The sequence below is a fragment of the Salvelinus fontinalis genome, chromosome 13 (genome assembly GCF_029448725.1).
Source record: "Salvelinus fontinalis isolate EN_2023a chromosome 13, ASM2944872v1, whole genome shotgun sequence".
In the NCBI taxonomy this organism is placed as follows: domain Eukaryota; kingdom Metazoa; phylum Chordata; class Actinopteri; order Salmoniformes; family Salmonidae; genus Salvelinus; species Salvelinus fontinalis.
Genome location: NC_074677.1, coordinates 45,860,852 through 45,932,940, shown reverse-complemented (window position 1 = coordinate 45,932,940; position 72,089 = coordinate 45,860,852). Strand labels below are relative to the sequence as shown.

The 72,089-nt window shown below is 42.4% G+C and overlaps 1 protein-coding gene and 1 long non-coding RNA gene across 5 annotated transcripts; both read left to right on the top strand.

The window, feature by feature from the left end:
- Window positions 1-18,842: 18,842 nt before the first annotated feature.
- LOC129868793 (uncharacterized) lies at window positions 18,843-24,120 on the top strand. The gene is made up of 3 exons (XR_008761816.1): window positions 18,843-19,027; window positions 19,168-23,549; window positions 23,775-24,120. It is a non-coding gene; the product is annotated as an uncharacterized LOC129868793 (long non-coding RNA).
- A 1,611-nt stretch (window positions 24,121-25,731) lies between these two features.
- LOC129868792 (lissencephaly-1 homolog B) lies at window positions 25,732-69,498 on the top strand. Of its 4 annotated transcripts, none has more exons than XM_055943027.1 (11): window positions 25,732-25,901; window positions 39,673-39,824; window positions 43,296-43,380; window positions 43,530-43,604; window positions 48,173-48,379; window positions 57,162-57,330; window positions 64,541-64,643; window positions 64,880-65,108; window positions 67,555-67,656; window positions 68,008-68,164; window positions 68,341-69,498. In XM_055943027.1, the coding sequence occupies exons 2-11, from the start codon at window positions 39,793-39,795 to the stop codon at window positions 68,412-68,414; spliced, it is 1,233 nt and encodes a 410-aa protein (XP_055799002.1). In that variant the 5' UTR covers window positions 25,732-25,901; window positions 39,673-39,792; the 3' UTR covers window positions 68,415-69,498. The 4 variants fall into 4 exon arrangements, with proteins under 4 accessions (XP_055799002.1, XP_055799003.1, XP_055799005.1 ...); XM_055943028.1 differs by lacking the exon at window positions 25,732-25,901 and adding an exon at window positions 25,920-26,026; XM_055943030.1 differs by lacking the exon at window positions 25,732-25,901 and adding an exon at window positions 26,140-26,524.
- Window positions 69,499-72,089: the final 2,591 nt, after the last annotated feature.

Genomic DNA, 72,089 nt, shown 5'->3' with positions numbered 1-72,089 from the left:
GGAAGAGCAGAAAAGGACTGTCCCATGACGCCAGATCAATGTCTGTGCTCATGGGGCGGGCCTAAGGTTTAGTTAAACTCAAAAGGGAATTGGAGTTTCCTTCATTAAACAGTTTAAAAATCACATTGCATAATTTCATAAATAGTTTCATCTTTACTCATTCATTATATACAGCAATTACAGTGAGGGAAAAAAGTATTTGATCCCCTGCTGATTTTGTACGTTTGCCCACTGACAAAGAAATGATCAGTCTATAATTTTAATGGTAGGTTTATTTGAACAGTGAGAGACAGAATAACAACAAAAAAATCCATAAAAACGCATGTCAAAAATGTTATAAATTGATTTGCATTATAATGAGGGAAATAAGTATTTGACCCCTCTGCAAAACATGACTTAGTACTTGGTGGCAAAACCCTTGTTGGCATTCACAGAGGTCAGACGTTTCTTGTAGTTGGCCACCAGGTTTGCACACATCTCAGGAGGGATTTTGTCCCACTCCTTTTTGCAGATCTTCTCCAAGTCATTAAGGTTTGGCAACTCGAACCTTCAGCTCCCTCCACAGATGTTCTATGGGATTAAGGTCTGGAGACTGGCTAGGCCACTCCAGGACCTTAATGTGTTTCTTCTTGAGTCACTCCTTTGTTGCCTTGGCCGTGTGTTTTGGGTCATTGTCATGCTGGAATACCCATCCCACAACCCATTTTCAATGCCCTGGCTGAGGGAAAGAGGTTCTCACCCAAGATTTGACGGTACATAGCCCCGTCCATCGTCCATTTGATGCGGTGAAGTTGTCCTGTCCCCTTAGCAGAAAAACACCCCCAAAGCATAATGTTTCCATCTCCCTGTTTAACGGTGGGGATGGTGTTCTTCAGGTCATAGGCAGCATTCCTCCTCCTCCAAACACGGTGAGTTGAGTTGATGCCAAAGAACTCAATTTTGGTCTCATCTGACCACAACACTTTCACCCAGTTGTCTTCTGAATCATTCAGATGTTCATTGGCAAACTTCAGACGGGCATGTATATGTGCTTTCTTGAGCAGGGGGACCTTGCGGGTGCAGCAGGATTTCAGTCTTTCACGGCGTAGTGTGTTACCAATTGTTTTCTTGGTGACTATGGTCCCAGCTGCCTTGAGATCATTGACAAGATCCTCCCGTGTAGTTCTGGGATGATTCCTCACCGTTCTCATGATCATTGCAACTCCACGAGGTGATATCTTGCATGGAGCCCCAGGCAGAGGGAAATTGAAAGTTCTTTTGTGTTTCTTCCATTTGCGAATAATCGCACCAACTGTTGTCACCTTCTCACCAAGCTGCTTGGCGATGGTCTTGTAGCACATTCCAGCCTTGTGTAGGTCTACAATTTTGTCCCTGACATCCTTGGAGAGCTCTTTGGTCTTGGCCATGGTGGAGAGTTTGGAATCTGATTGATTGATTGCTTCTGTGGACAGGTGTCTTTTATACAGGTAACAAACTGAGATTAGGAGCACTCCCTTGAAGAGTGTGCTCCTAATCTCAGCTCTTTACCTGTATAAAAGACACCTGGGAGCCAGAAATCTTTCTGATTGAGAGGGGGTCAAATACTTATTTCCCTCATTAAAATGCAAATCAATTTATACAATTTTTGACATGCGTTTTTCTGGATTTTTTTTGTTATTCTGTCTCTCACTGTTCAAATAAACCTACCATTAAAATTATAGACTGATCATTTCTTTGTCAGTGAGCAAACGTACAAAATCAGCAGGGGTTCAAATACTTTTTTCCCTCACTATAGATGCAAGCCTCACAACTGAGACTCTTGTATAAACCTGGTTATGGTAATGTGGCTGTATTGTCTCTCATGAGTTTCACAAAATTGTACCAAACGGACCAGTTCGTAGCTGGCTACTTCACCGACCATTTATACATTCTCCAGAACATGAATATTGTTCAGTTCTCAAGCTCTGTGAGGTGGAAGAAGTTCCTTTGTTCTCTCTATGAAAACTCACTCTCTCTCTATACTGTCTGGCCATGAGGAAGAATATCCTCCAGGAATTTATGACCTGCTTAACAGCAGCCTGGGTGTAGGAGAGAGAGAGAGAGAGAGAGAGAGGGTGATGGTGCAGAGAGAGGGGGATGGTGCTCGCTGTACCCAAAGAGGGCAACGTCATGACAGCACCATGGCTTCCTCCACCAATGCGTCATATCAAATGTGGTGGGGCATATTCTGTACCCAGTGTGTGAACCATATGTGCAAACGGTTTTACAGTCACCAAGTGGCATCCACATTTAGACTGTGTCTAGCTGTTATCTCAGCATTTCATGACGACGGCCAAGAGGGACCCATGGGTGGCTACCTATTGCTCTCCAAATGTATGGTCGATGTCTGTGTTCAGTAATGGCCCGCTCGGTGCCAAGCTGGAACCTTGACGTGGTGCTGTCAGTGCTTGCTAAGCCTCCCTCGAGCCCCTAGAGTCAATGCCTTTGAAGCACTGAATGTTTTACGAATTGGTTCAGACAAGAGGAGTGTCTCCCTCCATCTTAACTACTCATTCTTTCCGAAGTTCCTGTCTGACAGACGAGTGAACCGGCCCTTACATTTGTCCGTATACGCCCACCGGCGGCTGCGGGTGACCTGGGTGTTTTACCCAAGTGTGCCCTGCCCGGGTCAGGGCCTTGGACACTTACATTACACAGACACAGGCAATACGACAGTCTGATCGGCTATTAGTTTGCTACGGTGAGAGAGTTCTGGGCCAGAGAGTATCGATACAAAGACTCTCACATTGGATTGTGGACACTAATACTATAGCATAACCGAGTAGCTACATCGTTGTCCCTACTTCGAAGCATTCCCTCGGCCAGTTGGGCCTCGTCGAGCATCCTTTTTAGGTGCTATTGAGTCAATGTTGACCCCACCAATGAGGTTGGGACGGCTGTGCTGAGTGTTGCCTCCGCGTCCCTGAGTGGGGACGGAAGGACACAGCAACTATGACTGCCTTGAGCTCAGTCCTACAGGACTTTGCTGTCTGTCTGGCCCAGACCTAGTTCACTGATTAATCTGGAATTGTGATACCATATTGGATTGATCCAATATAGTGCTACAAAACAAAGGTTATGTATGTAACCACGGTTATGTGAGCTATTGGATCACTCCATTCCTCTAAGGTGCCTCGAAAAATGATAAGAGGTGGAAGTAGTGCGGCGGCAGCTGTTTAACAAGAAATTTGTGGAGTGGTTGAAAAACAAGTTTTTATGACTCCAACCTAAGTGTATGCCATATACCCACTTATTTTTCAGTGGGCATTGTGTCTACTCACTTCTTAATCCCCACTGATACACATCAAAGTAGTGTAGTGGAGGTATACGCCGTATCAATTAACAGGGTTGATGGAACAGATCGGAATGTTTAACTTAAAATGTTGATTAACTATTTATTCTTCATATTTTAGGTGCAGCAATGTACACACGGCAGTTGGCCTGTGCATGAATGTTCCAAATGCAATTTGCAGGAAAACACCATTCTAAAATGCACACCACACATGCAACAAGTTTTATGGACCTAGATGGAAATATCAAAGAGAGGGGATTTTAAAATTGAACAACAATTACAGGTTGTTAATATGACTAGGATAATGCCTTGGACTGCTAGACAATGAAAGAAAGTTGAAAGAAAATCAATAGAACAGGAGAACGCATAGTGAAAATGGCGCCGACGGATAGGGCTGCCGTTCTTCTCGCTCTTAGGAAACTTTGCAGTATTTCGTTTTTTTATGTGTTATTTCTGCGGGGGGAAAATATGTGTATGAGCATTACTTTAAAGGATAGGTATGTACAATCCTGTTACTCTGGTTGTATAAGTCTGTACCTAATCCACCACGGTTGTGCACATCTTGTGTTCTTACCCCCACCCTCTGTAATACGAAACTTGCATGTTCGGAACGAGGTATATTTGTTCTGAACAAAGTCTCTCCTTATCTTCTATTCTAAGAACAAACAGTTCTTAGTACTCACAGGAGAACACAGAGGACTCAGAATATTTGGCCACCTCATCCAGTAGATACGGGTTGGTTCGACACATTGAAACAGTTGTAGTGGATTATGGAAATGTACAAAGGTTGGGCTATATAAATCAGAATCATTGAGCTCTCAACAAATCACTTACGGGTGGTTTGTCGACCAGCTTCATTATTTCAATAATTTATTGATATCTTATAAAGATTGATTGTTTGAAGAATTATCCAAGTCTCTCTCACTTGATTAGAATTTCCACTACATTTCTTACATTATTAGCCCAGCACGTTTTGGATATCAGAGCGGCGGTAACTCACCAACATTGCGACCAGGAATACGACTTTCCCGAATCGGGTCCTTTTATCGTGCCCCCCAGGGCAATTGAACTGATTCCAGAGGCTCACCCAAAACACCGCTGGCAATAAAGAGGTACTCAGAGTGGTCTTCTAGTCCAACTCAGGAGGCTCGTACACCACCCTCCGCTTCCGAGTACCCACCTCTTCCAGTCGCTGGATAATAAAGTTGGCGAACTTAGGGCGAGGATTCCCTTCCAAAGAGACATTAGGGATTGTAACATACTCTGTTTCACGGAAACAAGGCTCTCTCGGGATATACTGTCTGAGTCCGTACAGCCAGTTGGGTTCTCAGTTCATCGCACAGACATGAATAAATATCTCTCCGGGAAGAAGAAAGGTGGGGGTGTATGTTTCATGATTAACTACTCATGGTGTGATTGTGATAACGTACAGGAAGTCAAGTCCTTTTGTTCACCTGACCTAGAATACTTCACAATCAAATGCGACCGTATTACCTCCCAAGAGAATTCTCTTCGGTTAAAGTAAGACCTGTACATATTCCCCCTCAACCTAATATCAAGACGGCCCTCAAAGAACTTCACTGGACTTTATGCAAACTGGAAACCACATATCCTGAGGCTGCATTTATTGTAGCTGGGGATTTTAACAAAGTAAATTTAAGGAAAACGCTACCGAAGTTCTATCAACACATCGACTGTAGTACTCACGCTGTTAAACCCCCCGACCACTGCTACTCAAACTTCCGGGATGCCTACAAAGCCCTCCCCTGCCCTCCGTTCGGCAAGTCTGATCACAACTCCATTTTGCTCCTCCCTTCCTATAGGCAGAAACTCAAACAGGAAGTACCCATGCTAAGGACTATTCAACGGTGCTCTGACCAATCAGAATCCATGCTTCAATATTGTTTTGTTCACGCGGACTGGGATATGTTCCGGGTAGCCTCTGAGAATAACATAGACGAATATACTGATACGGTGACTGAGTTTATCAGGAAGTGTATAGGAGATGTTGTAACCACTGTGACTATTAAAACCTACCCTAACCAGAAACCGTGGATAGATGGCAGCATTCGCGCAAAACTGAAAGCGCGAACCACCGCATTTAACCATGGCAAGGTGACTGGGAATATGGCCGAATACAAAAAGTGTAGTTATTCCCTCCGTAAGGCAATCAAACATGATGAAAAGCCTCTCGTTTTACTATTGGTCCGCCGTGGTTCTTTGTACCCTAGTTTTGCTCATATATTTGAGACCAGTGTATTGCAGTTAATTTTGTCTTTGACTTAATAAGTCAAATATCTTTGAGCGGTAGATGGATAACCACGAGGTGAATAAGGTGAGGAAACAGTCCATGTCAATCAGGCCCATCTTTTTAAAGAAACAGTATTTATTTCAATCTATAGTTGAGTAAAATAAGTAGCTTTGTTCTGGTCACAAGATATTCCAGAAAGTTATGGTAAACAGCGCCACACTCAGGCAGAAAACTGAATGTTCTATTCTCAGCCAGGCCCATCTTGTCAAAGAAAACACATTTAATTATGTATCTATTTGAGCAAAATAAGTAGTTTTGTTGGATCACAAGAAAATCCGAACAAACCAGTTAAAAAGTGCTAAAGTCAGGCAGAACAATCTGAATGTTATATCATAAAGTGAGAACAATTAGTTTCCCTAGCTGTTTGTTATATGGCTGCTACTTAGAAGTACTGTAACAGTAAATAAATAGATGACATTCACTGCTATAAACCTGTCTCCATATTAAATCGCATAGTTTGCACAGATACAAATAAACAAATAAATCTCCATGTGAAAAGGCGTCCCATGACCTGTTTTGCCAACCAATTCAATCTATTCCAAACACTGGTGGTAACCACATCATCCAAATAATTTTGGTAGTAAACTCGTTGTTTTCCTGTTTACTACTCAAAGATATTTACTTGTATTTCTAATGAATTCCAAACACAGGTGGTTGGTAACCAGATGAGCCCAATAATGTGGGTATTAAACGATGGCCCCCTCTGTTCTATTGCGAACTGTCTGGGACTCGTTATTTCCCTGTTTTACTACTTAAAGATATTTGACTTATTAAATCAAAATTAACTGCAATACACTGGTCTCAAATATATTAGCATAACTAGGCTACATAGAACCACGGCGGACCTATAGTAACATTAGAGGCTTTTTAACATATTAAAATGTGTCCCAGTGCAACATGCCTAACTACGCCTACTGGGTTGTGGTTTACATAGCGCTCACTGAAATAAGCACTCGTGTCGCCATATACAAACGGATCGAGTTGAGCCTCATATCCACCAGATGCTTCAAACTATTTGCGTTCCGGTGGAAGTCATGCATTTTCAATGAAGCAGTCCACAACGCTGCGTTGGAAATGCCGCACTAGGCTGTGGTGTGTTCCGTGTACCACATGCTTCAATATTTTCAACTCGTGCATTGCTTTATCGTGGGTGGTACCAACGGAAGTTCATAAACATTCAAGGCCGTTTCCTAGCTATCTAACTACAAGGCTAACTACTTTGTTAGATAGCATCCCCCCTCGTTTCCCTCGCTTGCGTTTTAAAGTTGTCTTGTGATTCGCTTTCAGGAAGTCTACAATGAAATCCACCACTGGGCTTTCCAGCGCTAGAGAGCAGGAACTCTGCTATAAGACTGTATGGGTAATTCTGCAACTACGGGAACTTCTATGTCCTCAGGGTCAAAAAAAAAAATATATATATATATGTTTTTATTCTTTATATGTTAAGTTCACACTACAATCACAACATATTTTTTTCAACACCTCTCTATCAAGTATTTTAGCTTCTTTTTCAGATGCATTTCATACATGCATTTTTTGCCCTAGTCCCTGACACAGACTTTTGAGCTTCTACTATGTTTTTCTATGAGAAAACATTAATAATTACACATTGTGTAATGTTACCTTCTAGAGAAAGAGTCAATTAAATAAAATATAGATCAATATTTACTGTGAGTATGCCCTTTATATTGTTATTTACACAAAATATACCTGTCCTTTGGTAGTGGTGTCATTTCCACCACTGAGGGAAAATTCCTCAATAATAAAGTTTTGTCAAGAGAATGATAACTTGGTTACCATGATAACTTATTGTGACACTGAAACACATGGCTGCAGAGGACAGTTGCTCCAGGTGTGATGTCCAGAAGTTGAAGAAAAATCTAGGTAAATATTGCTTGTGTAGAGAATATTTTTATTGTCAGTCATTTCCAAACAGGCTACAACTTCTTTAATTTGTGGTAGAATTTTGATTTGTAAAATATATTTGATGTATTTAGTGTAAACCATATGCTAGCAGAACGTGGTGGAAATGACAAAAATCCATTATGTTATTACTTTTAACTTTATTTATTTTTTTACTTTAGGCTTATTTAATCATGATTTAAATTACTTTAATCTAGAAAATGCTCCAAGGTGTGCACAATTGAAAAACAGCACAGAGGTCACAGACATAAAAACAAAATTTTAAAATGGTCCCAAATGATACCAGGAACATCTGCAAAAGACAGGGAGAGATACTGGAAGAAAAAATAGAAGGGAGAAGTGATTTCTATCTCTGAGCTCACAAAGCGAGAACAAAGAAGCAAGAGATGGCAATGAAAATGTAACCAACAGAATAGATGACAGACTTTAAAGAGAACAGTTGCAAAGGAGACCTACCTATCAGGCAACACACCACATCAGTCACCAGATGACTTGCAGCCAGAACATGAGGCCATCATACCTTCCCCTAACTTACCTGCCCTGATGCACGCCCTGATACCCCTTCCTCATCATCTGCAACAGGAATGAGAAGTCTAATACTTGCTGGAAGGGAAAAGGTTGGAAGAGGTCGCTCAAAAATATAGAGATCTTTGCATGACAAATGTCAAAGTTGATAAAGCTTAACGGAAAACTGAGAAATACAAAAAAAAGGTATGATCAACTGATGAAGAAAATGGATAGACAAGATTCCACGAAGACAAAACAGAAAATGAAGGGAACTCCGAAGAACTTGAGAAGGATTTTATTGTTTCAAAATGCCGTCATTGCAGAGTTAAAGCAAAAGTGTCAAAAACTGCGCAGTGCCAAGGACAAACAAGTGGCTTCAAAATTGCTCAGAGGCAACATCTTGAGAAAGTATGGCCTGGTCAAAGCTGTGAAAAAGAGAATTTCGATTTTCAGCAAAAGCAATGAGGGCAAATGTAAACAGGCCAACAAGTCTTCAATACTTCAGGAAAAAATAGTGTAACATAATTAGCACAGCCACAGAAGAGAAAACCACTAGATTCTATGAACGTGATGTCAACAGTAGAGCAACAACAGGGAAAAAGGAAACACTAACGAGGAACAAGAAAAAAAAAGCAGAAGCGCTTCTTGAATGGCACAATTCAGAACCTTTATCAGGATTTTAAGAGGGAATATTCAGAGATTGAAATGTTCTACTATGAATTCTTAAAAAGACGTATTTTTGGGTTGTCAAGCCAACAGTCCAGGATAGGGACACATGCCTCTGCAAAACCCACGCCAACCTCCAGTACATGGCGGACAAACTACAGCATCACAAAGTGATCAGCTGCAGCAACAATCAAACCTTATTGAGTCTTTGTGCTGCGAGAACCTGAAGAAAGAGTGCATGTACACAGAGTTCTCCCTTTTCCAAGCCAAAGAGCTTAAACATCTGACTTTGATGCTGGTGAGCAGACATGGTGGTTTGAGTGGAAAAACAAAGCTGAAGAGAGAAGGAAAAACAAAGATCGAAACATGGAGAAGTTCACTGTACATTTGACAGTATGAGAAAAGGTGTGTGGCACACTGCAGATTCTATTGGAGGACTTCTCCAAAGGATTGAAAGAGAAGTTGGGGAAACACATGTACAACATTCAACACCAATACTCCCATCTGAGAGAATTAAAAGAGAATCTGCGGAAAGAGGAGATCATCATGCATATTGACTTTGCAGAGAACTCAGGGTCGCAACTTTCGCTGGGGATGGGGGGGACATGAAATTGCATTTTTGTCACCTCCAGTTTTATCATTTCAATGTGATACAAAATGAGGCAACAGTGTGCTTTAGGACCATGCAAACATCTCCGAGCGGGCAGGTAGGCTGTTTGGAGTGTTTATCCGACTGGATAAAACAAATTATAATAATTATTTCCCCCCCCACTTCTAAAACCAAAGTTGTGCCACTGAGAGAACTACCTGTGTAAATACACCAGTGAAATCCAGGCAGTTCACTTTGGTGATTCTCATATGCAGGTGACCCTCCACACCTGTGTTGGACATACCACAAATGATACCGTTTCCCTTTGCTCACTGAGCTCTTCTATGCAGATGACCCCTCTGCAATCTGGGCTCATCTCTCAAAAACACTGGCCCACTTTTGGAATCTTACTTTTTCTTAAATTAATTAAATGTTTAACAATGGTTGTTGTTCAAAATGTTTGAAATAAAATATTGACTATTACACTGAGTTTATGGCTGAGTTTATCAGAAAGTGTATAGGAGCTGTTGTAACCACTGTGACTATTAAAACCTACCCTAACCAGAAACCGTGGATAGATGGCAGCATTCGCGCAAAACTGAAAGCCCGAACCATCACATTTAACCATGGCAAGGTGACTGGGAATATGGCCGAATACAAACAGTGTAGTTATTCCGTCCGGTAGGCAATCAAACAGGCAAAAAGTGGCAGGGTCTACCCACAATCACGGACCTCAAAGGGAAAACCAGTCACGTCATGGACACCGACGTCTTGCTGCCGGACAAGCTAACACCTTCTTCGTCCTTTTTGAGGATAACACAGTGCCACCGACGCGGCCCGCTAACAAGGGCTGTGGGCTCTCTTTCTCCGTGGTATGACATGAGTAAAACATTTAAACGTGTTAACCCTCGCAAGGCTGCCAGCCCAGATGGCATCCCTAGCCGCGTCCTCAGAGCATGCGCAGACCAGCTGGCTGGAGTATTTACGACATATTCAATCTCTCCCTATCCCAGCCTGCTGTCCCCACATAATTCAAGATGTCCACCATTGTTCCTGTTAGAAAGCAAAGGTAACTGAACTAAATGACTATCGCCCCGTAGTACTCACTTCTGTCATCATGAAGTGCTTTGAGAGACAAGTCAAGTATCATATCACCTCTACCTTTCCTGACACCCTAGACCAACTTTAATTTTCTTACCGCCAAATAAGTCCACAAACGACGCAATCGCCATCACACTGCACAATGCCCTATCCCATCTGGACAAGAGAAATACCTATGTAAGAATGCTGTTCAATGACTATAGCTCAGCCTTCAACACCATAGTAACATCCAAGCTCATCATTAAGCTCAAGGCCCTGGGTCTGAACCCCGCCCTGTGCTGCTGGGTCCTGGACTTCCTGACAGGCCTCCCCTAGGTGGTGAAGGTAGGAAACACAAGCATTTCGCTACACCCGCAATAACATCTGCTAATAAACACGTGTATTTGACCAATACAATTTGATTTGATTTGATATGAAAGGATGTTCTGCTCCAGTTGTCAGAAAAGGGGGTGGGGGTACTAGTTAGATAGGGTTGTGGGATAACATTATGAAAATATTCTCCAGTTTTAGACCCTAGAGGAAAACTATGAAGACAGACAGAGAGATTATAATCAGGGCTGTTGTCAAGATGTGTATGAAGGCAAAGTCAGGTGCAGGAGAGCAGAGTATGATTAAATAAAGCCCACTTTATTATAGTTCCAAACAGGGAGCACAACAACAAAAAAACGCGCTCAAAAAACGGAACAATAAATTAAAGCGCTTAACGAACATCACTTGACATGAAAACAATTACACACAAAACATGATGGGAAACAGAGGGTTAAATACAAGTAGATTGATTGGGGAAATGAAAACCAGGTGTGTATGAAAACAAGACAAGACAAATGGATATATGAAAAATGGAGCGGCGATGGCTATAAAGCCGGTGACGTCGATCGCCGAACGCCATCCGAAGAAAAAAAGGAGCCGACTTCGGGAGAAGTCGTGACAGTACCCCCCCCCCCCCCCCCCCCCCCCCTTGACGCGCGGCTCTAGCGGCGCGCCGACACCGGCCTCGAGGACAACCCAGAGAACGAGGCGCAGGGCGATCCGGCCGGCGACAGTGAAACTCCCGCAGTAGTTCAGGATCCAAAATATCTGCAACCGGAACCCAGCACCTCTCCTCCGGTCCGTACCCCTCCCACTCCACGAGGTACTTAAGGCCCCCCACCTGACGCCTCGAATCCAGGATGGAACGAACGATGTACGCCGGGGTCCCCTCGATGTCCAAAGGGGGCGGAGGGACCTCCCGCACCTCAGATTCCTGGAGCGGACTAGCCACCACCAGCCTGAGGAGAGACACATGGAACGAGGGGTTAATACAATAATAAGAGGGAAGTTGCAATCTGTAACATACCTCGTTCACCCTCCTCAAGACTCTAAATGGCCCCACAAACCGCGGACCCAGCTTCCGGCAGGGCAGGCGGAGGGGCAGGTTACGGGTCGAGAGCCAGACCCGGTCCCCCGGTGCGAACACAGGGGTCTCACTGTGGTGACGGTCGCTGGAGATGGACACGAGCGGCCTCCCATGTCTCCTCCGTGCGCCTAAACCAGTTGTCCACCGCAAGAGTATCGGTCTGACCCTGATGCCATGGTGCCAGAACCGGCTGGTACCCCAATACACACTGAAAGGGGGAGAGGCTAGTGGAGGAGTGGCGAAGCGAGTTCTATGTCATCTCGGCCCAGGGCACGAACGCTGCCCACACCCCCGGACAGACCTGGCAATAAATCAAATAACATCACATTTTATTTGTCACATACACATGGTTAGCAGATGTTAATGCGAGTGTAGCGAAATGCTTGTGCTTCGAGTTCCGACAATGCAGTAATAACCAACGAGTAATCTAACCTAACAATTCCACAACTACTACCTTATACACACAAGTGTAAAGGGATAAAGAATATGTACATAAAGATAAATGAATGAGTGATGGTACAGAACGGCATAGGCAAGATGCAGTAAATGGTATAGAGTACATTATATACATATGAGATGAGTAATGTAGGGTATATAAACATAAAGTGACATAGTTTAAAGTGGCTAGTGATACATGTATTACATAAAGATGGCAAGATGCAGTAGATGATATAGAGTACAGTATATACATATGAGATGAGTAATGTAGGGTATGTAAACATTATATTAAGTGGCATTGTTTAAAGTGGCTAGTGATACATTTTTACATACATTTCCATCAATTCCCATTATTATTAAAGTGGCTGGAGTTGAGTCAGTATGTTGGCAGTGGCCACTAAATGTTAGTGGTGGCTGTTTAACAGTCTGATGGCCTTGAGATAGAAGCTATTTTTCAGTCTCTCGATCCCTGCTTTGATGCATCTGTACTGACCTCGCCTTCTGGATGATAGCGGGGTGAGCAGGCAGTGGCTCGGGTGGTTGTTGTCCTTGATGATCTTTATGGCCTTCCTGTGACATCGGGTGGTGTAGGTGTCCTGGAGGGCAGGTAGTTTGCCCCCGGTGATGCGTTGTGCAGACCTCACTACCCTCTGGAGAGCCTTACAGTTGTGGGCGGAGCAGTTGCCGTACCAGGCGGTGATACAGCCCGACAGGATGCTCTCGATTGTGCATCTGTAGAAGTTTGTGAGTGCTTTTGGTGACAAGCCAAATTTCTTCAGCCTCCTGAGGTTGAAGAGAAGGGGCTGTTCACCACGCTGTCTGTGTGGGTGGACCATTTCAGTTTGTCCGTGATGTGTACGCCGAGGAACTTAAAACTTTCCACCACTACTGTCCCCTCGATGTGAATAGGGGGGTGCTCCCTCTGCTGTTTCCTGAAGTCCACGATCATCTCCTTTGTTTTGTTGACGTTGAGTGTGAGGTTATTTTCCTGACACCACAGTCCGAGGGCCCTCACCTCCTCCCTGTAGACCGTCTCGTCGTTATTGGTAATGAAGCCTACCACTGTAGTGTTGTCTGCAAACTTGATGATTGAGTTGGAGGCGTGCATGGCCACGCAGTCGTGGGTGAACAGAGAGTACAGGAGATGGCTCAGAACGCACCCTTGTGGGGCCCCAGTGTTGAGGATCAGCGGGGTGGAGATGTTGTTACCTACCCTCACCACCTGGGGCGGCCCGCAGGAAGTCCAGTACCCAGTTGCACAGGGCGGGGTCGAGACCCAGGGTCTCGAGCTTGATGACGAGTTTGGAGGGTACTATGGTGTTAAATGCTGAGCTGTAGTCAATGAACAGCATTCTCACATAGGTATTCCTCTTGTCCAGATGGGTTAGGGCAGTGTGCAGTGTGGTTGCGATTGCTTCGTCTGTGGACCTATTGTAAGCAAATTGGAGTGGGTCTAGGGTGTCAGGTAGGGTGGAGGTGATATGGTCCTTGACTAGTCTCTCAAAGCACTTCATAATGACGGAAGTGAGTGCTACGGCGCGGTAGTCGTTTAGCTCAGTTACCTTAGCTTTCTTAGGAACAGGAACAATGGTGGCCCTCTTGAAGCATGTGGGAACAGCAGACTGGGATAAGGATTGATTGAATATGTCCGTAAACACACCAGCCAGCTGGTCTGAGGACGTGGCTGGGAATGCCGTCTGGGCCTGCAGCCTTGCGAGGGTTAACACGTTTAAATGTTTTACTCACCTCGGCTGCAGTGAAGGAGAGCCCGCAGGTTTTGGTAGCGGGCCGTGGCACTGTATTGTCCTCAAAGCGAGCAAAAAAGTTATTTAGTCTGTCTGGGAGCAAGACATCCTGGTCCGCGACGGGGCTGGTTTTCTTTTTGTAATCCGTGATTGACTGTAGACCCTGCCACATACCTCTTGTGTCTGAGCTGTTAAATTGCGACTCTACTTTGTTTCTATACTGGCACTTAGCTTGTTTGATTGCCTTGCGGAGGGAATAGCTACACTGTTTGTATTCGGTCATGTTTCCGGTCACCTTGCCCTGGTTAAAAGCAGTGGTTCGCGCTTTCAGTTTCGCGCGACTGCTGCCATCAATCCACGGTTTCTGGTTTGGGAATGTTTTAAACATTGCTGTGGGTATTACGTCGCCGATGCACTTTCTAATGAACTCGCTCACCGAATCACATTCGTCAATGTTGTTGTTGGACGCAATGCGGAACATATCCCAATCCACGTGATCGAAGCAGTCTTGAAGCGTGGAATCAGATTGGTCGGACCAGCGTTGAACAGACCTGAGCGCGGGAGCTTCTTGTTTTAGTTTCTGTTTGTAGGCTGGAAGCAACAAAATGGAGTCGTGGTCAGCTTTTCCGAAAGGAGGGCGGGGGAGGGCCTTATATGCGTCGCGGATGTTAGAATAACAATGATCCGGGGTTTTACCAGCCCTGGTAGCACAATCTGTATGCTGATAGAATTTAGAGAGTTTTGTTTTCAGATTAGCCTTGTTAAAATCCCCAGCTACAATGAATGCAGCCTCAGGGTGTGTGGTTTCCAGTTTACATAGAGACAGATAAAGTTCGTTCAGGGCCATCGATGTGTCTGCTTGGGGGGGAATATATATGGCTGTGATTATAATCGAAGAGAATTCCCTTGGTAGATAATGCGGTCGACATTTGATTGTGAGGAATTCTAAGTCAGGTGAACAGAATGACTTGAGTTCCTGTATGTTGTTATGATCACACCACGTCTCGTTAATCATAAGGCATACCCCCCCGCCCCTCTTCTTACCAGAAAGATGTTTGTTTCTGTTGGCGCGATGCGTGAAGAAACCAGCTGGCTGCACCGACTCCGTTAGCGTCTCTCGAGTGAGCCATGTTTCCGTGAAGCAAAGAACGTTACAGTCTCTGATGTCTCTCTGGAATGCTACCCTTGCTCGGATTTCATCAACCTTGTTGTCAAGAGACTGGACATTGGCGAGTAGTATGCTAGGGAGTGGAGCGCGATGTGCCCGTCTCCGAAGCCTGACCAGAAGACCACTTCGTTTGCCCCTTTTACGGCATCGTTGTTTAGGGTCGCCGGCTGGGATCCGATCCATTGTACTGGGTGGAAGGCTAAACACAGGATCCGCTTCGGGAGAGTCATATTCCTGGTCGTAATGATAGTGAGTTGACGTTGCTCTTATATTCAGTAGTTCCTCCCGACTGTATGTAATGAAACCTAAGATTACCTGGGGTACCAATGTAAGAAATAACACGTAAAAAAAACAAAATATTGCATAGTTTCCTAGGAACGCGAAGCGAGGCGGCCATCTCTGTCGGCGCCGGACAGAGATGGGACCACAATAGGACCACAAAAACCTTCCCACATCCTGGTTGACTCTCTCTACCTGCCCGTTACTCTCAGGGTGAAAACCTGAGGTAAGGCTGATCAAGAACCCCAGACGTTCCATGAACGCCCTCCAAACTCTCGACGTGAACTGGGGACCCCGATCCGACACTATATCCTCAGGCACCCTGTAGTGCCGGAAGACATGTGTAAACAGGGCCTCCGCAGTCTGTAGGGCCGTAGGGAGACCAGGCAGAGGGAGGAGACGACAGGACTCAGAAAAACGATCCACAACGACCAGGATTGTGGTATTTCCCTGTGAGAGAGGAAGATCTGTTAAGAAATCCACTGACAGATGTGACCAAGGTCGTTGTGGAACGGGTAAGGGATGTAACTTACCTCTGGGCAGGTGTCTCGGAGCATTACACTGGGCACACACCGAGCAGGAGGAAACATAAACCCTCACGTCCTTTACCAAAGTGGGCCACAAGTACTTCCCAGACCTATCCTCAGATGACCAGAGGAGGGAGACGTGTGGGCCCAAGAGATCAACTGGTCACGGACAGCAGACGGAACGTACTTACGCCCAACGGGACACTGGAGGGGAGCGGGCTCCGAACGCAGTGCCTGCTCAATGTCCGCATCCAGATCCAGATCCCACACCAGGCAGGAGGCCGGGAGTATGGGAGTCTGATCCATGGGCCGCTCCTCTGTGTCATACAGTCTGGACAGTGCGTCTGCCTTCTTATTCTGGGAACCTGGTCTGTAGGATAAGGTAAACACAAAACGAGTAAAAAAACATAGCCCACCTTGCCTGACGAGGATTCAGTCTCCTCGCTGCCCGGATGTACTCCAGGTTGCGGTGGTCAGTCCAGATTTTTATTTTTTTATCTTTTTTTAACTGGGCAAGTCAGTTAAGAACACCTCTACTTAATCACCCTCCCGGATCCAGGATCCTCCTCATCAGAAACGCTGACTAGCATAGCCTAGCCTAGCGCCACAGGGAATATCATATAATATAATTTCATGAAATCACAAGTCCAATACAGCAAATGAAAGATAAACATTCTTCTGAATCCAGCCAACACGTCCGATTTTTAAAATGTTTTACAGCGAAAACACAACATATATTTATGTTAGCTAACCACAATAGCCCAACACACAACGCCATTTTTTCACCGCAAAGATAGCTTTCACAAAACCCACAAATAGAGATAAAATTAATCACTAACCTTTGAACAACTTCATCAGATGACAGTCTTATGACATCATGTTATACAATACATTTATGTTTTGTTCGAAAATGTGCATATTTATAGCTACAAATTGTGGTTTTACATTGGCGACATGGTCACAAATGGCTCCAAAACAGCCAGAATAATTACAGAGAGCAACGTGAAATACAGAAATACTCATCATAAAACTTTTATGAAAAATACATGTTGTACACATAATTAAAGATAAACATTTTGTGGATACAGCCAACATGTCCGATTTTTAAAATGTTTTACAGCGAAAACACAACAAATATTTATGTTAGCTCACCACAATAGCCCAACACACAACGCCATTTTTTCACCGCAAAGATAGCTTTCACAAAACCCACAAATAGAGATAAAATTAATCACTAACCTTTGAACAACTTCATCAGATGACAGTCTTATGACATCATGTTATACAATACATTTATGTTTTGTGGTTTTATCGTGGTTTTACATTGCCGCCATGGTCACAAATGGCACCAAAATGTCCGGAGAAATTTTAGACAGTCACGTAATCTAACAGAAAAACTCATCATAAACTTTGCTGAAAAATACATGTTGTACATATTATTAAAGATACACTGGTTCTTAATGCAACCGCTGTGTTAGATTTAAAAAAATAACTTTAGTAAAAAGCACAGCATGCAATAATCTGAGACAGAGCTCAGCCATTCTCCGCCATGTTGGAGTCAACATAGCAAACAAAAATACGAAATAACATCATAAATATTCCCTTACCTTTGATGAACTTTCATCAGAATGCAGTGCCAGGAATTCTAGTTTCACAATAAATCGTTGTTTTGTTTTAGAATGTCCATTTCTTCTGTCGAATTAGCAACTTTGGCTAGCATGTGTAGCTCACGTGTCCATGAAGATTTTACGCATGAACGAAAAATTCAAAAAGTGATAATAAAAGTCGAATAAACTGGTCAAACTGTCACACCCTGGCCTTAGTTATCTTTGTTTTCATTATTATTTTAGTTAGGTCAGGGTGTGACATGGGGAAGTTTGTGTGTTTTTTGTATTGTCTAGGGTGTTGTATGGTTTAGGGGGTTAAATAGAGTAGATGGGTTAGTGTTCAGTGTAGGTGTCTAGGAAAGTCTATGGTTGCCTGAATTGGTTCTCAATCAGAGACAGCTGGTTATTGTTGTCTCTGATTGGGAGCCATATTTAAGGCAGCCATAGGCTTTAGCTGTTGGTGGGTAATTGTCTATGTCTATGTCTAGTGTTTGTGTCAGCACTATTTATATGTATAGCTTCACGGTCGTTAGTTTGTGTATAGTTGTTCGTTTCTTGTTTTTTCTCTCTTCTATAATAAAAGAAGATGTCTTTTGCACACGCTGCGCCTTGGTCCTCTCTCTCACCCAAAGACGATCGTGACACAAACTCAGTTGAGAATCCATCTTTAGGATGTTTTTTTCATATATATCCAATAACGTCCCAGACGGAGCATTTCTTCGTGTCTACCTAACGCATTGCAGACAAAGATATGACAAACCCAAGTGCGTAGCCAAATACTGCCAATATGGCTGACCTCTCACTCCAACGACTCTCATCCGGTCCCACAGAAGGCTAGACACTTCATTCCATGTTCTACTGCCTGTTGACATCTAGTGGAAGGCGTATGAAGTGCATACAGATCCATAAATACAAGACAATTGAATAGGCGATGCCTTTCACAGAGACCCATTTCAGAATTTTCACTTCCTGTTTGGAAGTTTGCCTGCCAAATGAGTTCTGTTTTACTCACAGATATAATTCAAACAGTTTTAGAAACTTCAGAGTTTTCTATCCAATATTAATAATAATATGCATATCATATGATCTAGGACAGAGTACGAGGCCGTTTAAATTGGGCACAATTTTATCCAGAAGTGAAAAGGGCGCCCCCTATTTCCAAGAGGTTTTTAATAGCAAATCTATTAATGCCAAAATAACATGCAAAATGACGGGCCACCACTGATTTGAGTATAATGAAGTTTGTTTCTTTTGATGTTTTCTGTCCTCAGATACAGAGAGCTGTGAAAGCCTGTTTGCAGATGAGGTCCCAATGAAGAGAAGTGGTTCTCAGTCCTGGTCCTGGGGACTCAAAGGGGTGCACATTTTAGTTTTTGCCTTAGCACTACACAGCTGATGCAAATGATCAACTCATCAAGCTTCAAGTGGTCTTCATGTATGCATTTGTGATGTTATCTTTGGTATGATCCTGCTATGTGTGTTCACATGCATCTATCTATCCAATGTTATCATGATTTGTTATAATATTATATATTACTAATCCACAATGACCTGGTTATGTAAAAGCCTAATAATGACATTATCTTCCATATTTCTGTAGATACCTTCCAACTGGAGATTCCTTCAAAACAACTGCTGACAATTGCCATGTAGGGCACTGCCTCGTGGGGGAATTCAAGTATGTGTGAAAGCTATCTGTGTCCTGCATAACTTCATGATGGACATGAGGACCAGGAGGGGACCTGCAGCTTGCCGCTGTCTGCCATAGGAGAGGTCTGCTGCTCTGCAGGATGTTGCAAGGATGGGGGCCAACAACACAGCACGGGAGGCAATCCGTATGCGGGAGATCTTCACCTCCTACGTCTTCGAAGAGGGTGCTGTTCCCTGGCAACACCATAGACTACACTATGCACAACTCTTTTAAGAGCCACTCACATTGCAATAAGAGTATTCTTCCATTTACTTATTTATGTCAACTACAGTTGTTCAATTACCATTTTCTCTCCCTTGGATTTCTACTTCTCAGGTGAGGGCGCTGTTCAGGATAAGGGGGATGTCTATACAAAAACAACAGGCTCTTTTAAGAGTCACCCATGTTGAAAAAAATGTAGAACAACTAGACACCCTACAACCCAAACCTACAGTACACACTCGTGTATCAATCTGATTGATGGATTGTGTTGTGCAGTAAGCAGACTCCCCTGTATAACAGTGGCTCCTTCCACCTTCAAAGAATAAGCAAGAGGACCAAACATGGAGAATAATAAGACACTCAATTATTTATATTTATGCATCGACGCTATTTGTTTGTCCTAGTGTGCCTCGTCTGTTTTTCAGTATAAAGTACTCTGCAGCCACTCCGTGTGGGACACCAGGTGAGGCCACACACAAAAATTCCTGTTGAACACGGTGTAACGGTTTTCATCGTCTGAAGAAGAGTAGTCGGACCAAAGCGCAGTGGGGTAAGTGTTCATGCTTTTTTATTAGAGCAGAACACTATAACAAAATAACAAGAGAATAAAATGAAACCGAAACAGTCCTGTAAGGTGCAAAACACTAAACAGAAAATAACTACCCACAAAAACCATGTGGGAAAAAGATACCTAAGTATGGTTCTCAATCAGAGACAACGATAGACAACTGCCTCTGATTGAGAACCACACCCGGCCAAACACAAAGAAATACAAAACATAGAAAATGAACATAGAATGCCCACCCAAATCACACCCTGACCAAAACAAAATAGAGACATAAACAGCTCTCTACGGTCAGGGCGTGACACTTTAACTAACTTATTTTTTCAATAAGTCTCTCTCCTTCACTTCATCTCCCTCCCCCTTCTCTCTAAATCCTCTATGTTATATCAGCTGTATCGGTAAACCCTTCCAGCTTGTGAACTGCCTGACACAGAGGGCACAGCATGATCAGAGGTGAAAAGCATCAAAAGTCGTGCTATAAATTCTCAGACAACACAAAGATTCCTTGATGCCCTTCCAGACTCCCTCTGCCTACCCAAGGACGTCAGAGGACAAAAATCAGTTAACCACCTAACTGAGAAACTCAATTTAACCTTGCGCAATACCTTAGATGCAGTCGCACCCCTATAAACTAAAAACATTTGTCATAAGAAACTAGCTCCCTGGTTTACAGAAAATACCCGAGCTCTGAAGCAAGCTTCCAGAAAACTGGAACGGAAATGGCGCCACACCAAACTGGAAGTCTTCCAACTAGCTTGGAAAGACAGTACCGTGCAGTATCGAAGAACCCTCACTGCTGCTCGATCATCCTATTTTTCCAACTTAATTGAGGAAAATAAGAACATTCCGAAATGTATTTTTGATACTGTCGCAAAGCTAACTAAAAAGCAGCATTCCCCAAGTGAGGATGGCTTTCACTTCAGCAGTAATAAATTCATGAACTTCTTTGAGGAAAAGATCATGATCATTAGAAAGCAAATTACGGACTCCTCTTTAAATCTGCGTATTCCTCCAAAGCTCAGTTGTCCTGCGTCTGCACAACTCTGCCAGGACCTAGGATCAAGAGAGACACTTAAGTGTTTTAGTACTATATCTCTTGACACAATGATGAAAATAATCATGGCCTCTTAACCTTCAAGCTGCATACTGGACCCTATTCCAACTAAACTACTGAAAGAGCTGCTTCCTGTGCTTGGCACTCCTATGTTGAACATAATAAATGGCTCTCTATCCACGGGATGTGTACCAAACTCACTAAAAGTGGCAGTAATAAAGCCTCTCTTGAAAAAGCCAAACCTTGACCCAGAAAATATTAAAAACTATCGGCCTATATTGAATCTTCCATTCCTCTCAATTTAAAAAAAAAAGCTTTTGCACAGCAACTCACTGCCTTCCTGAAGACAAACAAGGTATACGAAATGTTTCAGTCTGCTTTTAGACCCCATCATAGCACTGAGACTGCACTTGTGAAGGTGGTAAATTACCTTTTAATGGCATCAGACCGAGGCTCTGCATCTGTCCTCGTGCTCGTAGACCTTACTGCTGCTTTTGATTCCATCGATCACCACATTCTTTTGGAGAGATTGGAAACCCAAATTGGTCTACACGGACAAGTTCTGGCCTGGTCTAGATCTTATCTGTCGGAAAGATATCAGTTTGTCTCTGTGAATGGTTTGTCCTGTGACAAATCAACTGTAAATTTCGGTGTTGCTCAAGGTTCCGTTTTAGGACCACTATTGTTTTCACTATATATTTTACCTCTTGGGGATGTCATTCGAAAACATAATGTTAACTTTCACTGCTATGTGGATGACACACAGCTGTACATTCCAATGAAACATGGTGAAGCCCCAACATTGCCCTCGCTAGAAGCATGTGTTTCAGACATAAGGAAGTGGATGGCTGCAAACGTTCTACTTTTAAACTCGGACAAAACAGAGATGCTTGTTCTAGGTCCCAAGAAACAAAGAGATCTTCTGTTGAGTCTGACAATTAATCTTGATGGTTGTAAAGTCGTCTCAAATAAAACTGTGAAGGACCTCGGCGTTACTCTGGACCCTGATCTCTCTTTTGACGAACATATCAAGACTGTTTCAAGGACAGCTTTTTTCCATCTATGTAACATTGCAAAAATCTGAAACTTTCTGTCCAAAAATGATGCAGAAAAATGAATCCATGCTTTTGTTACTTCTAGGTTAGACTACTGCAATGTTCTACTTTCCGGCTACCCTGATAAAGCACTAAATAAACTTCAGTTAGTGCTAAATACGGCTGCTAGAATCCTGACTAGAACCCATAAATGTGATCATATTACTCCAGTGCTAGCCTCCCTACACTGGCTTCCTGTTAAGGCAAGGGCTGATTTCAATGTTTTACTGCTAACCTATAAAGCATTACATGGGCTTGCTCCTACCTATCTTTCCGATTTGGTCCGGCCATACATATCTACACGTACGCTATGGTCACAAGATGCAGGCCTCCTAATTGTCCCTAGAATTTCTAAGCAAACAGCTGGAGGCAGGGCTTTCTCCTATAGAGCTCCATTTTTATGGAATGGTCTGCCTACCCATGTGAGAGACGTAGACTCGGTCTCAACCTTTAAGTCTTTACTGAAGACTCATCTATTGGGTGGGTCATATGATTGAGTGTAGTCTGGCCCAGGAGTGTGAAGGAGTGTGAAGGAGTGTGAAGGTGAATGGAAAGGCTCTGGAGCAACGAACCGCCCTTGCTGTCTCTGCCTGGCCGGTTCCCCTCTCTCCACTGGGATTCTCTGCCTCTAACCCTATTACAGGGGCTGAGTCACTGGCTTACTGGTGCTCTTTCATGCCGTCCCTAGGAGGAGTGTGTCACTAACATGAGTGGGTTGAGTCACTGACGTGATCTTCCTGTCTGGGTTGACGCCCCCCCTTGGGTTGTGCCGTGGCGGAGATCTTTGTGGGCTATACTCGACCTTGTCTCAGGATGGTAAGTTGGTGGTTGAAGTTATCCCTCTAGTGGTGTGGGGGCTGTGCTTTGGCAAAGTGGGTGGGGTTATATCCTTCCTGTTTGGCCCTGTCCGGGGGTATCATCGGATGGGGCCACAGTGTCTCCTGACCCCTCCTGTCTCAGCCTCCAGTATTTATGCTGCCGTAGTTTATGTGTCGGGGGCTAGGGTCAGTTTGTTAAATCTGGAGTACTTCTCCTGTCTTATCCGGTGTCGTGTGAATTTAAGTATGCTCTCTCTAATTCTCTCTTTCTCTCTTTCTTTCTCTCTCTCGGAGGACTTGAGCCCTAGGACCATGCCTCAGGACTACCTGGCATCATGACTCCTTGCTGTCCCCAGTCCACCTGGCCGTGCTGCAGCTCCAGTTTCAACTGTTCTGCCTGCGGCTATGGAACACTGACCTGTTCACCGGACATGCTACCTGTCCCAGACCTGCTGTTTTCAACTCTCTAGAGACAGCAGGAGCGGTAGAGATACTCTTAATGATCGGCTATGAAAAGACAACTGACATTTACTTCTGAGGTGCTGACTTGCTGCACCCTCGACAACTACTGTGATTATTATTATTTGACCATACAGCACTTTGAGATATCAGCTGATGTAAGAAGGGATATATAAATAAATGTGATTTTATTTGATTAATGATCCAAGGTCAGTTTTGCATTCACCTCCTGATGATTATGATGACTGACAGTGTTGGGATTAAAATAACACAAGGCTTAATCACGCTCTTTCTCTCGTCTGCAGGTACTGTATGTTTTGATGTGAGAGAGGATTCCAACTCCCAGTCCCGTCATTTCCACCTCACCTGCTCTAAGATAACTCACGGGCCTACTGGGTGCCCAAGGCTGGTTAGGAAACACTGCTAGACACTTATGTAATTGTGTTGACCTGAGAGAATATGAAGTTTAGTAGCACTATAATTCATTCATCATATGCTATCTTCCCTGCCCTCAGTTCTTAACTCTTTCCCTTTGTCTTTTACACTCTCACACCTCTCTCCCAAACTTCTTTCTTCCTGTGTTTTTATAATGCACACCAGATGTGCATTGAAGTACAGATTGAACTTGCATTTATAATATCATACTACAATTATAATATGGATAATGCATGTATTATGTATTTATAACATTTGGATAATGAACTTCTTTCATTAAAGCTTTTCAAATTCTCTACTGGAATTGGTTCACATTCTCTACTGGTTGAAATTAAGTCTCATTTGATGACATACTACATCTATCCTGTGTCCTCAGATCAGTGCAGATGAAGGAAATTAGATATGGAGATGAACCTGTTTTAGAGTATTTACATGACGCATAGGAAGTGTAGTGTAAGTTTTTTACAATTCTGGTTCTATATATATATTGTAATGAAACAGCAGGGAGCAGGTCTCGAACCCTCGACCTTCTAGCCCGAAGTCCGACGCGCTATCCACTGTGCAGCAAAAGCATGCTCAAGCGGCAGAGTCGATTTCCGCGCTTATAAACCCAGGGTCGCTACAATATGTATTACAAATCAGCCTTTAATTAGTTAAATAATGTGTTGTAGTTCATTGCAGAGTTACAATGTGTAAACATTAATGTCCCCGGATCCGGATTGGTAAACACTGTTTAAGTGTATAATTGTAATACAAACACACAGATACAGTACAGCATCATTTCAAAGAATGGAGTTTGATACTCCTGATATTGGATATGACTGAAAAATTATGTCTCAGAGGCATTCATACCTGAACCACACCTTTATTTGCCAAGGTAGAGTATATGATCAGTGAATATATTCAATGTACAGGCTACAATGTGGCGAACTCATGCTTGTACATAACTACATGTATATACGACTTGCATCTTTGGCACAATAATATTATATTCTATTCTATTCAATCCATAGGCTTCATTGATTCTATTCAGACTGTGTTGATGTCAATACAACCGGCTATGATAGCTGAGGTTCATAGCTAGCTAGCTAATATTGACGTGATAATAATGACATGTAACAGTCATGTGTAACAGTTATTTTCTGCAATTCTACTGTCAGACTGATGGATCTTACATGGACGTACCTGTAGTAAGTAGACCTACTGTCAGACTGATGGATCTTACATGGATGCTCCTGTACTAAGTGGACCTGCTGTCTGACTGATGGATCGTACATGGATGTACCTGTCGACCTACTGTCAGGGCTGGTGCTTCTGATGGTCCTGGCATGGTTTCGAGGCCTGTTCAGAAATATGTGCTCATGAATGTGCGGCATCAAAGGACACTTTGATAATGAATAAAGTGCACTTCATACCTTTTATTGGTAAGGTTATCAATACGACTCGGGTTGTGGAAAGCAGAAATGCCAGGTTGAAGGTTATTGTGGAGATGGCAAAATAGATATTGGGGGTAACAGATGTTATTGTTGAAATGGTTGTTGACATGCTGAACAAACCTAAGGGTGGAGTGTTTCAGCATGATATAGATAAAGTTAAATGGGGTTGGGGGTTTGGAGGGGGGTGTGGAAGAAGTTAGGGATTTATTTGGTTTAGAATTTGTTCATGGTAGTACAGAATTGGGCAGACCATGATTGATCGTACATTCCAGCACAGTAGGTGGTGGCGTGCACTTAAACGATTGTTTACGGACCGCCATGATATCATAGAAGAAGAATTATTATTATTATTATTATTATTATTATTATTATTATTATTGTTCATTTGAACCGGGCGTGCGCACTGCGCTGTCACCGCCTGCGAAGCAACACCAACCCGTGCGCGTACTGAAAACAAGATTGATCCTGCCTGGTGATAGGACATATCCCAGCAAAAACATAACATTTTATCGCCTATTTAGATCACAGAACACGGACTTTGAGACAGATCATACATAGAAGGTGAGTTGAGTAGATTTTATTATCTTGATAAAACGAAGCGGTAATGATGACGATGTGGCTGCAGTTGTTTTGCGCTTCCCGTCTGTCTCAAAATGGCGGAGAGGCAGTTACAGCAACAACAAACGGTTGGGAAATTGATTATTGTAGCTAAATCATGACATTCTATCTTGTTCTGATACATGTATCCAATGTTGTCTCGATGTGTAGTTTTAATCCATGCCATTTGGAAACTTGGCTAGCATTCACGTCGAGTTTGTTTACGTGGAACGTTAGCTTACTAAGATGTTAAACTTTAGTAGCTAACATAGCAAGTCAGCATAGCAATTAGCCACGGCTCAGTTGGTTCGACTTTAAATTGTCCGAATGCGGAATGATTGATTAGAAATTACAGAACTATAGAATATAGTATTGGTTTATTACTTCTATTAGGTGACAATGTCATGTTTGGTGAGAGGACTTGGGCAAGATAAAATGCTAACGAACCGCTTCAATTTCGGTCTTACTAGCTAACGTAACAAGCCGCATTCGTCAACTAGCTAACTGGCTGGAAGGGCGTATGTTGGTCATTGCTGCAACCTTGGATAGCCAATTCCCTCCATGCTAGATCATGTAGCTACCTACCGGTATGTTGGCTAGTAAACCACCTATTTAAGTATCACCTTTGCTTTACTACCTGCGCCGATATTTAATCTAGCTAAGGTAAGGAGTTGTCTACTTGTGTAAACACTTTTGGAAAATGGCTAACTATTGTAATGCTAGACGTTAGCTAACTAGGGCGTTAACGTTAACTAGGTAACGTTAGCGATCTTGGGTGCCATTTGAGTTAAATTAGTAACATCACATTTCTGGTGTTGATTCCTCGAGCATATATACATGTCGATCAAGGCTTAAATGGGCTGAATGTCCAAAATAAATCACATCGTTCATGTGATGAAACAGCTTGTTTGCCACCAGAGTATAAGCTAAACAGGGTGGAGTTTTCGCATTATGGTGTTTATCATGAATAACGTTACACAGATAAAGTTGTTTCTGGTTGTCTAGTGGCTACTCTACATCGAACATTCGCTGGGTGTATATCTACATTTCGGTTCAGATATTATAACGTTAAGCTAGCTAACTGGCTAACGTTATATTCACGATTTGTGTTGTCAACAGTTAGCAAGCCAGAAGGGTATTTTCATGAGCCTTTATGGCAAAGACAACGTAGTTTGAACTAGCTAACGTTATCTTTCACTGGACGGGACTCATAGAAAATAAAAGTAACGTTAATGGCGTATTTCTGTAAGCACTTACTCCGCCATGGTTTGTTTGCAGAGGCCAATGTGAAAATGAATGGCGTATAAGGTCTGTGGTAAACGCATGCTTAGATCTTATACATATTGTTCTGAGATGCTCTTAAGCAGCTAATGTCACATTTTGTGAATTTTGAATTATGTAATCAGAACAAGCACATTACGTTTTAGTAATTTAGCAGACGCTCTTATCTACCTGCCGCATGTAAAGGCGTCATAATTCATAAAGGTCATGTTAACTGACTCTTTATTTCACAGAACAAACCATATAAGATCTTCTAATCCTGTGTTAACCTTAGACCCTATTTTTGGTGTTTATCCCAAAACCCCATTCCCCCATAGGAATGGCTGAATGAACCAGAGGTAATTCATTTCCGTTTTTTAGGACAACAAGCTGGCGAGCTCTATTAGCCGAGTTTGTTTTGCATGGCCCACCCGGTGGGTGGAGATTACCCTTGAGGACCAATTGAATGGTCTAAAATGCATTATTAACTGGGTAGTTTGAGCCCTGGATGCTGATTGGCTGTCTGCCATTGTATACCATGGGTATGACACAAATATATTTTTACTGCTCTAATTACATTGATAACCAGTTTATAATAGCAATAAGACACCTCAGGGATTTGTGGTATATGGCCTATATACCATGGCTAAGGGCTGTGTCCAGGCACTCCACTATGCGTTGTGCTTAAGAACAGCACTTAGCCGTGGTATATTGGCCATATACCACACCCCCTTGTGCCTTATTGCTTAATTAACTCAGCAAACTTGGGGCACTGGGCCATACAAAACGAACTCTCCCAATGCTGTCTTGACACAGCTGTTTGTGATGTGGGCTGACATTACCTTTGAACCCACTAACAATTCAATGTTGTTGTTTTTTTACCAACCATCAAGGCACATCTGATCTGAATTCTCGGTCATTATTTGCGTTTAAGCTAGAAGGCAGCTGTCATCCATGATTTGAGTGAGGGTGGAACGAACAGCGAGCAACAGGACATTAAAAACAACAATTAATGAGCCTGTGCTAAACTTCACTGTTTTTGTCAGTCTGCTATTATTAGTGGGTCCGAAATTGACACGCTTAAAAAAGATGAGCAAACATAATTGAAATATTGAGTGATTATATTATTTTATACTAATACAATTGCTCAGAGAATGAGATTTTGTTTAACTAATACTTTTTTTCCCTCTCAAAGGTAGGGGTCAAAATGATTGACCACCATGTTTTAACACCTTTCAATACCTCACCTTGTGAGGATAATGACACAGAGCCTTTTTCTAAAATGTTTTATGAGTTGGAGAACACATTGGGAGAGAGCAAAGATCATTCCTCCATACAGAGTCCTTCCAGACCCTTGATATCATTCATCTGCACTTATGGACTGGCCTCTTCATGTCTGGAGACTGAGATGGCCATTTGCAAAATATTGATTTTGTGGCCAATTAACAATTTCTTTGTGGATTTTGATGTGTGCTTGGGGTTGTTGTCTTGCTGGAAGATCCACTTGTGGCCAAGTTTCAGCCACCTGGCAGAGGCAAACGTGTATGTATATATATATCGGTTTTTTTGTGTGTGTGTGTCTTTGTACTTGGTAAAGTTCATGATGCCATTGACCTTAACAAGGGCCCCAGGACCAGTGGAAGCAAAATAGCCCCATAACATAGTTCCACCACCATGTTTTACAGTAGGTATTAGTGATGGGGGTAAAAATTGATAGTTACATATCAGGTAGTGATGTTAATCGTTTAGCTGCTGGAAATGCATTTAACCGGTCATGCTTATCAGGCTATAAGTTCATTTGAGTAATTTAGTGGAATTAAATTGGCGCAGCATACAAAACCTAGTTTGAGGAGCTGAATGGCCTATCACCTGTCAGTCAGTGCGAGAGCAACTCCTCAAAAAGCTGGTAGTGGAGTGAAATGTGCTTTTATAAGCCCAGTCATTGTGCAACAAATAATTTAAAATTAAATTGCATGCTAATAACTGTTTTGATGCCCACGATTTTAAAATAGCTAATATTTTTATTTCACCATTCAACTCCATCTTCTATAGTATCTGCGTGTCACCCACCACTTTACAATGTGAGGTTGAGGCAGTATAATTGTACTTCAAATAATGAGGAATGTCTTACCTGGCTTCAAAATAGCCTAGCCAAAATCCAACCATATTAAGAATTGCCTCCACATTTCTAAAGACTACCTCATGTCATTAACCAGCATTTCTCTCCCATTCTATTGGTTTTCATAACTTTATTTCGTTGTCCAGAACCCAAAGGCACAATCCTAGTCATATTAGCAACCCATACCAGTTGTTGCTGTTATATTCCCTCTCTTTCTAAGTTTCTAACATAAATGTTTGTCTCGGTCAGATTATGGGCAAAATATATCATATATGTTATTTTTCAAATCTTTGACGATATGACGGTATTTTATGTTTTTGATTAATAGAAGTTCAACATTTGCCTTATGAGTAGTGTGTGACCCAAGGGTGGCAACACATATATTCTAAATTATTTATACTTTTCAGTTCAACTTCAACCTAAAACAATTTCCATCCATTTCTGCATTTCCTGCACTCATTTGAGATCTTTTCCAGACTTCCACGATGTGGGCAAAAATATTAGGCCTTATTTTTAACCATATGTTGCAATTGCGATTTAGATCAAAACACTTGGGTGAACTTCTGGAATCATGGAAATAGAATGTTTATTATAATTCTATAGTTATAATATAAATAATAGTGTGCACTTTGAATAGTGTTGTTTGACATGACAACGAATGAAAATGCCATGGATGTGTTATTGTGACAGGTTAGGAACCAATATGATGTTCAGTGTTTCCTAGGGGACCCTATAATTTTTGGCTACATTAAATCTTTATTCAAATAGCCAACATATTCATGCTTCGCATATTCCTATTTGATTTCGAAGATACTGTTGCACAAAAAAACATGCTGATTTAAGCCTCCACCAGTACTGGTATCAGGCTGTATTAGCTAGATACCTTTGCTCTGACTCAGTACTTTTATCTAGTTAGCTTTCGAGCTAACTAGCGATTAGCATTAGTGGCTAACATAATTTAGCTTAACTTTTTAACATTAAAACAACAACTAGACTCCGGTACCTCCTCCAATGAGACGATCTAGACTGTTCATTCACTCTCTGCTTGGAATGCACATGCAGGCCAATCACAAGCTTCCCCGCTTAGAGCACGCAGTTAGGTGCTGGTGGGCGGGGAGAGAAAGTGCTTTACCAAAGACGGTACAGTATGAGGTTTAGAAACTCTGTGGCTTTACCTTTAACTCTGTGTGTTGGAAACATGAGTGCTGTTAGTATTAACGACATTGTCGTGTATGGTGCCAAATAAGGGCGCCTCTTCAGTAGTATGGCAGTATTTTGGCACCAGGCAAACCAATGACAACCAAATGCAAGTTGTGTTAATAAAAGTACCTCAGATTTGTGGCGACTACAAGAGGCAACACAACAAATTGATTCAATCATTTGAAGAATGGTGGTGAAAAAACCCAGCAGCAAAGCCCCTCAGCCACAACCAGCCATCTACGTCAAACAGGCATTGATTGCCGATGTGTTTTCAAGTATAATGCCCTACCCAAAACATCCCGCAGACACATCAGAGGCTATCACCTATCACATAGCCAAATACATGGTTCCTATTTACAGTTGCAAAGACAGCTTCAAGAATATGATAAACAAGCTGGACAGGAGATACAATATTCCATCCATCTACAATATTTCTCCCTACATATTTCTCCCAAGTCGCCATCCCAACACTATAACAAAATTAAAGGAGAAGTTTAAACATGTCGCGTTGAATGACTGGACCAGACTCCAATGTTTTGGACACAGGCTACACCTTGTAATCGGTAGGCTACGTGTTACATGTTTTTAAGGCATTTTGATATTACATTTTAATGATCGAGCCTACTTATGCATCATTACACAATCATAAGGCTATTGCTGACTGAATAAATAAATGATTAACTAAGTTATTTAAGAACTCATAATGGTAAAATAGTAAATAGGAACTCTTTATTCATTAATAAGTGCTGTGCTTATACCACACTATATTATTAGCGTCCTCCATTTGCTATTCAAGTGCATAGATTACGTACTTTTTCCCGCTGCCCCTGTTTGGAGACAGCTGCATCAAAACAAATGTCACACATATATATATATTATTATTATTAAGTATATGTAAAGACGAGATTAAATCAAGAATAGTCTGATGGGTGACAATATTAGCCTATGTTATCACTTGTGGATGATGCCCAGCATAAGAAACAAGGACTTTTTTGTGACTTTTTCCACTCATAGTCGCACACCTCATGTAGCCTAGCCCGTATGTTTTGATAAGGTTTTGTATCGCAATTTAAGTGGCCAAATAACTTCTTTAAAACGAAGCCCATTAACCCGCTTTACAAGGGTTGTAGAGCTTAATTAGCATACATAAGCAGCGCGTGAGTTTCACGTTTGGGGAAGATAATTTTCTCCGTCAAAATTCACCTTTATAATAAAAGCATTACATGCATAATCGCATTTCGGTCACTTTTGATAATGGTGTTTTCTTACTAATGGAACATTCACTCGTATAGCTTACTGCCATGTGCGCATTGCTGTGCTTATAATGTGAGGAAATAGCCTAATAGTTTAACAACATTTTAAGCTAAATGTTCTGATCTGTTGCGTGTGCCACAATGCGTATTTTTTTTATTTTGATGCTAGTATTTGTATTAATTTGGCATCTATCGCATCCCACAACTGTCCCAGACTATGTGTGGAATATTATTTTTTAGCATAGAATAGTTCAACTTTTGTACTATGCGGGATAGTAGATTGACATAGGCTAGCGCTTTTGCTGTTTGTTAGTTGTTTGCTGATGAAAAGTAAATGTGGACAGTTCTTCCAATATCTTCAATATGCATCTCGGAATTGGATAAGGTTGCGTCCCCGATGTGTCTGGCTTCATTTGTAGCCTGTGAGAAAGACTCGATCAGGTGATTGAGAGCTTTTTGAGTGAGAGATGCTTTGACGTGTGCAGCGCTCGGAGAAGGGCACAATTGCCACTGGAGGCAAAAGGCATGGATTGTTTTAGGGTGCATTACTGCCACATAGAGGGGATGCCGCCATGAAATTTGAGCCATTATCAAGTGCTTGTCAAATTGTGAATGAGAAACTGATATAGTGTGTACGCCCTGCACACAAAAAAAAAACAAAGCAGAGCTCATGCCTTTCAAGCTACTTTTTTCAAATCATCATTAGTTGCATCATGCAGCCGTACAATGTATTAAAAATCAAAACATGTAGAACAACTAAAGTTACATTAATAACTCTAAATTGAGCATGTAGGAGTACCTATTTCTTTGTTAACCGCTCAACACAGGATAGCCGCATGTGCGCACTCCCTCAAAGCGTTTGGAGAAAATATTTATATATTATTCAGCTTTGTTCAATTGTATTCTTCATACTATAAAATAATGCCACAGAATTCGAAGGAAATGTTATCTGCTAAATGTGTAGCCCACAGCCATTTGGCATAGCCAGATAAGGGGCGGCAGGTAGCCTAGTGGTTAGAGCGTTTAACCAGTAACAGATCAAATCCCCGAGCTGACAAGGTAAAAATCTGTCGTTCTTAACTGACTTGCCTAGTTAAATAATGTGTGTATATATATTTTTTTTAACTCAGACTATGCTATTCTGTTCTTCTGAAATAGACTACATTTTCTTGATATAATTTTTCTTTAGACCTGTCTAAAATAACTAAATGGATTTATTGTGAAGGTGTAGGCTATATTACATGGATTTATTAGACTTTTTAAAAAGTTCCAAAGGTCTGCATCAGTGGCTTGTAGGCTATACGTTGAAGCCAGGAGATGCTAAATGTGTTTATGTTCATTAACGGTCAATTACCGTGAGACCGACCCAGTTATTTGCTTGACAATCACCATCTGAGGAAATGATCACCACATCCCTAAACGGTACACAATTTGAGCGAGTTACTTCCTACAAATATCCTGGTATTTGGCTTGATACCAAACTGTAATTTAAAGAACATGTCACTGAGCTGAAGAAGTTGAAGTTCAAGGTTGGTTTCTTTTACAGAAACCAAGCATGTCTGAATTTTCTTAATAGGAAATAAATTGTCAAGGCCACTTTTATGTCTATTTTAGATTATGGGGATATTATATACACTACATACACAAAAGTATGAGGACACCCCTTCAAATTACTGAATTCTGCTATTTCAGCCACACCCTTTCCTGTCAGGTGTATAAAATCAAGCACACAGCCATGCAATCTCCTTAGACAAACATTGGCAGTAGAATGACCTTACTGGGGAGTTCATTGACTTTCAACATGGCATCGTCAAATCAGGTTTTATTTGTCTCATGCATCGAATACCACAGGTGTAGACCTTACTGTCATAGGATGCCACCTTTCCAACAAGTCACTTTGTTAAATGTATGACCTGCTAGAGCTGCCCCAGTCAAGTGCAAGTACTGTTATTGCTCTAGGAGCAAGAACGGTTCAGCCTCAAAGTGGTAGGCCACACAAGCTCACAGAACGGGACCGCTGATTGCTGAAGCTCGCAGCGCGTTAAAAAACCGTCTGTCCTAGGCTGCAACACTCAATACCAAGTTCATAACTGCGTCTGGAAGTTACGTCAGTACAATAACTGTTCGTCAGGAGCTTCATGAAATGGGTTTCCATGGCCGACCAGCCGCACGCACACAAGCCTAAGATCACCATGCGCAATGCCAAGCGTCGGCTGGAGTGGTGTAAAGCTCACTGCCATTGGACTCTGGAGCAGTGGAAACGTATTCTCTGGAGTGATGAATCACGCTTCCACATCTGGCAGTCCGATGGACGAATCTGGGTTTGGCTGATGCCAGGAGAATGCTACCTGCCCCAATGCATAGTCCCAACTGTGAAGTTTTGTGAAGGAGGAATAATGGTCTGGGGCTGTTTTTGATGGTTTGGGTTAGGCACCTTAGCTCCAGTGAAGGGAAATTAACGCTGTGCTTCCAACTTTGTGGCAACAGTTTGGGGAAGGCCGTTTCCTGTTTCTGCATGACAATGCCCCCATGCACAAAGCAAGGTCCATACAAAAATGGTTTGTCAAGATCGGTGTGAAAGAACTTGACTAGCATGCACAGAGCCCTGACCTCAACCCTATTGAACACCTCACCGACTGCAAGCCAGGCCTATTTTCCCAACATCAGTGCCCGACTTTACTAATGCTCTTGTGGCTGAATGGAAGCAAGTCCCCGCAGCAATGTTCCAACATCTAGTGGAACGCCTTCCCTGAAGAGTGGAGGCTGTTATAGCAGCAAAGAGCGGACCAACTCCATATTAAGGCCCATGATTTTAGAATGAGATGTGTATCTGACGCGAGTTACATTCCTTGCCAAAAGACAACCGTTTAATCCCAAATTCTAAATCCAATGGTTGATTTGAAGTAGTAAAATGTGTTCCAACGAGCTGCAGTTTTGAAATAATTTCTTTGTCTATTTTCCGCTTAGGCTACTTTGCGAACTGCTAGTGCCATTCAGATTTGGTCAGGCTAGGCCAGTACACGAACAGTCAAATGCCCATCCCTTTGTGTGTGGCCTAAATGTTGTCCAGTAATACTAGCCCTAGCTCCTCTCTAAGAACCCGGTTGTCTATAGGGGCCTTGTGTGTCTGTGACTCTCTGGATGGTTTGGAGAGTTAGTCTCCTAGCTAAGTCTACTGTGATATTACTTACTGTACGGTCTGGCTGTTGTGTATGATGTAGTTCACAGATGGAGAGAATGAGAGCTGGACAGGAGACAAGTAACTGACCTACCTTGAGATCTGTGGCGCATGCTACATGAACTTTTGGCGCAAAACTGAATGTTTGACTGGACAGTGACTGGACTGCATTAGATACTGATACAGTTCCTTCAGAAAGTATTCACACCACCCTTGATTTTTCCAAATTTAGTTGTTACAAAGTGGGATTAAAATGGATTTAATTGTATTTTTTTTTATCAGCGATCTACACAATACTCCAATGTAAAAAAAATAATGTTTTAAATATGTCCACAGTTTCGGCCCCCCCTTAGGTTCTCTGGCAGGCTATTCCAGAGGCTGTGGGCATAATAACTAAATCATCTCACACTTTTTCATTTTTTTGTTACATTTGTGCCCAGGTGTGGATAAAAACACTGGTGGGCTAGCACTGCTAGTGTTAGCCTGCTCTGTTTTCACAATGGCTAGCAGCTAACTGCTACTTAACAGGAATCCTGGACACACACTTGCAGTTCCAGCCATAAAGTCTCACCGTGTTGCAGAATCCGTACCAATACAAACTTTACCTATGATTAAAAATGCTGTTCATTGACTACAGCTCGGCATTTAACACCATACCCTGGGTCTCGACCCCGCCCTGTCCAACTGAGTCCTGGACTTTCTGATGGGCCGCCCCCAGGTGGTGAGGGTAGGAAACAACATCTCCACCCCGCTGATCATCAACACTGGGGCCCCACAAGGGTGCGTTCTCAGCCCTCTCTTGTACTCCCTGTTCACCCACGACTGCGTGGCCATGCAGCTGATGGGCCTCCAACTCAATCATCAAGTTTGCAGACGACACTACAGTGTTAGGCATGATTACCAACAACGATGAGACGGCCTACAAGGAGGAAGTTAGGGACATCGGAGTTTGGTGTCAGGAAAATAACCTCACACTCAACGTCAACAAAACAAAGGAGATGATCGTGGACTTCAGGAAACAGCAGAGGGAGCACCCCCCTATTCCCATCGAGGGGACAGTAGTGGTGGAAAGTTTTAAGTTCCTCGGCGTACACATCACGGACAAACTGAAATGGTCCACCCACACAGACAGCGTGGTGAACAGCGCCTTCTCTTCAACCTCAGGAGGCTGAAGAAATTTGGCTTGTCACAAAAAACTCTCACAAACTTTTACAGATGCACAATCGAGAGCATCCTGTCGGGCTGTATCACCACCTGGTACGGCAACTCCTCCTCCCACAACCAAGAGGCTCTCTAGAGGGTAATGAGGTCTGCACAACGCATTACGCAAACTACCTGCCCTCCAGGACACCTACACCACCCGATGTCACAGGAAGGCCAAAAAGATCATCAAGGACAACAATTACCCGAGACACTCCTGTTCACCCTGCTATTATCCAGAAGGCGAGGTCAGTACAGGTGCATCAAAGATGGGACAGAGAGACTGAAAAACAGGTTCCATCTCAAGGCCATCAGACTGTTAAACAGCCATCACTAACATTGAGTGGCTGCTGCCAACAGACTCAAATCTCGAGCCACTTTAATAATTAATTATTGGATGTAAAAAATGTATCACTAGTCACTTTAAAAACAATGCCACTTTATATAATGATGACATACCCTACATTACTCATCTCATATGTACAGTTGAAGTCGGAAGTTTACATACACTTAGGTTGGAGTCATTCAAACTTGTTTTTCAACCACTCCACAAATGTCTTGTTAAGAAACTATAGTTTTGGCAAGTCGGTTAGGACATCTACTTTGTGCATGACACAAGTAATTTTTCCAACAATTGTTTACAGACAGATTATTTCACTTATAATTCACTGTATCACAATTCCAGTGCGACAGAAGTTTACATACACTAAGTTGACTGTGCCTTTAAACAGCTTGGAATATTCCAGAAAATGATGTCTTGGTTTAGAAGCTTAATTGACATCATTTGAGTCAATTGGAGGTGTACCTGTGGATGTATTTCACGGCCTACCTTCAAACTCAGTGCCTCTTTGCTTGACATCATGGGAAAATAAAAAGAAATCAGCCAAGACATCAGAAAAAAAAATGTTGACGCCCACAAGTCTGGTTCATTCTTGGGAGCAATTTCCAAACGCCTGATGGTACCATGTTCATCTGTACAAACAATAGTACGCAAGTATAAACACCATGGGACTACGCAACCGTCATACCGCTCAGGAAGGACACGCGTTCTGTCTCCTAGAGATGAAGTACTTTGGTGCAAAAAGTGCAAATCAATCCCAGAACAACAGCGAAGGACCTTGTGAAGATGCTGGAGGAAACTGGTACAAAAGTATCTATATCCACAGTAAAACGAGTCCTATATCGACAGAACTGAAAAATGTGGATATATTGAAGCAACATCTCAAGACATCAGTCAGGAAGTTAAAGCTTGGTTGCAAATGGGTCTTCCAAATGGACAATTACACCAAGCATACTTCCAAGGTTGTGACAAAATGGCTTAAGGACAACGAAGTCAAGGTATTGGAGTGGCCATCACAAAGCCCTGATCTCAAGCCTGTAGAAAATGTGTGGGCAGAATTGAAAAAGCGTTTCGCAAGCAAGGAGGTCTACAAGCCTGACTAAGTTATGCTAGTTCTTTCAGGAGGAATGGGCCAACGTTCAGCCAACTTATTGTGGGAAGCTTGTGGAAGGCTACCCGAAAAGTTTGACCCAAGTAAAACAATTTAAAGGCAATGCTACAAAATACTAATTGAGTGTATGTAAACTTCTGACCCACTGGGAATGTGATGAAAGATATAAAAGCTGAAAAATCATTCTCTCTACTATTATTCTGACATTTCACGTTCTTAAAATAAAGTGGTGATCCTAACTCACCTAAGACTGGGAATTTCTACTCTGATTAAATGTCAGGAATTGTGAAAAACTGAGTTTAAATGTATTTGGCTAAGGTGTATGTAAACTTCCGACATCAACTGTAAACTCAGCAAAAAAATAAACATCCTCTCACTGTCAACTACGTTTATTTTCAGCAAACTTAACGTGTAAATATTTGTATGAACATAAGATTTAACAACTGAGACATAAACTGAACATGTTCCACAGACATGTGACTAACAGAAATTGAATAATGTGTACCAGAACAAAGGGGGTGTCAAAATCAAAAGTAACAGTCAGTATCTGGTGTGGCCACCAGCTGCATTAAGTACTGCAGTGCATCTTCTCCTCATGGACTGCACCAGATTTGCCAGTTCTTGCTGTGAGATGTTACCCCACTCTTCCACCAAGGCACCTGCAAGTTCCCGGACATTTTGGGGGGATAGGCCCTAGCCCTCACCCTCCGATCCAACAGGTCCTAGATGTGCTCAATGGGATTGAGATCCGGGCTCTTTGCTGGCCATGGCAGAACACTGACATTCCTATCTTGCAGGAAATCACGCACGAACGAGCAGTATGGCTGGTGGCATTGTCATGCTGGAGGGTCATGTCAGGATGAGCCTGCAGGAAGGGTACCACATGTGGGAGGAGGGTGTCTTCCCTGTAATGCACAGTGTTGAGATTGCCTGCAATGACAACAAGCTCAGTCCGATGATGCTGTGACACACCGCCCCAGACCATGACGGACCCTCCACCTCCAAATCGATCCCATTCCAGAGTACAGGCCTCGCTGTAACGCTCATTCCTTCGACGATAAACGCGAATACGACCACCTGGTGAGACAAAACCGCGACTCGTTCAGTGAAGAGCACTTTTTGCCAGCCCTGTCTGGTTCAGCGACGGTGGGTTTGTGCCCATAGACGACGTTGTTGCCGGTGATGTTTGATGAGGACCTGCCTTACAACAGGCCTACACGCCCTCAGTCCAGCCTCTCTCAGCCTATTGCGGACAGTCTGAGCACTGATGGAGGGATTTTGTGTTCCTGTTGTAACTCGGGCAGTTGTTGCCATCCTGTACCTGTCCCGCAAGTGTGATGTTCGGATGTACCAATCCTATGCAGGTTTTTGTTACACGTGTTCTACCACTGCAAGGACGATCAGCTGTCCGTCCTATCTCCCTGTAGCGCTGTCTTGGGCGTCTCACAGTACAGACATTTCTTGCAATTTATTGACCTAGCCACATCTGCAGTCCTCATGCCTAATGTACGTTTATGCAGATGAGCAGGGACCCTGGGCATCTTTCTTTTGGTGTTTTTCAGAGTCAGTTGAAAGGCCTCTTTAGTGTCCTAAGTTTTCAGAACTGTGACCGTAGTTGCCTACCGTCTGTTAGTGTCTTAACAACCGTTCCACAGGTGCATGTTTATTAATTGTTTACGGTTCATTGAACAAACATGGGAAACAGTGTTTAAACCCTTTACAATGAAGACCTGTGAAGTTATTTGGATTTTTATGAATTATCTTTGAAAGACAGGGTCTTGAAAAAGGGACGTTTCTTTTTTTGCTGAGTTTATATAGCACTATTAGCCTAAACCTGTTCCACACCTGTCAGTCCAGACTGAGAGGAGCAGGTGAGCCTTGCCATTAGGCAGAATGGCAGATATCAGTCATTGTTTGTGTACCATGTTCATTTCTTAACTGTAATTGTTTTCCGTCAACAACCAGTAAATTTGTGTCTTTCTCTTCCACTCTCCCTCTACCTCTGCTTTGCTTTTCTCCCCCGTGTTTTCTGGCTGCCTCTCTCTCGCTCGCTCTGTCTTTTGTGGAATACCAGTTATAGTTTCTGAGGGTTGAAGTCTGAACGACTGACCGAGGGACCTGAGAACCCCCCTACACCATCTCACCCTGTCTCACCCGCCTCCCCCAGAGGGAGAGAGCAGCCACTACAGCCAACATGGTGCTGTCACAGAGACAAAGAGACGAACTGTAAGTACACACACACACTAGTGATATGGGGGGGCGGGGATCGATAGTTACATATCGCAATATTATTTTGGACGATATTACATTGATACTGTGGCTCAAAGTATCGATTTGTAATGCTAGGTAGCATTAGCTAGCGATAGCTGGCTGTACATTTGCCAAAACGGCGATATTTTTCATCCTATGGTTTGTTCTAAATCTTTTTAAACAGTGCGGCAACATGTTTTCCGCACCTATTTCCTTGACTGCTCAAAACAAATTTTGTCATGCTCTTTTTTTTTTCTCTCTCTCTGCAGCAGGAATATAGTGAGCAATATGTTTGGAACATCAGATTACAATAAAATCTCAGTATCAAACCGCAATACATATCGTATACACATCATTTTGTGAGGTCCCTGGCAATTCCCACCTCCATTTTTTTTGGGGTGTGTGTTCGGATGTTTTCACACTTGGTCTCTTTCAGACAATGTTTTTAACTTTGTGCGTTTTGCTTCATTTTTTTTGTGCAGTTTGAACACTCCAAAGGATCTCAGACCCCTCAAAAGTGCCCCCGACGTGAACCAAACAGAGGTTTTTTGAGTTCTCTCTTTTGTGGCACCAATGTGAGGGTTTATGGCAGGGTAAACGGTGTTGCAGTAGTCTAGTGGGTGGTGTGGGAATTATGACATGCGAGCTTGGGGAGCTTTGCATTAACATTGTCCTAAAATAGGGAACCGGAGGTGGTCTCGGTTTGCTTCAGGGGCTCTTTTGAGGGGTTTGAGTTCACAAAAATTAGCTGAAAGAGAACACGTGTGGAAACACCCTTAGATGGGCATTTGAACTTTTTTCCCTATTTAAATTATATCATTATTTTTTGGGGGATATCCGAATAGTTCAAATTCAAAAATATTTGCTTTAGTCTCTTGACCAATCAGAATGACGCTTAAAAAGGCCACAACAGCAAACAATGCACACTTATTTTTAGGGTAACATTCTGGTAGTTTTGGGGTAACAGTAGCCTACGCTAAAAACAGTGAAAAGTCTGCTGTTCGCCATCATAAAACTGATTTCAGATTATTATTATTTTTTGGGCTGTTTTTCTGCCTTGATCTGTGTCAGGTCTTGTGGACCCTCGGTTGGTACGCGCCTGTAGGCTAATTTAAAGTGGGGAAAATAGCATATGGGCTGACCGGAGGGCTAAATATGCTATGCTATTAAAATGTATTTTCTTGTAAAACCAGGGGAGAATGACAGCCCCCTCTCCTTGAAGCCATGAAGGTTAATGTCAACTGCAGGCTGCAGGGAACAGCAGGCTGTTTTCAGGAATCTGTATCCCAGAGCTCTACGCTGACCCTTTTTTGCAAGGTGTGCAAAGTTAAAAAATGTAGGCGCACGCAAAGAAATTTAGGCACACAGTGAAAAATATTTGATCAGGATCGAGGAAAGATGAACTGAGCAAAGTCCTTGATGAAAACCTTCTCAGGACCTCAGACTGGGGGTCAAGGTTCACCTTCCAACAAGAGAACGACCCTAAGCACACAGCCAAGACAACGCAGGAGTGGCTTCGGGACAAGTCTCTGAATGTCCTTGAGTGGCCCAGCCAGAGCCCGGGCTTGAACCCGATCGAACATCTCTGGAGAGACCTGAAAATAGCTGTGCAGCAACGCTCCCCATCCAACCTGACAGAGCCCAAGAGGATCTGCAGAGAAGAATGGGAGATACTCTCCAAATACAGGTGTACCAAGCTTGTAGCCTTATACCCAAGAAGACTCGAAGCTGTAACCGATGTCAAAGGTCCTTCAACAAAGTACTGAGTAAAGGGTCTGAATACTTATGTGAATGTGACACACACACCACATTCTCTCTGAAAAATGGTGCGCTCATACTCCCATTCTCTCCCTCTCTCCGACACGCACACATATTACAATTATCCAACAGCCATTTGAGGAGTGCTGAGGATGTCAGAGATTTTTTGTTGCTGCTCATAGAAAATGTAGCCCTCATCAGAGAATGGAACCAGGCTGCCACTCAGACATATAACTCTGTGTGTGCGCATGCGGTTTTGGTCGCGCTGGTCGATCTGCTTCTCCTAAGTGTTGCCATGTTTCCATGACAACCATAAACACACCATCTGTGATTCAATTCTCGGTGTGGTTTTCCTAGAGGAAACATATCACTGGACATCACACTCCAGCACACACACCCACTTTCACTGCAGCACAGCTTCTGCCAGACAGACAGGGTGTGGTCTCTTTCTGTCTTAAGGTGGACCTGAGGTTTCTCTTAAGGTGGAACTGCTGATATCACTGTTGTCATTCAAGGATACATTTAGCAATAAGTAATCACAGAAAACACTGACTCAATAAAACATGCTCGGTTGAAACTGGAATGGTGGACTAACTCAATGTACGTTACAGATAGTTTTTGTAGGTTACATACCTTTTTATGAAGACTTTGAAAACCTTGCAATATTATGTGTGTGTTAGCACCTTACACTCTTGGAAATTGGCCTAATATGGAAGAACTTTAAAAAGCATATGCATGACCATAGCAGTAATTAAAAGAACGCTTTTACAAGGGTTTGAGTGAGAGGTCTAGCTGGTGTCTCCAAGTGGCCACACACCCCTCCAAACTGTGCACAGTTCCTAAGTCATTTCAATGCACTTTTGACTCAAGGAAAGAGGTGCTTTCTTTTAGCTCTCCTAGCTTTGCCGTTGAGGAACTGAAGCAAGCACACTTGCAGTTTTTTTGTTTGGAATACAGCCCTGCGTCCACACCCCAACACAATTACTGTTGTTTACGCAATCCCCAAAAGTTCCTTTTATAAATCCCAATCTGGGTCAGGTGTGCGCGTAACTTGAATCCAACATGGGTTGTTAAAAAAATTGGATTTTAGTGTTCGGCTTTCAGAAGGCACTTCAGACAAACGGATTGTAATTTTGGTGCGCATAGAATGCAATCATGAGTGCTTTCAAGTGCTTGTTCCACAGCAGATGTTCTTCACAATATGACAAACAGGCTCATTCTGTTCAGGACAACCCAGGATGTCACGCATGTTATCCTTGTAACTGTGGATCAAACATGGCAGTCATAAATATTTGATAATGAAAATGTGTAGTGCACATTTGGACTCAAGCGTGTGTGGTTTGCTTCTGTGACATCAAAGCAGTGTTACAATACTCAATTTTTCCTTCACTCAGACAACAAATGTGCAAAAGTAGCCCAATTAGCGAGAGGGATGGAGGCATTTTGTCACGTGTGTTGCTCAACTGTATAATGGCTGTCAGTCAAAACGTATACAGTGCCGTGAAGCGGAGAACCTGAGCCCTGACGTTATGTATAGCATGTGTCTGTACAGCCCCTGCATTCCAATTTAGGCGCGTATAAAGGACAATCTGCCATTTAACACGTTTACGGGATGATGGTCTGTGAGTGGAAAGGACAACCAGATCTGTTTTCTCTTCCTCTCTCTCTCTCTCTCTGTGTGTGTGTTAGAAACCGAGCAATAGCAGACTACCTACGCTCCAATGGCTATGAGGAAGCCTACTCCACCTTCAAGAAAGAGGCGGAATTAGATATGGTAAGAGCACACACACACACACACACTAACTAACCCCACACCTTCCCGATTTGCAACACAAACCTATTCTTTTATTTCCTCACAACAATTTTAAACCTCGGTCATTCTCTCATATTTCCATTTCTGTCTCCCCTGCCTCTCTTCCACAGAATGAGGAGTTAGATAAGAAGTACGCTGGTCTTTTGGAAAAGAAATGGACCTCTGTCATCAGATTACAGAAGAAGGTGATTGTTGACGTCACGTTTGTGGCATTATGGTAGTTGATGTGTATGTCAGTTGACTGTTGTATGTGTGAACAGTGCATTCGGAAAGTATTCAGACTAGGGATGCACTGATATTACATTTTTGTCCGATACCGATATTTGATATTTTCCTTGACAAAAAAACAGATACCGATAACTGATATTTAACAGTTTAGCTACCTTTTTTAAACATTCTAGTTAAGTTAAATAGTTGAAACACACACACACACCAAAAAGTTATTGTGTTGGCATTTACGTATGTCCCCATTACCAGTAAAACATAATCAAAACCTATTTCTTTAATTTACTTGCTGTGCTGTTTCGTTGTTCATTTGTTCAGTTGTTTAATTCTCAACCAGGATTTCATCATACAAGTAGTCAAGTAGTGAAGTTTCAGCTCTGTCCGTGGCTTCTCTTCCTCGGTGCACACTGTCACTGTGTCCGTTTCCATCTTGTCCAGCTGTGTCTGTAACATTTCACGTAAAAACCCTTTTTCTTGTCTGCATTGAAGTAGCAGCCCTTGTACCTAGCATAGAGCAAGGTGGCGACACAGTGAAGAGGCTCAGAGAGAATGACACCGAAATCGCTTGTTCACAGCCACAAGTAGAGTACTTTTGCAAGTTATAACCCCACGGTCTGTGTCGGCAGTTTAGTTGAGCAGGCGTTTCAATGCCATGACAGAGGGTATCACGTCTGCTGCAGACAGTTGATGAGCTTATTTCTTGAGTCAGTTATTCGAATGGCGCTAGGAGTGTGTTCATTTTTCCAAGTTTCAAACATGTTCTCAAATGCCGTTGAAATGGCAGCAGTGGTATGAGAACCAGCACATTCTTGAGCATGCAATACTGTTTTCCATATCACGAAATCCTCGTCGACCCACTGTGCTGTCAGACTCCGCATGCCCATGGGGCTGACATCGCTGGTCCAAATGTCAGTCATGAAGCTAATAGCAGTGATGCCCACAGCAAGTAGCTCATGGATGTGCTTTTCAACAATAATGTGTGACTCCGGTAGGGTAACATATGAAAAATAGCGCCTACTTGGTATTGTGTACCGGGGCTCAAGGTGCCGACAGTCGGCGAAAGCCAACATCATCCACGACAGAGAACAGTTGATTGTCAAGGGCAATGAATCCCATTATCTTGGCGTTAATGGATTTCGCCTTTGAGTTGTCTCGCTGAAATGTTCTTACTCTTTCAAATGACTGCTCGACTTTAACTTGTTTAGTTGTTGGAATTGTGCGCTTAGTTTTTTTGCGCTTTTTTTCTAAGTAGTTGCTGAACGTCTGGTGGTGATGCACTTTCAAAGGAGTAATTAGGTTTGTGGTATTGAAAGATTTCACTTTCTCCCCTCTGGAAATAATAGCAGCACAAATGTTGCAAATGGCCTTTATCTTCCTTTGAAACTTCAAAATAGATCCACACTGCAGACATTGTGGGCTAGGTTTGGAATGCCGTGTTGCACGTGTAGCGCTGTATTTTTTGTGACGTCATTACGTCACCTACCTACACTACCGTTCCAAAAATTTGGGGTCACTTGTGTCCATTTTTAAAATAACATCAATTAATCAGAAATACAGTGTAGACATTGTTAATGTTGTAAACAACTATTGTAGATAATGGAATATCTACATAGGTGTACAGAGGCCCATTATCAGCAACCATCACTCCTGTGTTCCAATGGCACGTTGTGTTAGCTAATCCAAGTTTATCATTTTAAAAAGGATAATTGATCATTAGAAAATCCTTTCGCAATTATGTTAGCACAGCTGGAAACTGTTGTGCTGATTTAAAGAAGCAATAAAACTGGCCTTCAGACTAGTTGAGTATCTGGAGCATCAGTATTTGTGGGTTCAATTACAGGCTCAAAATGTCCAGAAACAAAGAACTTTCTTCTGAAACTAGTCACTCTATTCTTGTTTTGAAAAATGAAGGCTATTCCATGCGAGAAATTGCCAGAAACTGAAGATCTCATACAGCGCTGTGTACTACTCCCTTCACAGAACAGCGCAAACTGGCTCTGACCAGAATAGAAAGAGGAGTGGGAGGCCCCGGTGCACAACTGAGCAAGAGGACAAGTACATTAGTGTCTAGTTTGAGAAACAGACACCTCACAATTCCTCAACTGGCAGCTTCATTAAATAGTACCCACAAAACACCAGTCTCAACATCAACAGTGAAGAGGCGACTCCGGGATGCTGGCCTTCTAGGCAGAGTTGCAAAGAAAAAGCCATATCCCAGACTGGCCAATAAAAATAAAATATTAAAAGGGGCAAAAGAACACAGACACTGGACAGAGGAAGATTGGAAAAAAGTGTTATGAACAGACAAATCTAAGTTTGAGGTGTTCAGATCACAAATTACATTTGTGAGACGCAGAAAAAATGAAAAGATGCTGGAGGAGTGCTTGACGCCATCTGTCAAGCATGGTGTCAAGCACAATGTGATGGTCTGGGGATGCTTTAGTGACGGTAAAGTGGGAGATTTGTACAGGGTATCAAATTAAATTGTATTGGTCACATACACATGGTTAGCAGATGTTAATGCGAGTGTTGCGAAATGCTTGTGCTCCTAGTTCCGACAGTGCAGAATTATCTAACAAGTAATCTAACATATTCACAATGACTACCTTATACACAAGGAAGGAAGGCTATCACTCCCTTTTGCAACATGCCATACCCTGTGGACGGCTCTTAATTGGAGACAATTTCCTCCTACAACAGAACAATGGCCCAAAGCACAGCTCCAAACTATGCAAGAACTATTTAGGGAAGAGGTAGTCAACTGGTATTCTGTCTAATGGAGTGGCCAGCACAGTCACCGGATCTCAACCCTATTGAGCTGTTGTGGGAGCAGCTTGACCGTATGGTACATAAGAAATGCCTATCAAGCAAATCCAATTTGTGGGAGGTGCTTCAGGAAGCATGGGGTGAAATCGCTTCAGATTACCTCAACAAATTAACAACTAGAATGCCAAAGGTCTGCAAGGCTGTATTTTGCTGCAAATGGAGGATTCATTGACGAAAGCAAAGTTTGAAGGACACAGTTAAATTTCAGTTAAAAATCATGATTTATAACCTTGTCAATGTCTTGACTATATTTCCTATCAATTTTGCAACCCATTTCATGTGTGTTTTCATGGATTACAAGAACATTTCTAAGTGACCCCAAACTTTTGGACGGTAGTGTGTACGTTATATAAGTATGCACGTCAGCATTGACTTCGGTTTTGCACACTGGCGTTAAACTACACATCGGGCCGATGCCGATGTTGGCATTTTTAGTTAATATCGGCCAGTCCTATATGCTTACCGATATATCGAGCATCCCTAATTCAGACCCCTACACGTTTTCCACATTTTATGTTACAGCCTTATTATAAAATTGATTTAAAAATCTACACACAATACCCCATACCCCACAATACCCCATAATGACAAAGAAAAACTGTTTTTTAGAAATATTGGCAAATTGTATTAAAAATGTACAACTTAAATCACATTCACATAAGTATTCAGACACAATGCATTCAGGCCAAAGAGTTCAATCTTGGTTTCATCAGACCAGAGAATCTTGTTTCTCATGGTCTGAGAGTCCTTTAGGTGCCTTTTGGCAAACTCCAAGCGGGCTGTCATCTGCCTTTTACTGAAGGGTGGCTTCCATCTGGCCACTTTACCATAAAGGTCTGATTTGGTGGAGTGCTGCAGAGATGGTTGTCCTTCTGGAAGGTTCTCCACAGAGGAACTCTGGAACTCTGTCAGAGTGACCATCGGTTCTTGGTCACCTCCCTGACCAAGGCCCTTCTCCCTCGGGCAGCCAGCTCTAGAAAGAGTCTTGGTGGTTCCAAACTTCTTCCATTTAAGAATGATGGAGGCCACTGTGTTCTTGGGGACATTCAATGCTGCAATACATTTTTAGTACCCATCCCCAGATATGTGCCTCAACACAATCCTGCCTCGGAGCTCTATGAACAATTCTTTCTACCTCATGGCTTGGTTTTGCTCTGACATACACTGTCAACCTTTATATAGACAGGTGTGTGCCTTTCCAAATCATGTCCAATCAATTGAATTTACCACAGGTGGACTCCAATCAAGTTGTAGAAACATCTCAAGGATGATCAATGGAAACAGGATGCACCTGAGCTCAATTTCGAGTCTCGTAGCGAAGGGTCTGAATACTTATGTAAATAAGGTATTTCTGTTTTAAATTTTTTATACATTTGAAAACATTTCTACAAACCTGTTTTTGCTTTGTCATTATGGGGCATTGTGTGTAGACACATTTTTTGTTTTACTTTTTTTAATTTTTATATACTGCTGTAACGTAACAAAATATGGAAAATGTGAAAGGGTCTGAATACTTTGAATGCACTGTATATCTGGAGTATGCGTGAAACAACACTGTTGGAGAATAATAAACAACCAACTGAACTATCACCTCTCCTCTCTACTCTTGTTGTCTTCTTTTCTACCCCTTATCTTCTAACTATTCCTTCTTTTTATACCTCTCTCGTCGCTCTTTCCCAATCCCACCCCTTCTCTCCTCCAGGTGATGGAGCTGGAGTCAAAGCTAAATGAGGCCAAAGAGGAGATCACTCTAGGGGGTCCGGTGGCACAGAAGAGGGACCCTAAGGAGTGGATCCCCCGTCCTCCAGAGAGATACGCCCTGAGCGGCCACCGCTCCCCCGTCACACGGGTCATCTTCCATCCTGTCTTCTCCGTCATGGTCACCTCCTCCGAGGACGCCACCATCAAGGTGTGTGCTTCAATTATTTGCTAAGCTCTTGGTTTAAAAGTACAGCAAAAGTGTATGTGGACCAGGGAGCCATAGTTGGGATGCTGGCACAAGTATGAGGTGATAGACATATAATTATGTCAGGTTTTAAAGATTTAAAAAAAATCCTTTATGTATATTTTCGTTTTCATGCTGTTGTATTATGTATCTGCCAGTTTAGACTGCATTATTTTCACTGTCAAATCTAAGATGGCTGCCATTGTCAGTTTGGTGGGCTATACCTTTTAAGACGGCATGTCTATTTTAGAAATGGAGGAGAATTTTCTAATGTTTGATGTACACCTGGCTGAGGTTCTATTTGTTTGGAAAAACCTTTTTAATAACCTATATTTGTCATTCCATGTAATAATTGTTGATCATTTGTGAATTGTTACAAACAAATCATTTATATGTTGGGCGTTTTGGAGGATGCCATGAACATTGAGATGTTATAAGATGGCGCCGAAGAACATGGCTGACGTTTTACATTCTCCCAACCAATTGTGCTATTTAGTTAGTTTTTTTGTGTTTTGTGTAACTTATTTTTTTACTTATTGTGTACATAACGTTGCTGCTACTGTCTCTTATGACTGAAAATAACTTCTGGACATCAGAACAGCGATTACTCACCGCGGACTGGAATAAACCTTTTCCTTTAATGAGTCCGACGAGAAGGATATCCTGCTTTCACTGGAACAGGCCCAGATTCCTGCCATTTGCGTGTTGAAAAGACGCAGGAAAAGGGTCCGCAGATCGGGCAGTCTTCTGAGAATCCGTAGGCGAGCGAGTAAACACCGACTGCCATTCGTTTTTCTTGCTAACGTACAATCATTGGAAAATACAATTTATGACCTACGATTTAAGATTATCCTACCAACGGGACATTAAAAACTGTAACATCTTATGTTTCACCGAGATGTGGCTGAACGACGATACGAACAATATAGAGGTAGCGGGATTTTCCATGCACTGGCAGAACAGAGACGCTACCTCTGGTAAGACGAGGGGTGGGGGTGTGTGTCTATTTGTCAATAAAAGCTGGTGCGCAATGTTGAATATTAAAGAAGTCTTGAGGTATTGCTCACCTAAGGTAGAGTCCCTTATGATAAGCTGTAGACCACACTATCTACCAAGAGAGTTCTCATCTATATTTTTTGTAGCCATCTATTTACCCCCACAGAACGAAGCTGGCACTAAGACCGCTCTCAACCAACTCTATAAGGCCATAAGCAAAGAAGAAAATGCTCACCCAGAAGCGACACTCCTAGTGGCCGGGTTCTTTATTGTAGGCAAACTTAAATCAGTTCTACCAAATTTTTACACGCAAATCACATGTGCAACCAGAGAAAAAAATATCCTAGACCACCTTTACTCCACACACAGAGATGCATAGAAAGCTCTCCCCCGCACTCCATTTGGCAAATCTGACCATAATTGTATCCTCCTGATTCCTGCTTACAAGCAAAAACTAAAGCAGGGAGTACCAGTGACTCGCTCAATACGGAAGTGATCAGATTTTGCGGAAACTACACTACAGGACTGTTTTGCTAGCACAGACTGGAATATGTTCCGGGATTCATGCAATGGCATTGAGGAGTACACCACCTCAGTCACAGGCTTCATCAATAAGTGCATCAACGACGTCATCCCCACAGTGACTGTACATACATATCCCAACCAGAAGCCATGGAATACAGGCAGCATCGAGCTAAAGGCTAAAGCTGCCTCTTTCAAGGTGCGGGAGACTAAACCGGATGTTTATAAGAAATCCCGCTATGCCCTCAGATGAAACATCAAACAAGCAAAGCGACAATACAGGATTAAGATTGAATCCTACTACACCGGCTCTGATGCTCGTCGGATGTGGCAGGACTTGAAAACTATTACAGACTACAAAGGGAAACCCAGACACGAGCTGCCCAGTGACGCGAGCCTACCAGACAAGCTAAATGCCTTTTACGCTCGCTTCGAAGCAAGCAACACTGAAGCATGCACGAGAGCACCAGCTGTTCTGGAAGACTGTGTGATAATGCTCTTGTTTGCCGATGTGAACAAAATCTTTAAACAGGTCAGCATTCACAAAAGCCGCTGGGCCAGACGGATTACCAGGACGTGTACTCAAAGCATGTGTGGACCAACTGTCAAGTGTCTTCACTGACATTTTCACCTTCTCCTTGACCGAGTCTGTAATACCTACATGTTTCAAGCAGACCACCATAGTCCCTGTGCCCAAGGAAGCAAAGGTAACCTGCCTAAATTATTTCTGCCCCGTGCTTTGAAAGACTGGTCATGGCTCACATCAACAGCATCCTCCCAGACACCTTAGACCCACTCCAATTCGCATACCGCCCCAACAGATCCACAGATGATGCAATCTCAATCGCATTCCACACTGCCCTTTCTCACCTGGACAAAAGGAATACCTATGTAAGAATGCTGTTCATTGACTACAGCTCAGCGTTCAACACCATAGTGACCACGAAGCTCATCACTAAGCTAAGGACTCTGGGACTAAACAGCTCCCTCTGCAACTGGATCCTGGACATCCTGATAGGCCGCCCCCCAGGTGGTAAGAGTAGGCAACAACACAACTGCCACGCTGATCCTTAACACTGGGGCCCCTCAGGGGTGTGTACTTAGTCCCCTCCTGTATTCCCTGTTCACCCACGACTGCGTGGCCAAGCACGACTCCAGCACCATTAAGTTTTCTGAAGACACAACAGTGGTAGGCCTGATCACCAACAACGATGAGACAGCCTATAGGGAGGTCAGAGAACTGGTATTGTGGTGCCAGGACCACAACCCCTCAATGTGAGCAAGACAAAGGAGCTGATCGTGGACTACAGGAAAAGGCATGACAAACAGGCTCCCATTCACATCAACGGGCTGTAGTGGAGCAGGTCGAGAGTTTTTCAAGTTCCTTGGTGTCCACATCACCAACGAACTATCATGGTCCAAATATACAAGCTTCCTGCCATCCAGGACCTACAGTTGAAGTCAGAAGTTTACATACACCTTAGCCAAATACATTTAAACTCAGTTTTTCACAATTCCTGACATTTTAAACCTAGTATTAATCCGGCTGCGTAGTCCCATGGTGTTTATACTTATGTACTATCGGTTGCCCAGATGAACGTGGTACCTTCATGCGTTGCTCCCAAAGATGAACCATACTTGTGGAGGTCTACAATTTTTTGGGCTGATTTTATTTTGATTTTCCCATGATGTCAAGCAAAGAGGCACTGCGTTTGAAGGTAGGCCTTGAAATACGTCCACAGGTACACCTCCAATTGACTCAAATTATGTCAATTAGCCTATCAGAAGCTTCTAAGGCCATGACATTTTCTGGAATTTTCCAAGCTGTTTAAAGGCACAGTCAACTTAGTCTATGTAAACATCTGACCCACTGGAATTGTGATACAGTAAATTATAAGTGAAATAATCTGTCTGTAAACAATTGTTGGGAAAATTACTTGCACACAGTTGATGTCCTAACCGACTTGCCAAAACTATAGTTCGTTGACAAGAAATTTGTGGAGTGGTTGAAAAACAAGTTTTAATGATTCCAACCTAAGTGTATGTAAACTTCAGACTTCAACTGTACTTTACATTGACCCCTCCCTTTTGTACACCGCTGCTACTCGCTGTTTATTATCTATGCATTCACCACCACCTACATGTACAAATTACCTCAACTAATCTGTACCCCCGCACACTGACTCGGTACCGGTGCCCCCCTGTATATAGCCTCATTATTTTTATTCTTATTGTGTTACTTTTTATTATTACTTTTTATTTTAGTCTACTTGGGAAATATTTTCTTAACTCTTCGTGAACGGCACTGTTGGTTAAGGGCTTGTAAGTATGCATTTCACTAACGTCTACACTTGTTGTATTCGGCGCATGTGACGAAGTTTGATTTGATAATTTTCCTCTTCCTCAACTATCCGGTGAGATTGATCCTGTTGACTGTATTAGTTTGTGCTTAAATTGGATTACTTATATCTTTGTATTTTGAATTTTGCTCATTTTTTGTTGGGTTTGGGACTTGGACATTCAGAACTTTATTTGGGGGTCTAATTGAATTGAGATTGTGAGTTTATACACTTTATATGACAATATGCTTCTTTTGATCACTTTATTCATTTTGTCTGTTTGCCTTCGGTCACTCCTGGAAACAAAGTATTTCTTTGAACCTTTTATATGGTAGTATTGTTTGCAATCCAAGCTGGTTGTTTCAATAGGTCTATGTATCTTATGTAGGTCTACGGTTCCCTGGTCCACAATTTTATTTTTAACACATACTGTATGTCAGTGACTGTGTCCCATTAGATATTATCTCTTAGCAGCCCCACCCTGTCCATTAGCTTTCGTCCTCATAATCTTCTCTATATCCTCTCTCTCTCTCTCCTTCTGTTGCTCTCATTTTCCTTATTCCTCATTCGGAAACTGTTCAGACCACTTGACTTTTTCCACATTTTGTTACATTACAGCCTTATTCTGAAAAATTATTCAATCAAAAAATGTCCTTATCAATCTACACACAATACCCCATAATGAGAAAATGAAACGGGTTTCTAGAAATGTTTCAAATTTGATAAAATACCTTATTTGCATAAGTATTCAGATACTTTGCTATAAGACTCAAAATTCAGCTCCAATGCATCCTGTTTCCATTGATCATCCTTGAGATGTTTCTACAACTTGGAGTCCATTTGTGGTATATTCAATTGATTGGACATGATTTGGAAAGGCACACACCTGTCTATATAAGGACCCACAGTTTACAGTGCATGTCAGAGCAAAAACAAAGCCAGAGGTCGAAGGAATTGTCCGTAGAGCTCTGAGACAGGATTGTGTCGAGGCACAGATCTACCGAAGGGTACCAAAACAATTCTGCAGCATTGAAGGTCCCCAAGAAAACAGTGGCCTCCATCATTCTTAAATGGAAGAAGTGTGGAACCACCAAGATTCTTCCTAGAGCTGGCCGCCCGACCGAACTGAGCAATAGGGGGAGAATGGACTTGGCCTTGGAGGTGACCAAAAACCTGATGGTCACTCTGACAGAGCTCCAGAGTTCCTCTGTTGAGATGGGAGAACCTTTCAGAAGGACAACCATCTCTGCAACACTCCACCAATCAGGCCTTTATGGTAGATTGACCAGGCACCTACCTATAAACACTCAGACCATGAGAAACAAGATTCTCTGGTCTGATGAAATCAAGATTGAACTCTTTGGCCTGAATGCCAAGCGTCACGTCTGGAGGAAGCCTGGCACCATCCCTACGGTGAATCATGGTGGTGGCAGCATCATGCTTTGGGGATGTTTTTCAGTGGCAGGGACTGGGAGACTAGTCAGGATCAAGGGAAAAATTACAACCTGCTCCAGAGTGCTCACAGCCTCAGACTGGGGCGACGGTTCACATTCTAACAGGACAACGATCCTAAGCACACAGCCAAGAGAATGCAGGAGTGGCTTTTCTAACAAGTCTTTGAATGTCCGAGTGGCCCAGCCAGAACTTAGACTTGAACCTGATCGAACATCTCTGGAGAGACCTGAAAATTGCTGTGCAGCGAAGCTCCCTAATTCAACCTGACAGAGCTTGAGATGATCTGCAGAGAAGAATGAGAGAAACTCCCCAAATACAGTTGTGTCAAGCGTGTAGAGTCATTCCCAAGACTGTAATCGTTGCCAAAGGTGCTTCAACAAAGTACTGAGTAAATACTTAAAAATGTAATTTCAGTTTATTTTTATTATATTTGCTTAAAAATATATATTTCAGTTTTTTACATTTAATACATTAGCAAAAATGTGTAAACCTGTTTTTGATTTGTCATTATGGGATATTGTGTGCAGATTTATTGCGGGCGGGAATTTATTTTTATTTTTAATCACTTTGAGAATAAGGTTGTCTGAATACTTTGCGAATGCGCTGTAGTTTACGATAGTTCTACCAGGAAGGCTGAATGCTTGATTGATTTCATCCAGTAATCACACAATTCACTTTTTCCTATTCTACCGGCGTCTTGTTTCTTCTCCTCTTTCCTATTAACCATGTGCGGAATATCATTCACCTATTTACCCTGTTTACAAAAATGCACATTCCTCATGCTTGCTGTTCAGCCTATGGGCTCACTCTTGCAATTATCACCTTCTTCTCTCTCAACCAATGGGTGTAAATCCTGGGATGCATTTACAGTTGAAGTCAGAAGTTTACATACGCCTTAGCCAAATACATTTAAACTCAGTTTTTCACAATTCCTGACATTTAATCCGAGTAAGAATTCCCTGTTTTAGGTCAGTTAGGATCACCACTGTATTTAAAGAATGTGAAATGTCAGAATAATAGTAGAGAGAATGATTTTTCAGCTTTTATTTCTTTAGTCACATTCCCAGTGGGTCAGAAGTTTGCATACACTCTATTATTTGGTAGCATTGCCTTTAAATAGTTTAACTTGGGTCAAACGTTTCGGGTAACCTTCCACAAGCTTCCCATAATAAGTTGGGTGAATTTTGGCCCATTCCTCCAGCTCTGAATGAGCTGGTGTAACTGAGTCAAGTTTGTAGGCCTCCTTGCTCGCACATGCTTTTTCACTTCTCCCCACAAATTTTCTATAGGATTGAGGTCAGGGCTTTGTGATGTCCACTCTAATACCTTGACGTCGTTGTCCTTAAACCATTTTGCCACAACTTTGGAAGTATGCTTGGGATCATTGTCCATTTGGAAGACCCATTTGCGACCAAGCTTTAGACTGATGTCTTGAGATGTGTCTTCAATATTTCCACATAATTTTCCTCCCTCATGATGCCATCTATTTTGTGAAGTGCACCAGTCCCTCCTGCAGCAAAGCACCCCTACAACATGATGCTGCCACCCTGTGCTTCACGGCTGGGATGGTGTTCTTTGGCCTGCAAGCCTCCTCCTTTTTCCTCCTAACATAACGATGGTCATTATGGCCAAACAGTTCTATTTTTGTTTCGTCAGACCAGAGGGCATTTCTCCAAAAAGTACGATCTTTGTCCCCATGTGCAGTTGCAAACCGTAGTCTGGATTTTTTTATGGCGGTTTTGGTGCAGTGGCTTCTTCCTTGCTGAGCGGCCTTTCAGGTTATGTCGATATAGGACTCGTTTTACTGTGGATATACACTGCTCAAAAAAATAAAGGGAACACTTAAACAACACAATGTAACTCCAAGTCAATCACACTTCTGTGAAATCAAACTGTCCACTTAGGAAGCAACACTGATTGACAATACATTTCACATGCTGTTGTGCAAATGGAATAGACAAAAGGTGGAAATTATAGGCAATTAGCAAGACACCCCCAATAAAGGAGTGGTTCTGCAGGTGGTGACCACAGACCACTTCTCAGTTCCTATGCTTCCTGGCTGATGTTTTGGTCACTTTTGAATGCTGGCTTTCACTCTAGTGGTAGCATGAGACGGAGTCTACAACACACACAAGTGGCTCAGGTAGTGCAGCTCATCCAGGATGGCACATCAATGCGAGCTGTGGCAAGAAGGTTTGCTGTGTCTGTCAGCGTCGTGTCCAGAGCATGGAGGCGCTACCAGGAGACAGGCCAGTACATCAGGAGACGTGGAGGAGGCCGTAGGAGGGCAACAACCCAGCAGCAGGACCGCTACCTCCGCCTTTGTGCAAGGAGGAGCACTGCCAGAGCCCTGCAAAATGACCTCCAGCAGGCCACAAATGTGCATGTGTCAGCATATGGTCTCACAAGGGGTCTTGGCTGATTTCTTTTGATTTTCCCATGATGTCAAGCAAAGAGGCACTGAATTTAAGGGTAGGCATTGAAATACATCAACAGGTACACCTCCAATTGACTCAAATTATGTCAATTAGCCTATCAGAAGCTTCTAAAGCCATGACATAATTTTCTGGAATTTTCCAAGCTGTTTAAAAGCACAGTCAATTTAGTGTATGTAAACTTCTAACCCACTGCAATTGTGATACAGTGAAATAATCTGTCTGTAAACAATTGTTGAAAAATGACTTGTGTCATGCACAAAGTAGATGTCCTAACCGACTTGTCAAAACTATAGTTTGTTTACAAGAAATTTGTGGAGTGGTTGAAAAACGAGTTTTAATAACTCCAACCTAAGTGTATGTCAACTTACCCTCGTTCTCTCACTTGCTGTTTTTCAGCAACAGTTTTCGACAACCATCCACCACCCTCACCACCACCAGCTATAATAACCTTAAGGCCCATCATTGGAGCTCCTCTCCCCCAGTGGGGTGGGTTTCGATGCCAGCAGCCCCACATAGGGCTACCTGCCATCTTCCCTCGGAGACGAGGCCATTCCCCAAAATATTTCATATTCCATTCAGTGTTTTGTTGTTCATTCAGCCTGTTCTCTTTCTTTTTCTCTCAATCTCTCTCCCTCACTCATTTGTCTTTTCTGCTGTGTCACTGCTTATCTACGTTGAGATGGGGTGATGCTCTGGTAACCAGAGGCAACGTTGGCAGAGCACCGAGCACTGTACCCTGGGATACATGCAAATCTCCTCCTGCTCTTTCTTTCACCGCCTTTCTCTCCTTTCTTTCGCTGTCTCTCTTTCCCTCTACGCTTTCTTTTATTTTTCTCCTTTCTTTCTTTCTCTCTCACTTGCATTGGGTATGATTCCAATTTCCAAAACATTTTATGCTCATTTGCATTGATCCAGAGGAAGTTTATTGTCATGTTGAAAATGTTTCAAAGCGATATTAACTGACTGTGTGTTTGTAATGTGTGTGTATTTCTCTAGGTGTGGGACTATGAGGCAGGGGACTTTGAGCGGACACTGAAGGGCCATACAGACTCTGTCCAGGACATCTCCTTTGACCAGACGGGCAAGCTGCTGGCTTCCTGTTCTGCAGACATGACCATCAAGCTGTGGGACTTCCAGGGCTTCGAGTGCATCCGCACCATGCACGGTGAGGGGCTGAGGTGTGTGTGTGTGTGTGTGTGTGTGTGTGTGTGTGTGTGTGTGTGTGTGTGTGTGTGTGTGTGTGTGTGTGTGTGTGTGTGTGTGTGTGGTTGTGTGTTCCTCCAAGTGGTATAACAGCAGAACGAGCACTATTTACCAATGTGTACCTACCTCAGGATTTATGTTTTGGCGCAGGACAATGTGACCGGCAAGATTTGAATTGAATACTGGACATTTGAGAAATATACTGGCCATCCATATATAGTATATATATAGTAATAAAGCACTACTTCAAAATATAATATTATTTGCAAACGACCTGTCCTATAGGCTATTTGTTTGAAAACGTTAGGCCTCTTTAATTTAGCCTAGGCATTAACATTTTTAATTAGGCCTTAATAAATAACAAAACATGACTGTCTGCAAACAGCAGGGCCGGCAGGTCATGTCTTAAAGCGATCCAGTTTTTGTCAAATAACGTCATATTTGACTTTTCATTGCAGGTTAGGAGAATTTAGGCAGCAGGTTAGGATAATTAACATAACCTAATAATCCTAACCGGCTAAGGCTAGGAAAAGGTAAGGGTAACAGAGTTGGGGTTAAGGTTAGCTAAAATGGTAAGAAAATCAACTTTTGACATTAATTTGACAAAAGCTGGATCCCTTCTAGCCATGATTGAGCCGTGGTATATGCCTAAGGCCGAGACAATATGAAGATACCACACCTTTTTGTTTACTCACAAAACCGGAGAGCAACCTCTGTCCGGTGAAGTCCACAAAGCATATTGCATGTGACAAACCGTTACATGACCTGCAGCATGTCCTAAAGCCGGCATTTACCGGCTAACAGAAACCCTGATCTACCTACACTGTTGTTAGTGTACTTACATGGTTACTACCATAGAAATAGAATTTTAGCAGAATTCTAGCCCACCAATTAAGACAATCCACAGCCTAATATCGTACCGAAACAGGGTTGATCTCAAATGAGATTTGATTTATATCGCACTGAAGCCTCTGGAGATGACAGATGCTTTCCTCTCAAGTTTACCAATACCCAAGCTAACAGATGCAGTGAGAATGGATCTTGATTAACCATTTACCACTTCAGAAATTTTACCGGGACCAGACGGGTTCTCAGCTGAATTTGAAGACATTCTCTAAACAACTCTCTATTAGCTTCAGTCTACTCCCACTGCTTTGATACATCTCTATACCCCAGCCTTTTTATCAAGCCACTATATCACTCATTCTAAAGAAAGTTGAGGACCCTCTCGCTTTTGGATTGGATATTAGCTAAAACCCTAGCACTTACCTTCTATAATCAACCCCGATCAGACAGGATTTATTCAAAACGTGCATTCTTAAAAATATAAAAAATTGAGACACCTGTTTAATATTGTACAGAGAATTCGGAAAGTATTCAGGCCCCTTGACTTATTCCACATTTTGTTACATTACAGCTTTTTTTGAAATTGGATTAAATTAATTTTTCCCCCCCATCAATCTACACAAAATAACCCATAATGGCAAAGCGAAAACAGGTTTTCAACAACATACCTCATTTACAGAAGTATTCACACCCTTTGCAATGAGACTCTAAATTCAGCTCCGGTGCATCCTGTTCCCACTGATCATCATTGAGATGTTTCTACAACTTGATTGGAGTCCACCTGTGGTAAATTCAATGGATTGGACATGATTTGGAAAGGCACACACCTGTCTATATAAGGTCCCACAGTTGACAGTGCATGTCAGATTAAAAACCAAGCCATGAGGTCGAAGGAATTGTCCGTAGAGATCCGAGACAGGATTTTGCCGTGGCACAGATCTGGGAAAGGGTACCAAAAAATGTCTGCAGCATTGAAGGTCCCCAAGAGCACAGTGGCCTCCATCATCATTCTTAAATGGAAGAAGTTTGGAACCACCAAGACTCTTCATAGAGCTGGCCGCCCGGCCAAACTGGACAAACTATAGCCTTTCTATATCATGTCCAATCAAATGAATTTACCACAGAAGTTGTAGAAACAGCTCAAGGATGATCAATGGAAACAGGATGAGCTCATTTTAGAGTCTCATACCAAAGGGTTCGAATACTTATGTAAATACCTTGTTTTTTGTTTTTGTATTACATTTGCACACCAAAAAAACTAAAAACCTGTTTGCACTGTCATTATGGGGTATTGTGTGTAGTTTGAATCGGGGAAAACAATTTTTTGAGCCCTTTTTAGAATAAGGCTGTAACGTAACAAAAAGTGAATGGGTCTGAATACTGGTTGTCTGTTACCTGTCATTTTAAAGACCTAAAGGCAAACTTTAAGAAGTTACTAGATCTTGACTTTGAGCGCTGGCTGCTTCTTCCCTTTTATCTGGATGCATAAATACTGTGAAAATGAATGTCTTACAAAGGTTTATCGCTGATTTCGTTCCATTTTTTATTTTAATTTTAATATACACATGCAACAATTTCAACGATTTTACTGAGTAACAGTTCATATACAGTGGCAAGAAAAAGTATAACCCTTTTGGATTTACCTGGATTTCTGCATAAATTGGTCATCAAATTTTGATCTGATCACAACAATAGACAAACATAGTGTGCTTAAACTAATAACACACACATTATTAACTATATTGAAAACATAATTTAAACATTCACAGTGTAGGTTGGGAAAAGTATGTGAACCCATAGGCTAATGACTTCTCCAAAGCTAATTGGAGTCAGCTAACCTGGAGTCCAATCAATGAGACGAGAATGGAGATGCTGCCTTGCCCTATAAAAAACACTCACAAAATTTGAGTTTGCTATTCACGAGGCGTTGCCTGATGTGAACCATCTTAGAAGACCTAAGATTGAATAGTTGACTTGCATAAAGCTGGAAAGGGTTACAAAAGTATCTCTAAAAGCTTTGGTGTTCATCAGTCCACGATAAGACAAATTGCCTGTAAATGGAGAAAGTTCAGCACTGTTGCTACTCTCCCTAGGAGGGGCCGTCCTGCAAAGATGACTGCAAGAGCACAACGCAGAATGCTAAATGAGGTTAATAAGATTCCTAGAGTGTCAGCTAAAGACTTACAGAAATATCTGGAACATGCTAACATCTCTGTTGACGAGTCTACGATACGTAAAACTCGAATGGTGTTCATTAGAGGACACCACGGAAGAAGCCACTGCTGTCCAAAAAAAAACATTGCTGCATGTCTGAAGTTCGCAAAAGAGCATCTGGATGTTCAGCGCTACTGGCAAAATATTTTGTGGACAGATGAAACTACAGTTGAGTTGTTTGGAAGGAACACGCACCGCTATGTGTGGAGGAAAGAAAGGCACAGCACTCCAACATCAAAACCTCATCCCAACTGTAAAGTATGGTGGAAGGAGCATCATGGTTTGGGGCTGCTTTGCTGCCTCAGAGCCTGGACAGCTTGCTATCGTCAAAATGAATTCCCAGGTTTATCAAGACATTTTGAAAGAGGATGTTAGGCTATCTGTCCGCCAATTGAAGCTCAACAGAAGTTGGGTGATGCAACTGGACAACAACTCAAAACACAGAAGTAAATCAACTACAGAATGTCTTCAACAGAAGAAAATACGTCTTCTGGAGTGGCCCAGTCAGTTCTGACCTCAACCCAATTGAGATGCCGTGGCATGACCTCAAGAGAGCAGTGCACACCAGACATCTCAAGAATATTGCTGAACTGGAACAGTTTTGTATAGAGGAATGGTCCAAAATTCCTTCTGACCGTTGTGCAGGTCTGATCCGCAACGGCAGAAAACGTTTGGTTGAGGTTATTGCTGCCAAAGGAAGGTCAACCAGTTATTAAATCCAAGAGTTCACATACCCTGCACTGTGAATGTTTACACTGTGTGTTCAATAAAGACAAACCTATAATTGTTTGTTATTAGTTTAAGCAGACTGTGTTTGTCTATTCTTGTGACCTAGATGACAATCAGATCAAATTTTATGACCAATTTATGCAGAAATCCAGGTATTTCTAAAGGGTTCACATAATTGTTCTTGCCACTACATAAATCAGTCAATTGAAATAAATGACTTAGGCCCTAATCTATGGATTTCACATGACTGATAATACAGATATACCTCTGGTCACAGATACCGTAAAAAAACAAACAGGTAGGGGCATGGATCAGAAAACCAGTCATTATCTGATGTGACCACCATTTGCCTCATGCAGTGTGACACATCTACTTCGCATCTCTGGCTGTTGATTGTGGAATGTTGTCCCTCTCTTCAATGGCTGTGCCAAGTTGTTGAATATTGGCGGGAACTGGAATGCGCTGTCGTATACGTTGATCCAGAGCATCCCAAACATGCTCAATGGGTGACATGTCTGGTGAGTATGAAGGCCATGGAAGAACTGGGACATTTTCAGCTTGACACGGGGCCGTGCATTATTATGCAGAAAAATGAGGTGATGTCGGCAGATGAATTGCATGACAATGTGCCTCCAGAAATTATTTAGTTGTGCAAACCCACAGTTTCATCAGCTGTCCGGGTGGCTGGTCTCAGATGCTTCCGAAGGTGAAGAAGCCTGATTTGGAGGTCCTGGGTTGGCATGGTTACATGTGGTCTGCGGTTGTGAGGCCGGTTGGACGTACTGCCAAATTCTCTAAAACGACTTTGGAAGCAGAGAAATTAACACAATTCTCTGGCAACATCTCTGGTGGCCATTCCTGCAGTCAGCATGCCAATTGCACGCTCCCTCAACTTGAGACAGCTGTGGCATTGTGTTGTGCATATTTTTGCGGCCTTTTATTGTCCATAGCACAAGGTGCATCTGTGTAATGATCATGCTGTTTAATCAGCTTCTTGATATGCCACACCTGTCAGGTGGATGGATTATCTTGGCAAAGGAGAAATACTCACTAACAGGGATGTAAATTTGTGCACAAAATTTGAACGAAATCAGCTTTTTTGTGCATACGGAATATTTCTGTGACCTTTTATTTCAGCTCATGAAACATGGAACCAACACTTTACGTGTTGCATTTATATTTTTGTTCAGTATATATGGAGAAATGTTGCAATCATAATTTATCTGTAATGGTTATGATAAATGAGGTGTTAGTTGCGCACTGTTGGCATAGGTCTATAGATAAATACATACACTTTTTATTTATTTTTTCAATGTGGGCCTGTTCTAAATATTATTTGTTTTTATTCGAGTACTTGAATACTAAAAAGTATATAATGTGTACTGAACAGGACAAAAAAAAAAAGTCAAATGCCCATCCCTATTTTGGCTAAATGTTTTTGCAACATTGTCTGTAATTTTTGGAGTCAGTGTATAATTGTGCCCTCCGCTGGCCTTTTTTTTTGGCCCACCACCTACTGGTTTAATGGTGTCCAGGCCAGTGCAGCTGTTTTTTCTATACGATACTTGTAGTTCTTGAGTGGAAAAAGGTCCACCCTCCATTGTAGTCAATGGCAGCAGTATTTGTTTGACTTTTTAAAACTGGAAAAATATGTTTTACCTTAAAAAGGGAAAACAATTGTATTTCATTCCACAGTAGACCTACAAAGACCAAACCCTCCTTTTGACTTTTGACTTTATTTATTTTAAAATATTTAATTTGCGTCCATTATGTGTGGATGGCTTGGTCCCGCTGAGAATCTGCTACCATACCTGTCCATACATCTTTGAGCTGTGCTTCTTGGTCCTTGCCCTCGGGACCCATCAAACCTCTCATTGGAGTTCGATGTATGAAGGGGGGGTGCACCTATTTTGGTCCCCGGGACTACAGAAGCACTGCCTTCTAACAATGTGAAAATGTCTAAATCCTTGAATGTACATAGCCTTTGGAAAGTATTCAGACTATCCCGAGCGTCATAGCAAAGGGTCTGAATACTTATGTAAGTACGTTTAAAAAAAAATATATATATATATACGTTTCTAAAAACCTGTTTTCGCTTTGTCATTATGGGGTATTGTGGAGATTCAGGAAAAATTTATTTTATCCATTTTACAGTAGGGCAGTAACGTAAGAATGTTGAAAAATTCAAGGGGTCTGAATACTTTCCGAATGCATTGTATCTATCTGAAATTGTAAACCATGAAATGTGTACTATTTATATATACAAACACATACAGTACCAGTCAAAAGTTTGGGAAACACCTACTCATTCCAGGGTTTTTCTTTTACTGTTTTCTGCATTGTAGAATAATAGTGTGCAACATCATCAACACTATGAAATAGCACACATGGAATCATGAAGTAACCAAAAAAGTGTTAAACAAATCATAAAATATGTTAGATTCTTCAAAGTAGCCACCCTTTGCCTTGATGACAGCTTTGCACACTCTCTCAACCAGCCTTGAAGGAGTTCCCACATATACTGAGCACTGGCTGCTTTTCCTTCACTCTGTGGTCCAACTCATCCCAAACCATCTCAATTGGGTTGGGTGATTGTGGAGACCAGGTCATCTGATGCAGCACTCCATCACTCTCCTTCTTGGTCAAATAGCCCTTACACAGCCTGGAGGTGTGTTTTGGGTCATTGTCCTGTTGAAAAACAAATGATAGTCCCACTAAGCGCAAATCAGATGGGATGGCGTATCGCTGCAGAATGCTGTGGTAATCATGCTGGTTAAGTGTGCCTTGAATTTTACAGCGTACAATGACATTCTAGACGATTCTGTGCTTCCAACTTTGTGGCAACAGTTTGGGGAAGGCACTTTCCTGTTTCAGCATGATGATGCCCCCTGCACAAAGCGAGGTCCATATAGAAATGGTTTCTTGAACATCAGTGTGGAAGAACTTGACTGGTCTGCACAGAGCCCTGACCTCAACCCCACCGGACACCTTTGGGATGAATTGGAACGCTGACTGCAAGGAAGGCCTAATCGCTCAACATCAGTGCCTGACATCACTAATGCTCTTGTGGCAGAATGGAAGCAAGTCCCCACAGCAATGTTCCAACATCTAGTGGAAAGCCTTCCCAGAAGAGTGGATACTGTTATAGCAGCAAAGGGGGGACAATCTCCATGTTAATGCCCATGATTTTGTAATGAAATGTTCGAGCAGTTGTCCTTATACTTTGGTCATGAAGTGTATGTATGAAATATGACCTGAAAACCCTTAATAAATATGTCTAAATATTTGGTTAGTACTATGTAATTACTGTAAAGTGGACCTGGTTCTTTTGTATTAGGCTTACTAATATCTCTTTCCCTCTCTCCTCCGTCTGTCTGTTTCAGGTCATGACCATAACGTGTCGTCTGTAGCCATCATGCCCAACGGAGACCACATAGTCTCCGGCTCCAGAGACAAGACCATCAAAATGTGGGAGGTGGCCACTGGGTGAGACACACAAACACACTTATCGGCTGATGTAAAAAGGGCTTTATAAATGCATTTGATTGAAATACATTTGATTGACTTATCTCACTTATCAGGTGCTGAAATACTTAATCTCATGTTTTATCAATCCAGTGGCAGACACATTCTGGTGTTGCAAAATGTGCCGTATTTGAGTGTTGCTGCAGGTGTGTATGTCTTTGTGTATGTATATAACTCTGAGTGTTTTCTTTCTTTAGGTACTGTGTGAAGACATTTACAGGCCACAGGGAGTGGGTGAGGATGGTCCGGCCCAACCAGGATGGTTCTCTTATCGCCAGCTGTTCCAACGACCAGACGGTGCGTGTGTGGGTGGCCACCTCCAAGGAGTGTAAGGCTGAGCTGCGGGAGCACGAACATGTGGTGGAGTGTATCGCCTGGGCCCCCGATACTGCTCACCCTACCATCCTGGAGGCTACCAGCTCGGAGGTGAGGAGAACCTATATGTACACACACTAACCCTAATCCTGACTCAGTAACCCAGTGTTTCTCAAACTCTGTCCTGGGGACCCCAAGGGTTGCACGTCTTGTTTTTCACCTAGCACGACACGGTTGATTCAAATAAATCAACTAATCATCATGCTTTCATTATTTGAATCAGCGGTATAGTGCTAGAGCAGAAAACAAAGCATGCACCCCTTGTGGTCCCCATGACCGAGTTTGGGAAACACTGCAGTAACCCTATTTGTGACCCGTTTCAGGAAACTTGGCGTATGTCGCAAGTTACGACTTCACAGGAGAGCCATTTGAAAGTTATTTATTTTTTAATCGAAATGCCATCTTGTACATGTGAACTTTCATGTGCCTTAATAACAAACGTGTATGCCATCTGTAAATACAAATACAATTGTTACATTACAAGCCTTGTTGGTTAAGCACACAGAAAAATCCAGCAACCTTCCCACTAGCCATTATTGGCTGAGATAATTTTATTTTTTTATTTTACCTTTATTTAACTAGGCAAGTCAGTTAAGAACAAATTCTTATTTTCAATGACGGCCTAGGAACAGTGGGTTAACTGCCTGTTCAGGGGCAGAACGACAGATTTGTACCTTGTCAGCTCGGGGATTAGAACTTGCAACCTTTCGGTTACTAGTCCAACGCTCTAACCACTAGGCTACCCTGCCGCCCCAAATGAGTGGGCTGGACATGCAGAGAGAGGAGTTTGGATTGGTCTGCCATATAGAAGGCTTCTGTCTATTTGAGCTGGTCAGTCTGTGTTGGTAATCCTGTTGAATGTGGCTTTTTTAATAATGTATTGTGTAGTGGAGCTGCATAAGTGTTGCTCTCCACTTTCTGGAGGATTGAGTTTTGAAATCAGTGGAATTAGAGTATGATAGCTAAAGAGATGGAGAAAACACCTGTCTCTGGATTACATCGTCAAACTAAGGGCAACTGTGGCATGGTCTTCATGACAGGGAGACACGTCCATGCACGAGGATGTATAAGGGTAAGATAGTCTAGCTAGCTACGTTTTCAGATATTAATTTTCTAATTTTGACAGAAAGTGGTTACATTTCAAGCTAAAGTGTACTGTTAGCTAGTTGGCTAACGTTAGCTGGCTGGCTCTATAATTAACATTACGTGTATGACTATTCGTATCACAGAACCGTTTGCTTTGCTAGTTAAAGGCTAATGTTAGCTAGCTAACATTGAACCTGGTTGGTTAGCTACCTGCAGATTCATGCAGGGTAGGAGCGGCATGATTTGGCACTATGTTCATTGTTGTTTAACTAGCTAACGTTTGCTGGCTGGCTCGTTAGCTAACGTTACGTGACGTGTGTGATCTTACATGTTGTTTACCTAGCTAGGTTAATTGTTTAGCTCCATGTTTTAAGCTAAAGGATACAACACGCGTTGAAAATGGTCAGTGTCAGTAAACGTCGGCAAAAAAAGCGTAATGAAATTGTTGCCAGCAGAGCTTGTTAGGCCGTTTTCATGATATCCAGAGGTAAACAAATCATCAACCAGAGCCTCAAGTGTGAGCTCTGTACGCAAGGAGATGGGTGGGACTAAAGCTTAAGAGGGTGTGAACAATGCTGAATGGGTTTAGACAAAGAAGAGCTCTCCAGTAGGTGTACCAAAATATTCAAAGGCGATTTTCTCAAAAGTGAGTTTACAAGTTTATCAACTTTCAAAGCAGAATTACTTTCCCGTTGTTCCTCAAAAATGCAGTGTATGATAAACCATTTTGTCTCTACTATCCAATGTAAAAAACACATTTCAAATGTTGCTACATAAGACCAAATCCAGATGGTGAGTCACATTTTGTTAGGGTTGCAAAGATTTGGTGACTCTACCAAAATTCCCAGGTTTACCAGAAATCCTGGTTGGAAGATTCCCTGAATCAGGAAGGAATAAGCAGGAAATCCGTAATCCTCCAACCAGGACGTCTGTGAAACCTGGAATTTTGCAACCCTGGAATTCATTTAAAGACTCTCTGGTGGTGTCTTTGAAAATCAGTGAACATAGTACCAGAGCTCAACCAATAAGATAGCAGATTTTTTTTAAAGGCATATTTTTGGCATTTTATGCTTTATTGGATATAGAAGAGACCGCAGAAAGATGATTTTTGGTGCAATAGCAGTGGGCTGCATTCGAACCCATGCTACAGCAGTAAATGTGATCCTGAGGCAGTGGTTTAAGACCACTAGGCCACAAGATTACAGGATTTTAACCAGGAGAAATTAAAAGGGCACCTAGTGTCAAACCATTCTGTAACCCTCTGTAATTTTCTAGATATTAATTTCAAAACCTTGGGTACTTTTGTAGGTTAACAATGTAACAGTGCATACACACTCTTGTTTTTCAATGATGAGCATATTCTCTCTCCCCCTGTCTCTCGCCCTTTTTCTCTCGCTCTCTCTCCCTGTAGAGTAAGAAGAATGGGAAGTCTGGTCCGTTCCTTCTCTCTGGCTCTAGAGATAAGACCATCAAGATGTGGGACATTAGCACTGGCATGTGCCTTATGACTCTGGTGAGTTTGTGTGTGTGTTACCTCCTCCTCAGGTAAGCTCCTCAGGTTTCCAGTGTTTTTATTACAGGTTTGTCTAGTACAGTGTTTCCCAACGCCGGGCCTCCAGTACCCCCTCCTCCAGTACCCCCTCCTCCAGTACCCCCTCCTCCAGTACCGCCAACCGTACCCATTGTCCAGGGCTACAATGAAAATCACACCTCATTCAAGTCAAGGGTTTGATGATTAAGTTGAATCAGGTGTGCTTGTCTGGGGCTACAATAAAAATATGTACTGTTTTGGGGGGGGGTACTCGAGGACTGGAGTTGGGAAACACTGGTCTAGTGTGTGTAACGTGTTCTATCCTCTCTCTAGGTGGGTCATGATAACTGGGTGCGTGGTGTGTTGGTGCACCCTGGAGGCAAGTTCATAGTGAGCTGTGCTGATGATAAGACTCTGAGGATCTGGGACTACAAGAACAAGCGCTGCATGAAGACCCTGTGTGCCCATGAACACTTTGTTACCTCTCTGGGTAAGAGTGTGTGTTTGTGTCCATGTGTCTGTGTGCATTCCCTCAAATTGCTGTACGTCTAGTCAAAACCACCTATTTGTGTGTGTAATCGCCAATCCACTTCTGCCAGTTCCACAGTTCTGCCTCCACCCAGTCCATCTTCCATTGTCTCTTACATCTGTATCTCTGTCTTCCAGATATGCACCGGACTGCCCCATACGTGGTAACAGGCAGCGTTGATCAGACAGTCAAAGTGTGGGAGTGTCGCTGAGTCTGCCTGCAACCTCCCTATCCTCATCGTCCTCTCTACCCCACAACCACAGCCCTATAACCCCCCCCCCCCCCCAACCCCCTCTTTTCCCACAAACTCACCGCAACCTCCTCCTTTATCCCCCCCAAACAGCAGCCCTATAACCCCCTCTTCCCCCCCTATCCTACCCTGTCTCTTTGACACTCACCTAAGCCCCACCTTTCGCACACCATACCATGGTTACCCAGGCTCTCCAGCCCTGCCCTGTTCGAATAAATATTGTCCTTTTATGTAAATTATTCTGGATATAGAGTACGCTTAATAAATGTTACACACTCTTTAACACACACATTCTCTCTCACACACACACTAAAAGAGAAAAGTATTCCTTGCATGGTGAATTCACCCAAAACTTGTATACTGTAAATTTGCATACCATTGTCATGACGTCCTGATGGGGGGGGGGTAAATGGTTTGTGTTCTGCCCCAGTGGATGCTGGGTAATTGTGACACAGTGCACGCAACCCAATCACGTATGTCCTTAAAACCCTTAATTTAGTATCTTGCCTCCGCTGTTATAGTCTGACGCTACCTGGGAGAGAGGGAAGGAGAGGAGTGTGAAAGAAGGAAGAGAGGATGAAGTGGGGAGGAGGAGTAGGAGTAGGATAAAAGGGGGGGAGAGCGGGGGAAAAAATTGAAATGGACATTTAGTCCTTTAGTTGAGGTGACAAAGTGTCTGCGCGTGTGTTCGTCTGCGTGCGTGCAATGCGTACTGTACATGTGTGTACATAATGATAGGATAACCTCTTATCTCTCTCTGTGGTCGTCTGTTTATACAGAGGTAGAGAATTGTGTGGAGGCAAAGCTTATTTCCCTCTGTTTTTACTCCCTCTCTTTCTGACTGACTGACTGGCTTCTAGTAGCTACTCATAGGAGTATGCTCACTAAGTTCTGTGCGCTCGCTCGCTCTTTCTCTCTTTCATATACACATACACTCATACTCACACAGATGCACGTACACACATGCACAGTAAAATTGTGTATCAATATATCTGGATGTCATTGTTTGCACCATAATTAAAAAATAAAAATCTGTAAATATAAAGTTGGCCTTGTTTTTTGTATCAATGGTGTATAAGTTTTGCACAGCTTCAGGACACCAAACTACTGTACCAGTCAAGTTTGGACACCTACTCATTTAAGCGTTTATCTTTATTTTTACCATTTTCTACGTTGTAGACATCAAAACTATGAAATAATGTAGTAACCAAAAACGTGTTAAACAAATCAAAATATATTTTAGTTTCTTCAAAATAGCCACCCTTTGCCTTTGACAGCTTTGCACACTCGACATTCTCTCAACCAACTTCACCTGGAATGCTTTTCCAACAGTCTCAAAGGAGTTCCCACATATGCTGAGCACTTGTTGGCTGCTTTTCCTTAGTCCCACTCAGCGCAAACCAGATGGGATGGCGTATCGCTGCAGAATGCTTTGGTAGTGTAATGGGAATTTCAATGTTTGTGCTTTTCTGATAACTAATTTCTGTGTTCTATTCATGTGCTGTATTCATGTGCTGTTCTAATAACCAATGGATGTGTTCATGAAAGTGACTGATTTAACAAATCCTCACTTATCAGTATCTGGAATTTGGCAGTACACCCAGACCTTATTTTGAGAACGAGAACAAAAGATATCTCAGTTTCAAGGTCTCAGCTTGGAGAGAAGAAGCCTTGTGCGGTATTGGTCGGTCACATGAATGAAACAAAACGGTAATGATTAATGAATTATGCTAAATCGTGCATATATAACTTGTCTTATATACGGCTATACACAGACAACTGCTGGGTCTGCCCAAAGAGAGCTCCTGACTGATATGTACCATGCTGCATTGAGTTGATTGGTCAACGCACTGGAGAGGTCCCAATGAAGGATGATTCATTTAAGATTGACATTGAGTGTCCCTGTGTAAGAATTTCCATGACAGTAGCTGTTAAGTTAATGTTTTAAGTATCCCTATATTTCTGTTATTACGAGTCTATCACTCAGTCAAGAGTGCGCATGTGCAGGAAGTCTTGTCGTTGTTGGACCTAGCCTTGAGTGTAATGGCTACCTTGTAGTGTGTTCATATAGTAGAGTAAACTTTGTCGTTGTCGTTGTGTCATTTCGAGTTAACAGTAGCCATGCTGGTTATGTGTGCCTTGAATTCTAAATAAATCACTGACAGTCACTAGCAAAGCACCATCACGCCACCACTTTGTAGCAATTTGACCATGAAGGCCTGAGATGTGTCTGTTACTTAAACTCTGAAGCATTTATTTAGGCTCCAGTCTGAGGTGCAGTTAATTGTCGATTTCTGAGGCTGGTAACTCTAATGAACTTATCATTTGCAGCAGAGGTAACTCTGGGTCTTCCTTTCCGGTGGTGGGCCTCATGGGAGCCAGTTTCATCATAGCGATTGATGGTTTTTGCGACTGCACTTGCACTTGAAGAAACTGTCATTTCTCTGCTTATTTGAGCTGTTCTTGCCATAATATGGACTTGGTCTTTTACCAAATAGGGCCATCTTCTGTATACCATCCTTACCTTGTCACAAAACGACTGATTGGCTCAAACGCATTAATAGGGCAAGAAATTCCACAAATTCACTTTAAACAAGGCACACGTTAATTCAAATGCTTTCCAGGTGACTACCTCAATATTGTTTTTTATTTATTTAACTACGCAAGTCAGTTAAGAACAAATTCTTATTTATAATAATGGCCTAAAATGCCTCATGAAGCTTGCGAAAATGCCAAGATTCTGCAAAGGGTGGCTACTTTGAAGAATCTTAAATATAAAATATATTTACGACACTTTTTGGGGGTTATTACATGATTCCATATGTGTTATTTCATAGTTTTGATGTCTTCACTATTATTCTACAATGTAGAAAATGGTAAAAACTAAAGAAAAACCCTTGAATGAGTAGGTGTGTCCAAATTTTCAGGTCACCATTATTTAATAATGCACCGTTCACTGCTCACACACACCTGCTCACTCCCTCCCTCACTCACCCACAGAGCTATTACTGTATCACGGAGGACCGTATCTTGGCAACAGTTGCCACAACGGTGAATGCATGAGCACCTTTTGCAGCCTTGGTAAAGAGAGAGAGAGGTGGATTGTCAATCCCTAAGTCAACAACAGACTATGGGAGGCACACAGCACTATTCTACTCCACATCAGGTAACTGATGCGAGCAGTAGAATCAGATTTGAAAAAACATTCAAATACACCTTATGGAACAGCGGGGACTGTGAAGAGACACACACACAGGCACTGACACGCATACATATGATAAGACACACACTCTACAAACACGTACACATAGATGTTGTAGCTGCCTTGGCAGCAGCTAATGGGGATCCTTAATAAATACAAATACACTATTTTCTTCCTACAGTTTTGTATCATAAAGGGGAAATGGGAGGAGAGAACAGAGTTAAAGGAGGTGGAGTTAAAATGAAGGATAGATAGGAGATAGAAAGGGGATGAGAGGAAGGATGGAGTGTGAAGGGGTTGGAGTAGAGACACCTACCTAGACCCAGGTTGCCCTGAGTCGAACTCTGTTACTCAAGAGAACCACTCGAGCAGAAACACTAGCCTACTTCTTTCTCCACACCCGCAACACTGTGAAACTAATCCCAGAGATAACA

Coding starts and splice junctions, on each gene's coding strand:
- LOC129868792 (XM_055943027.1), top strand. CDS start 39,793: ATGGTGCTGTCACAGAGACAAAGAGACGAACT. Junction 43,381..43,529: donor AAGAGGCGGAATTAGATATG/GTAAGAGCACAC, acceptor TCTCTTCCACAG/AATGAGGAGTTAGATAAGAA. Junction 67,657..68,007: donor GCATGTGCCTTATGACTCTG/GTGAGTTTGTGT, acceptor TCCTCTCTCTAG/GTGGGTCATGATAACTGGGT.